General features: G+C 39.0%; 1 protein-coding gene and 1 non-coding gene across 2 annotated transcripts; both read left to right on the top strand.

Moving 5' to 3' along the window:
• Nucleotides 1-24,007: 24,007 nt before the first annotated feature.
• On the top strand, nucleotides 24,008-47,475 carry LOC123803037 (flavin-containing monooxygenase 3-like). The gene is given in 8 exon segments (XM_045814191.2): nucleotides 24,008-24,225; nucleotides 33,317-33,505; nucleotides 37,220-37,382; nucleotides 37,618-37,760; nucleotides 40,836-41,035; nucleotides 42,529-42,884; nucleotides 45,110-45,182; nucleotides 45,885-47,475. Coding segments are annotated over 8 exon segments (1,674 nt in total). The 5' UTR covers nucleotides 24,008-24,018; the 3' UTR covers nucleotides 46,228-47,475.
• Nucleotides 47,476-47,857: 382 nt separating this feature from the next.
• On the top strand, nucleotides 47,858-47,964 carry LOC123803104 (U6 spliceosomal RNA). Its single transcript, XR_006782750.2, has one exon. It is a non-coding gene; the product is annotated as a U6 spliceosomal RNA (small nuclear RNA).
• The last annotated feature ends 2,563 nt before the right edge of the window (nucleotides 47,965-50,527 follow it).

The following is a 50,527-nucleotide window of genomic DNA, read 5'->3' as shown; positions in this document are numbered from 1 at the left end:
AAAGATGGCGCCAAGGAGGAAAACACTGATGCTGTCATCTTTGCCACTGGTCAGTCCTTCTGTTTACCCTTCCTTGAGGAAGCCATCCTCAAAATCCACAGCGACAATCAGCTCTTCCTCTACAAATATGTCGATTTCCCCTCCACATTGGAAAAGCCAACACTGCCGTTATTGGCCTCCTTCAACCTCTGGGAGCCATCATGACAATTACAGAGTTGCAAGCACACAGGGTTTTCAGGGGTGAGGAGAAGTCTGATGGGTTGGAGAACTCAAGAACACAGCCTCCCTGGCCACAACTGTGCCTGGGTTTCTTTATCAGTGCTGCCTAATCTCTTGGTTTGAACCTCCAAAACTCAGATGACCTCACTGCTTTGCTTCCTGGTGCCCCTTCTTCCAAAATTAGCCTAAACCATTTTAAACATAACTCTGGTGGATCCATAATGATCCTTTACTAAGGTGGTTTGGAGGCAAAGCACGTTTAGCACGTATAAGCTCAGTAGATTCAGGCTTCCAAACAGGCGTGAGCAATTGCTATGGTCCGTTGGGTATCACTCAATTTTTACTTCATACTCTATACCTTAAGTGCCAGATCCAGCCAATACAGGTAAATCCTCATCTAGTCCAAAACATACACATTTGCAGTTATATACAGTTATTTTACTACTCATAAACCCATTTCTACACCCCAAGCCCTTAGTTTGGGCTTCTCATTCTCACTAACTGCATCCAAGATATTCCAAATTTCATCTGTCTAAACTCTTCTATAGAACTAGAGGTCCAGTTCCTGTCTTTGAAATCCAGCTGAAACAGAACAGGGACTGGATTCAGGTTCCCTTGACCCTAACCACCAAAGTCAGCACTCCTTGATAGTTTAAACTCCATGCCCATTGAGTAGCATATCTAACGGGAATGCAGAGGCAGGATGCTTACCCAAAAAAAGGGACTTGACTACAAAGACTGGCAAAGACCGGACCAAACCACTCTGCACCAAGATGGACCCTGGCACTGAACTTTTGCCCCACTTTCTCCTTCATTATAATACTAAAAATCATGCTCAAGGGTGGAGATTTAACATGCTAATTAGGCAGGAAACCCATGAGGAAGCATAATCTTTAAGTGCACAGGTGCCAATAAATCTCCATCTCTACATGCTTAACCACCACCCTTTTCCCACCTAGGCCTAGACCTCGCCCTGGGGAGCCAGCCTGAAGGTCTCTTTCCTTGGTGCTTCCTCCCTTGTGCTAGAGCATAAGCCCCAATAACAGCCTTGCCTGAAACTCCCATTTGACCTCTTGTCAATTTCTATTGCTTGGAGAGTCCTGGGATCGAGCCCCGCATCGGGCTCCTCTGCTGGGAGCCTGCTTCTTCCTCTCCCACTCCCCCTGCTTGTGCTCCCTCTCTCACTGGCTGTCTCTCTCGGTCAAATAAATAAATAAAATCTTTTTTAAAAAGAGAGAGATAATAATAACAGTGCAAAATAACAAGCAAGGCAGAACGTGAAACTCTGCCATGAGTTAGGGAAAGAGTTAGAGAGAGCACTGGTACTTCTAAGTACTTCTAAGTAATCCATTCAAGCCTGTTTTTGCCAGGCTCTGTACTGGGCAGTTTTATAGTTTAAGCATTTCTAGATGGAAACAAGCTTTGTTAATCAGCGTTATGTAACAAATACTGTTTTCCTGAGTTTTGTCTATTTGAGCCTTCAGACTCTTGATTATAATAGAAAATGTCATGCAGGATTTACTACTACAATTCTTTAAGTTGCAACTATTAATATCTCCGTTCTATGAAAGAAAAAATTAATGCTCGTAAACATTAAGTAATTTACCCAAGGTCAAACATCCAGTACATAGAAGAAGCAAATTTTTTATTCTAGACTTTATGCAAGTCACACAAGAATTTAAGAGTTATCTCAAACCCACACTCTGGAATAAGGACCAGATGGCCTTCCTTGGAGCTAAGTTAAGCATAAATATAAGTAGCACTACCCTAAAAGACACGAAGCGGGTGTTTACATGCATGTGCAGTTGCTCCCTACTAAGGCGCTGGCCAAAGGCGCCAGAACCTGCAGCTTGTGTGACCAAGGGCACCAAATCTAGTGTGGTCTGGTCGAGCTTATATGCTGGACTTTTCGGATCCTTCAACTCAGCAGTTCTCATGCCTGGGGAAGGTTTTTGTTTCTTTCCTTTCAGAGCTAGTGGGTGAGGTGAGGTATTACAAGGGAAGTGATTGGTTCTTGGACTTCACCCTTCATTTCTGATGCAGTAGGCTTGGGGTGAAGCCCGTTATGGGAATGTGTTTTATGTTGGTTCGCAATCCATTCGAGTTAATCCTGGTGTTCACTGATGTTTAAGAATCTTTAAAGCTCAAAAGCATGTGTCAGGACAAAAGAGATTAGGTTTGGCTTCGTTATAAGTGGTTAAATAAAGACCACTTTCAGTGACTCACCACTTGATTTCTCAAGCTACTTGCTTACTTCTACTAAGAGCTACAACACGCACTATCTTAACCTAAGAAAGCTTCTCTTAAACAGAAGAGTATATTTTTTGTGCCATTTTCCTTACCAGCTGTACTTTCTTCCAGAATGATATGCTTTGCTGCTAAATGAGTATGTGTGCAAAAATACTCTTCTCCAAGCAGCATATGCTGCTGTCTCATATACGTCAGCTAATTTATCCCTGCGGCCACATTCTGCAGTAGCTTACATCCCCGTTTTACTGCTTAAAAAAAAAAAGAGAGAGATTTAGAAATGAAATCACTTTCTCAAGTTCAGGCAGCTAATACATGCCGGAGCTGAGTTTCAAACCAGATCTGTCTGATTCTAAATCACTCTTCTTCGATTCTTTTCTTCTTTGTCTTTTCTTTGCTGCCCATGTCTTGAGTGCCGTCACGTTACCCACAGGCATCTCTTAGTCTTATTCCTGGATCTGAGGACGGAGGAAGTTGCACTTCGGTGCCAGGTAGATATCCCTGGACTTTCAGCTCATATATGAGTCTTCAGATAATTTGTTGGTTTGACACACCACTAAACAGATGAGCAAGTTTGCTGTTTGGTAACTTTGACTTTCATTATGGAGACTATGCGTAAGTGCTGTCTAATGTTTATTCATTCATCTCATTCTTATCTAATATTATGCTCTGAGACCAAGTCCCACATTTGGCAGGAGAAAGGGGGAATCCCCTTACACCACCAAGCAATTCTCTGGATACCAGTGGGATGTCCTACAATTCAACACACTTCTGACACTATCTACCCAGAGAGTGCATCAGATTCCACAGGTTAAGAGTTCAGTCCTACAAGACTGCTGCCTCACCCACTTCAGATGCCCGTCACAAGCTTCTGGGACTGTCCAACTCACTACAGCTCGGAGGTTCCTATGATTCCCTCTTTGGGTTCAATTAGAGCAGCTCACAGAACTGAAGGAAACATTTTATACCCTAAGTTACCAGTTTATTATAAAAGGATATAACTCAGGAACAGCCAGATGGAAGAGATGCATAGGGCAAAAATTATAAACGCTTGCTTTTTATTGTAAATATTGATTTATTTCCCAGGAATACAAAGTCTCCAATTGGAAAGAAATTATTTCTGTTACTGGGCTTTTTTTTTTTTCCAGGTCTGATTCCTTTAACAACGATGTTACAATAGTTGATACTATCAAGAAGGTGAAGGACAATGAAAAGCAGTACAATATTTGTCAAAGTTTCGTTAACTTTATGTGGGCTTGACTGCAAGGAAGACCGCTAAAGATCATAGCCTCTTCTGTATTAGGCTTCTGCTTCTAAAATTGGGCCCTATTTCTAAAATTTCAGACATTCAGTAAATAATCTGGTAAGAATATATGCATGCGTTGGGCATTGTGCCAGGAATCGTGCTGAGAAAAATCCAAAGAAGAATAGAAAACATGACTCCTACACTCTGCAAAATCTATCATTTATTTTTGGAAATGAAAGAGCATTATGCGATTACAACGATAATGGTAACTAAGGCATGATAGTGTCAAAATAAAATAAGACGTCGATCAGGCTTGAACATTCCCTGAGCAGATAAAACCAGCTAAGCCACTCAAACAAAACTTAATCTAGCTTAGTTCATAAATGTAAATGCAATTTAATTTGATTTATTTCTTTTAAATGCCTCTAAAAAAATCATAAATGAAACGTGTCCTCTTCCTAAAATGGTATAAGGTAATCACTTTCAACCAATCCCCCGCTATCTGGAAACTTCTATTGTAATAATCACTATAATCATCATCATTGTAAAGGTTAAACAACTCTCTCGCTTTCACTTTATAAGTCACCCTGCAGCATAATGCCTCTGAGCGTCATACCACTTTTGGGTTTGAAGTCTCCCTGTTCAAGACTATTTTGTTTCTCACTCAATAAAATATTCATATCAGGTAAATCTCTCTGAATTTTCTTTTGACAGTTGATAAACAGTACAGTGAAAGTTGAGATGTCAAAATAAGTGGGTGCTTCTTTGAGTCTAAGGTAGTCCTTGGAATGAAAAGAAAAAAATCATTTTACTATAAAAGAGCCATCATACGGTATTACAGAGGGCACGTGTTGTGATGAGCACTGGGTATTATGTGCAACTAATGAAACATTGAACTCTACATCAAAAATTAATGATGTACTATATGTTGGCTAAATAAAATAATAATAACAATTAAATAAATAAATAGGCCCAAGTACAGAGCAGGGGGTTACAAGGTTCTTGAAGCAGACAAGGCAATTATCTTAAGCAATTCAAAGGATAGGCTTTACTATTTCTGGATATGAGTTTTCTAGAGGAAGGGCAAAAGCGGACAAGAATCCCACAAATCTGGTAGAGCCTGTACTAAATAAGTGAAGCATGTCCTGTTGTTTTCCACAAGACAGAAAGCCATTTTCTGCTGCGTCCGGTGGCCCCATAACTTATTAACCCATGATTGTATTCCCATATCTCCCCCTTCTCTGTTTATTGATTCATCTGGAGTCTTGATTGAAGCAGTGCTATCATCTGTTAATTTTGGCATCTTGAGGCAGTCAGGGTAGAAAAAGTCAGCTTGAAGACTATGGAGAAAACAAAAATGATCAACAAACATAATGCTCCAATACTCTATATATGTAGATTGATGCCATGGAACCAGTTAGTGGGATTTAACCATTTTATGTTATTCGACAATTCCTGTTTAATATTTGTTTGAGTCTCTTTTTGTATGTTAAGTAATTTTTGATGCAACTGGGCAAAGTATCGATGTCGGACTGCAGGTTGGAGGAGAAAGCTCTTTGCAAGTGTCTTTTTATCCATTCCCAAGAATGTTGAGATTGGTTGTAAGGCAAGGGAGTGACATATTTTTCATGTTGCCAATCGCTGAATAAGTTATCTCAATAAGAACCTGTTGTCTATCTCCCAGCCACTCGAGGGCTGCTTCAACTGCTTGTAATCTTTGCCTGATGCCATTATCTAGTTGGGTCTAGGCTATCATAGCATGTGTTATATTCGTGATAACATGATTAATGACCTTTGCTGTGTGTATAGATTTTGTAAGGGAAACAGAAGCAACTAAAGCAGTAGCTAAAATAATTACTGCTGAGATGAGGAAAGCCATAAGCCCTCCAATAAATCATTTGGATCTCCATTTAGAAATGGTTTGAGTTAGCCCAGCAAGGCCATTAGATCCTTCCCAAGGGTGTGTCAAATTCACAGGTAACCATACTTGAGGTTGACATTTTAACATGATACTATGAGAGATAGTTTTGTAATATGCAAGTGGCTAACACAGGAAGTATATACCATGCAGGAGTTTGACTATTGAGCATAGAAAGACTGCCATGAAAGGTGATAGTTATCTCAAGGATGGACATTAGAAAAAGCATAATGGTGTGGAGTGCAAGACAAAATGTGATCAGAAATATTGGAGGTGAGGTTAACTGTACACTTTCCACCATTGTTATTAAAGTGGCCATGGGAAACATTTCAGGGAAGAAAAGGGAGGGCAATATGCCATTAAGTGAAATGCCAAGAGCTATGTATAGAGCCAGTGGTGACCCTTAAGATGAAACCAGAAAGTCCCCCATCAGTCCAATGGATGGTGGTGGTGTTGGGTTCTAAAAATTTTATTTTCTTTCCTGAAGAGGACAAATATCCTTGTGGCCCCAATCAAAAAGAGTATAATTATGGAAGAGGGGTTTTTCGTGGGCATAAGATCTACAGGGTTTCAAGGAGACAAACTGGCTATTAGGAGACCAGACCTTAGTCATTTGACAATGGTCTATTGTTGGGGGGGGGAAGAATTGTTGAAAGGGGTTCCAGAGTCTATGACTGCAATGAAAATAAATCTAAGATTGGAATTTTGGTCTTTAAATTTAGGTAGGTAATGCAAATAAGTTCGAGATGTAATTTTTAAACAGCCTGACGTGTCAACAGTGGTGAAACAGACTGGTAAAAAATAAAGGGGGGGGGGGGGACAAAGGAAACAGATTTATTTAAAGCCAGCCAATCATGTTGTTCTGAGAGGGTGCCAAGTGCCCCCAGTCCATAGAGTGTCATTGCTGCTCAAAGGAGGGTCAGCATCCCACCATGAGATGGGTCTAAAGGGGGGGAGGGGTTGGTAATGTGTGCCCAGTATAGATGAGGCTGAGCTGAGGTAACACAAACAGGGGAAAGGAACAAGAACATTATTACCTTGGCTGAGTTCTGTGATACCACAGCTAAATATGCTAAAAATCTATTTTCTGGGGTGGAAGGCGCTCTGACCCCCTGCATGACTTCAGTGGCCTGTTGATCAGGTTTTTTTAGTTGTCCCCAGGTCACATCAACCACTTTGGTTGTTTCTGGGCAGGGTCTCTGTTAATGTCCTTGAAGAGAATGATTGGCATCTCTGGGAGAGGGCTGAAGGGCTCATCCTTCCATCTCATGGTAAGGTCTGACAAAATGGACTGGCACCCAGTGTGTCCTGTGGGGAGAACACAAGCATATCCTCGCCCCCAGGTAATCAATTCATAGGGTCCTTTCCAGAAGTTACCCTCTTGGGTGATGTCCTTCATCAAAACCTTTGCCCAAATAGGGGTTTCAGGGGAAGATTTAAAATGTTAGTCGGCGACCCTGAGGCCACATGAATTGCAATTCTAAAAATTGAAAGTGTATAATGCCTTCGGAAGTGCATCCTGTGGTGATTATTATAGGTATTCCCCCCTTTTTTGTTTTTTTTAACACGTTTTTAGTATGGCGTGGGTGCGTTCTATAGATGGCCTGTCCGGTAGGATTGTAGGGGATACCGGTGGTGTGTCGAACATCCCAATTTTGAGAGAAATCTTTAAATGTGGAAGATAGATAGCTATGTCCATTGTCAGTTTTAATTTGCCCCTCCCCCCTGCTTATGCACTCTCACTCTCTCAAATAAATAAAATATTAAAAAACAACACATTGTTGCCTCACAGAGAGTTTTTCCACTTGTTTTTCATTAAATATGCAGGAGGAGGCTGAAAGGGGAGATCATCTTCCTTTAATGGTGGAGTAGAAGGGGGAAGAGGAGGAGCAAGAGAAGGGTTCCTCCTCCTCCCTGTGCTCTCAGGAAGGGGAGATGTCTAGGGGACACAAGGCCCTACATATTAAACCCCAGGTTACTAATACACAGATGGGGATCTTTTCCCTTGCTCATGTCTAGATCTATTGTCCCTTGGTCTGGACCCCAAGGGCAGACGGCGCACGATCTGCAGAAACTTAACACGTTGATCCTCAGAAACCTTGCAATGGCCACTTTTCCAAGTTGAAAAGTTCTGAGGTAAAGAAGCTGTTCCTTAATCATTTGTTGGCCCATAATCGGTACAGAAGAGACTCTCACTGAATACTAGACACGTTGGCAACTCTCCCAAGAGGGCTACAGCTGTCCCTTACAGGGATGAAGTTCCCGTGAAGTTTTCTCCTCCATCGATTCTGCCCAGGAGGAATCTCAGTGGACGTGATCACGTCGGGGTCACCACTTGTGGACTCTGACCAGCAGAACCCACGGCGGCAGAAATAATTACTTGAGACTACCGATCAGCCAAGACAGGTGAGAGGGAGCCGGAGGATAGGCTCCCCAAGCTGCTCCTAGACTCTCCACGTGATTAATGCAAAGACTTTGGGTAACAAAGTGACACAGGTTATGCAGAGCAGAGGCTTAAGTGCAGAGCAGGGGGTTACCAGGTTCTTGAAGCAGACAAGGCAATTAATCCTATGCAATTCAAAGCGTACGCTTTAACTATTTCTGGATGTGAGTTTTCTAGAGGAAGGGCAAAAGCGGGCAAGAATCCCACAAATTTGGTGGAGCCTGTACTAGATAAGTGAAGCACGTCCTGCTGTTTTCCACAAGACAGAAAGCCGTTTTCTGCTGGGCTATGCAGCCCTATAACTTATTAACCTATAATTGTATTCCCACAGACTTTTATCCCACCAGAAAACATTAACTTATGTGCTTCAACAGGGTCCTTTATGTTCTCTGATGAAAAGATCAAAGAACGTTTTAATCTCTTCTCACACCTTCGGAAGTCAAGCCAGCAAAACGAGTTCACAAACATATGAGGTTGTATATAAATAAATGCATGCTAACCTTCAAACCCACTTGATTGGTCTGCAGACCGTCATCACTACAGACTGATCTTACAATAATCATCATTTAACATTTTCATCGTTACATGGAACATTTTCATAAACTTTAAACTTTCTAAAACGACTTCAAAGTTGTTTTGTTTTTACATGGTAACTTCTGTCTAAGTGGCTTCTGTATTACTCCTGGGCCAGTAAGTATTGGGTCTCTCCTTGAGGGTATTCTCGGTTTGGGAGGGATAGTGAAACGGAAGAGTACTCCTTTTAACGCTTACCGATGGCATCCTAACTTTTAAAGCTAGACCACTGTTGGCAGTCATTGAGGAGTACTACTGGGAAAGCAGCGACAAAGAAGACCGCTTTTATATAAGCTGCGTGAGGGGATGTATCCTTAATGCTCGGAACATTACCTGGCACACAGTAGGTATTCATTGACTAGGTGAATGACTAGGAAGTGCGTAGGAATGTAGTTGAAGATACAGATAAAGGGCACCACGTGCCTTCTTCTTGGTTATAAGTTCCCACCAGCTCCATGAACCTTATCTATTTGCTATTTTGCCTATTTAATACCATACAACTCAGCACACCAGACAGCGTGTGACTCTGTGTGTGTGTAATAGTGAAATTACCTTCTTATGAGTCTGTTTCCTCCGCTAGACTCTGTACTCTGTGTCTTATAAATCTTTGTATCTTCAGCAACTAGCTCAGTGCCTGACACATCATAAGAATTATGAAATATTTGTTGAACTGGTCAACTACAATGTGAATAAATCTATTCATATCCTTCCCATTTTTTTTCTCTAAAAATAAAAGAAGTGGGTTGATCTGTAAGTGGTTCTCAGTGAACCACAATGTGGTACTTCCACATAGGAACATCTTGAGATGTACAGGGACGGTTTTCTGTTTTCCTAATGCCGGCGAGGTATCAGTGGTTCTTATTAACCAGGTACCAGGCCAGCTAAATACATGCTAATTGCTAGGCTAGTCCCACACATTAAAGTCCCTGTTCAACCTGTCATAGTGAGACCATTCAGAACTTTATTCCCTAAAGTCCTTTCTAGTTCTAAAACTCTATGATTCTAAGTGGAAAATATATTTTAAAAATTATTGTTTCAAAATGCGGACATGAATATCAAGCTAACATCACCCAGTAAAGCTCTTGCTTTGCTTCCTATTTGCCTTTAGCTATGTTTCTGGCTGACACGTTGCTCGCAGGTCCAAAATGTGGACTATATGAACGAAAAGGCCAGTTTTTCTAGTGTGAACCCCAAACTACTATCCCTGTTCCTCATGGATCCCAAACTGGCCTGGGAAATCTTTTCTGGCCCTTGTACACCAACGCAGTTCCAGCTGATAGGATCTGGGAAATTGAATAGGGCCAAAAGCCTCTTTAATGCCCCCACGCCAGAAAATCTATCAAAGCCCTCAAGACAAGGAGTCTCCCTCTAATGAGCCATTAAAGTGATCTTCCTTATTCCCTAAGCCTCCTGCTTTGGAACGAAAGCTCTGGTGAGTGCTGCCATGCTCCTGCTGACAACGTATCTGTAACTTGTATAAAATAAGGTCTTCCTCACTCAGTTCCCTTAATCACAGCCCTTTGATTTTCCTGCTTCTAGGATAGCAGAGCAGTGACCTTGCCCTTTTGCAAAGGAACACCGGGTGGAGGGACGGACCGCTCAGAGCCTATGGTTAGCTCTGACTTTTAAGTCAGTGTTTCTCATCAGTTCATCCAAGGGTCAAAAATCACATTGATTCACAGTCAGATTTTGTTTCACACTCCTGTTGCAATCTTCACCTGCTTGCTAGTTCCAAGATGAAATGGGCGGTCTTCTTCCTAAGTTCTAGGAAGAACGTTTAATTTTATTTTTATTCAGTTTTCTTTATTTTTTAAAATTTTTTGATTGGGCGATTGATTTGGTCCTAACTCTTTCATCCATTCACATGATAACCTCACAAGATAAAGCATATTACCAACTTGGTATATGTCCATTCATATTTTTCTCCCTAATCACAGCCTATTACAGATTACATGAGCGATGGTGCATGTGTGTGTCCATACATATGCAGAATTTTAAGAAATCATTGTTCATCTTTGAAGTTAGGATCATATCATGGGCACTTTTCTATGCCAGTCTTTTTTTTTTTTCTCTTTCTAATACTGTATGGGGTATTTTTCTAAGCCATCTGTTACAGCTCTAATTCACACTTTTTGGTACCTGCAAAACATCTCACGGAAGGGATGGAATAATTTTCCAGTTCTCTAACAAAGAGCATCCATTCTACCCTCAGTTTTTTGCCACTTTGAACAACACAGAAATAACTTCTTTATGCAATATATAGAAACATGCTTGTATTTTTATTTCTGTAAGATAGATACCCATGAATAAAATTGCTACATCAAACAGTATATATCTTTTTTCTTTAATAAGAAAACCTGGGAACACTTTATCATCAACATTATCATCACGATTTAAATTAACAGATGATAAATTCACAAAAGGAAATGTTTTTTCTTTTCTTTTTTTTTTTAAAGATTTTATTTATTTATTTGACAGAGAGAGAGACAGCCAGAGAGAGAGGGAACACAAGCAGGGGGAGTGGGAGAAGAAGAAGCAGGCTCCCAGCGGAGGAGCCTAATGTGGGGCTCGATCCCATAACGCCGGGATCACGCCCTGAGCCTAAGGCAGACGCTTAACAACTGAGCCACCCAGGTGCCCCAGGATATGTTTTATATAATTTTACTTCACTGATCCAGGACCCAGAGATACGTAACACAGAAGACACATGAAAAATATGTCTTGGGAAATGAACACAACACTCCTGTGTGTATGAAAGTTAACATATTGAATACTTCTTAAGTTTGTAGCAGAAAGTGCAATGGACCATCTCAGCCTAACTTAGCAGTGCCTGGCAAGGTGTCTCTCTTGATACGTCAGCTTCAGAATGTGCACACTACAGAGGCTGCAGCTTCGGAGTGTTCCGCGGGAGCACTGGGGATCTGGTCAGAATTTTCAAAGGCCATTGTCATTTCATACAAACCCTCCAGCCATTAAGAATTGCCAGACAGGACAACAGAGCGTCACAAAAGTTATCCATCCCATCTCTTGTAAGTCAATTAGAAGACAAAACCAAAACCTAAACATCTTCAAACTACAGAGCACATCATCTTCTCCCCTAGAAAGGGTTAGGGAGGTTGATGGGATCAGATATGCATCATTTTTACCAAATGGCAGATGCAGATTTGATCTGCAAATCTAGTGGAGTAGACACTGCTCTCACTACCCCTGCTGACCTGCAGCAAGTTACAGCTACGGGCGAGCCAGCCACGCCAGTCTGCACTCTCTCCACAGCACCATTGCAGAAGACTTGAACACATGAATACGTAAGCCACAGTATTTTTCAACAGTGCACTCTAGCGTCATCACCCAAGTAACAATGTGCAACCTCACTCAGTAGGAAAAGTGTGTAGAATAACTTCACACAATCTGACATGCTTACACAATCCTACCTGCTCTCAGCAAACGAGATGTTTTAGCTCGGATCTGTTTCATCCTGCTCTTGGCTACTACTCCAAGACTTCCTACATCAAAACAACAAAGCATAATATGATGACCTCTGAGCCAATGCTTATTCTGGATTCTAGTAGCAGGCCTTTTAAAATTAACATGAATTGGAGATCAGCCCATTGAGCATAACTTAATTATTATTGGCCAAACAGAATTGATCTACATTTTCTTCTTATCCTGGTGATTATATCACTTACAAGCGTAACTGAATGTAATCTTCTTAAATTATGAGTCGTTATAGTGTATTTATTACTCTTTCAAACCAGAAACGGAGACAAATTTCTCCCTGGGACCATCAGGGAAGGAGCCCTCAGCTCCACCATCAGCACCCAGGGCTGAAATTCTACTTAAACTCTTCCTTATATTGTTATAGGTAAATAAGAATCCCTTATTGTCATATGCTAACTCAATATTGAGGAAAAAAAATAAAAAATTAACCCACTATGTACATCATGCATTATGTGATCCACCACATACTATTTTATTAGTATATATTCGTTTAATTATACATAATACTATACACAGTTGTACATTAAACTATTTGCCCCGTTCACATAAGCATGTACATTAAACTATTCATCTTACTTAATACATATGATGGTGTATTACACATAAAACCCAGACCACATGAATAGTACATTCCACATATCACCATTAATATCACATAGGACATCACATTACTGATTATCCATAGCACAAGTTGGTCAAATTAATCCTTGTCACTATGTTTATCATAGCCATTATCTTTCCTTAATCACCAAGCTTTGAGAAACTAGCAACCTTCTCAGGTTATACACTTCTTTCCTCTCCGCCCCATAATATGTGGGGGGTTTTAATGAGAAACTATACCTGGCATCCGGTTCTTACTTCAGGACCATCCCACCTAAAATTGTCCATCTATTCCCTTAAATAAGACATTCCAATGGACTCATGACTAATCAGCTCATGGTCACACATAACTGTGGTGCCACACATGTGGTATTATTTAATTTAGGGGGATGCTGTCACCACCAAAGGCCTTAACATAGTCAAGCGACTTGTAGCTGAGCTTAAACTGAATATTATTTACCAACATTATAAGCATAAGGTATTAATTGGTCAATGCTCGTAGGACATATAAAAACTTTATTATAAATCTGTACACATATTATCATCAAACAAAATTAGCTTAGCAAACCTCCTCACCTCCCAATAGACTTTTAGCTAGTGTATAATATATATTTATCTTGCCAACCCTCCAAGATAAGACTCTATAACAACATACAAGACCTAAAAAATCCTAATTATATCATAGTTTATATATTTTCTCCCATTACAGTTTCAACCAAAACATATTCTAGCCCAAATTCTAATTAAATAAAATTTAAAAGAACTAATTTTTTTTCCAAATACCAGGCTTAGTGGGCTAGAAATTTTTTTATTCTTTATTAAGTTTAATTTCACCCCTTTCAAAACTGACATAGCACTTAATATTTGGAGATTTTTATGGAAAGGAATTTCTCTAGATCTGATTTAGTTAATGTAGCTTAACAATTAAAGCAAAGCACTGAAAATGCCTAGATGAGTTTACAAAACTCCATAGACTCATAGGCTTGGTCCCACTCCTTCTATTAATTTTGTATCAAATTACACGTGCAAGGGGCGCCTGGGTGGCACAGTGGATAAGCGTCTGCCTTCGGCTCAGGGCGTGATCCTGGCGTTATGGGATCGAGCCCCACATCAGGCTTCTCTGCTATGAGCCTGCTTCTTCCTCTCCCACTCCCCCTGCTTGTGTTCCCTCTCTCGCTGGCTGTCTCTATCTCTGTCAAATAAATAAATAAAATCTTAAAAAAAAAATTACACATGCAAGTATATGCATCCCAATGAGAACACCTTCTCCATCAGTCAAGATAAAAGGAGCAGGTCTCAAACTCAATACGAAGTACTTCATTATGCCTTGCCACTCCCTCACAGGAGACAGCAGTGATAGAAATGGTTCTAAATGAAAGTTTGACTAAGGTATACTAACTTATTATTAGAGTTAGTAAATTTTGCACCAGCTGCCGCAGTCATGCAGTTAACCCAAATTAATAAAATTTTGGTGTAAAGCAAGTTTAAGATAATTTAATAATAAAGTTAATTTTTAATTAAACTAGAAGAAGCTAACTAAAACCAAAACAACCTACAAAAGTGACTTTAATATTTCTGGTTACACACTAACTAAGAGCCAACCTGGGGTTAGATACCCCATTATGTTCAACCCTACACCCAGATAATTAATATAACAAATTATTTGCCAGAGTACTACAAGCAATAGCTTAAAACTCAAACCTCTAGGCAGCCTGTTCTAGGATTGATACTCCTACCTCTTGCTAATCTGGACTATCTACCACCATCTTCAGCAAACCCTAAAAGGGAATTATAACAAGCATAAAGATCAGCATAAAAATATTAGGTCAAGGTATAGCTTATGAGATGGAAAGAAATGGGCCACTTATTCTACTTTGAGAACATAAATATCATGCAAAAGCCTTCATGAAACTGAAGACTAAGGAAGAGTTAGTAGTAATTTAGGAACAGAGAGCTTCATTTCATTAGGCTGAGGCACACACACACTGTCCATCACCCTTCTCAAATATTAACTTCATATTTAAGACTACTTATAATTACAATTATCTAACACGTGAGAGGAGACAAGTGTGCCTGGACAAACCAAGGTGTAAATAAAGCACCTCATTTACATTCCGGAGACTTCGTCTTAAATGATCTTAAAATGACCACTTTTTTTTTTAAGACTTACTTATTTATTTATTTATTTGAGAGAGAGAGCACACAAGCAAGGGGAGGGACAGAGGGGGAGGGAGAGAGAGAATCTCAAGCAGACTCTGCACCGAGCTCAGAGCCTGAGGCGGGGCGCCATCTCCTAATCCTGAGATCATGACCTGAACCAAAACCAAGAGTCAGACGCCCAACCCACTGAGCCACCCAGGCGTCCCCCAAAGTGACTACTTTGAACTAAAGCCAGCCAAAACTTAACTACACCTAACAATTATATTAAATGAAATAAGACCTTTATTTACAAAGACGAATATAGGGGGTAGAAATCTTAATGAGTGCTATGGAGAAAATACTGCAAGAGAATGGTGAAATAAGTATTTAAAGGACAAAGTTTACCCTTTTACCTTTTGCATGATGAATTAACTAGAACAATTTCACAAAGAGAACTCAAGTCAAATATCCCAAAACCAGATAAGTTATTTTCAGACACGTTAAGGAACAAATTCATGTATTTGGAAAAATAGTGAGAAGGTCTATAAATACAGGTGAAAACCTGATGAGCTGGGGGATAGCTGACTCTCCAGGAGAGACTTTCAGTTCAACTTTAAAATTAACTAAAAAGGATCCCATTCTAGAGTTCATATAAACAATAAGGTTTATAAAACCTCAATGTTGGATCAGGACATCCCAATGTTGTAACCACTATTAGTGGTCCTTTCATTCAATGATTAAAGTTTTACATGATCTGAGTTCAGACTAGAGTGATCCAGGTCAATTTCTCTTTTCTATTTTCCCCATAGGAAAAAAAAAAAAAGAGAAAATTGCCTTACCTAAAACATGATATAATTTTAATCTAATTAATTTCTATCAGCCCAGACCAAGACCAGGGATCGTTTAAGTGGAAGTCCAGTAACTGCATAAAACTTGAAACTTTATAAGTAAGGGTTCAAATCCTCTTCTTAACACTATATTCATAATTAATCTTCTGTTAATTATTCTTACTTTACTCGTTGTATCACTTCTTGTATTATTTGAATGAAAAGTACTAGGTTGTATAGAACTTCATAAAGGACCAAATATTTAACCATCACCAATGCCCTCAAATTCTTTATCAAAAAATCTTTACAATCATTAACATCATCAATATCTATATCATAGCATCAGTCCTAGCCCTTACACTAGTCTTAACAATATGTATTTCACTATCCACACTATATCCACTAGTCAACATAAATCTAGGTGTACTATTCATATCAGCTGTAGCAAGTTTAGCTGTTTATTCTATTCCCTGATCAGAATGAGCTTCAAATTCAAAATATGCCCTAATTGATGTATGCCAAGCCATAGCACAATTTCATAGAAGTAACATAGCAATTATTCTATTATCAGTACTACTAGTAAATGGATCATTTACATAATCAACCCTAATTACTACTTGAGTATTTATGATCAATTTTTTCATCATGACCACTAGCCATAATATGATTCATTTCAACCGCAGCAGAAACCGACTGAGCCCCTTTTGACTTAACAGCCGGAGAATCGGAATTTGTCTCTGGTGTTAGTGTCAAATACGCTGCAGGCCCATTTGCTCTATCTTTTTCTAGCAGAAAGTTGCCAACACTATCATAACAAATATTTTAACAATTCTTTTCCTAGAATCTCACAATACTTACCTACCAGAAATGTATACAGTTAACTTCATGATTAAAACCCTTCTTTTATTTTCTTTTTATGAACCCAAGCATCATATCCGCAATGCTGATATGACCATTTTACACATCGCTTATGAAAAAATTTATCACTAATGCTAACATTATGTATATGATATGTATCAATTCCCGTTACTAAAGCAAGTATCCTGCCACAAACATTAAAACTATATCTGATAAAAGAATTACTTTGATAGAATAAATAACAGAGGCTTAAGCCCTCTTATTTCTAGAATTATAGGGATTAAACCTAATCCTAAGAATTCAAAAATCTCCATGTTACCATATCACACCATGGTAAGGTCAGCTAAATAATCTATTGGGCCAATACCCCTAAAATGGTATTATTCTTCCCATACTAATAAATCCTCTTATCTTCATTATTATGTCACTTACCATTATTACAAGCACCATAATCATTACGTTAAACTCACACTAATTAATAATCTGAATTGGTTTCAAGATAAATATAATAAACCATATTCTAGTTCTAATTAAAAATTGTAATCCATGACCCATAGAAGTATCCATTAAATGTTTCTCCACCACATCTGTACTTTTAATAACAGCTGTCATTTTTAAATTAATATATTCTGGTCAATGAACAATAACTAAAATTTTTAATCCAACAACACCCTTTATTACTATGGTAGCTTTTATTATAAAACCTGAATTTTCCCCATTTTATTTTTGAGTACCAGAAGTTATACAAGTTGTTCCATTAATGATCAGAGAGTTTTACTGACATGACAAAAACTTACATATCATTTTTATATCAAATTTCACCATCAGTTTTATATCAAATTTTAACATTAGTTTTATATCGTTTCACCATCAGTTAACCTAAATATATTAATTATTGCTATAGTATCAGTTATAGGTAGGAGAATGAGGAGGGCTTAACCAAACACAACTATAAAAATTCTAGCTTAGGGGCGCCTGGGTGGCACAGCTGTTAAGCGTCTGCCTTCGGCTCAGGGCGTGATCCCGGCGTTATGGGATCGAGCCCCACATCAGGCTCCTCCGCTAGGAGCCTGCTTCTTCCTCTCCCACTCCTCCTGCTTGTGTTCCCTCTCTCGCTGGCTGTCTCTATCTCTGTCGAATAAATAAATAAAATCTTTAAAAAAAAAATTCTAGCCTATTCATCAATTGCCCATTTAGGCTGACTAGAGCTATCGTGATTTATAAACCAAGCATCATAGCTCTAAATCTATTCATTTACATTATATTAATATTTACTACGGTTGTACTATTTATTTACAGTCATCCACCACAAGACTTCCACACACATGAAATAGGATACCTTTAATTACTACTATGATTTTTCTGACTATATTATCCCTAGGAAGCCCACCACTCACAGGTTTGTTTCTGTTTTTTTTTTTAAGTGAATAGTTTTCCAAAACTAGCAACATTATTATACCAACATTAAAAGCTATCCCAGCCCTACTTAATCTATAGTTCCACATACAATTAAGTTATTCTACCTCACTACCATTTCCATCAATAAATAACAGAAATACAATAACAATTTGCAAACATAAGCCAAGTAATTTTTTTACGTCCATTCATTATTGTATCAACATCAGTCCTTCCCCTAACACCCAAAGTATCAGTGCTGGACTAGGAATTTAAGTTAACTTAGACAAAACACCTTTAGAGCTCTATGCATGTATTATCTTTGTTCCTGAAATACAGATTGCGGACTATCTTACAACTAAATGCAAATCAAACACTTGAATAAGCTAAATCCTCACTAACTATTCCAGTCAACTGGCTTTGGTCTTCTCCAGGGCTTAGGGGAGAAAGATGGGGCTAGCCTAAGACAATCAAAGCTCTTTTTTTGAATTTGCAGTTCAATCTGTTTTTCACCACAGGGTTTGGTAAACACAGGGTTCAAACTCCGTCTTTAGGTTGAGTCTAATGCTTACTCAGCCGCTTTACCTATTTTCATAAAACCACCTACTATTAACAAACCATAAAGATATTGGGACACCATGTTTATGGTTTGATGCTTGAACCAGAATTGTAGGAACCTCCTTAAGTCTTCTTATTCATGCTGAATTAGGTCAACCTGGAACTTTATTAAGAAATGATAAAATTTACTCAAAGAAATAAATAAAATCTCTTTTAAAAAAAGAAATGGTAAAATTTATAACATAATCATTACTGTTCACATGTTCATAATAATCTTTCCAATAGTAATATCTGTTATAAATCAGGGCTTTGGCAATTGAGTCATAACATTAATAACTATAACCTCTGATACAGCATTTCTTCAAATACGCAATATAAACTTTTACTTCTTCTACCATCATTCTTATGTCTACTTGCCTCATCAATAATTGAAGAGGTGCTGGAACAGAATCAAGAGTGTGTCTGCCCTTAGCCAGTAATTTAGCCCACACGGAGCTTCTGTATATTTGACTTTCTTTTCATTACATTTAGCAGGTGCCTCATTGATTTTAGGTGCAATCAATTTTATTACTACAATTATCAATATAAAACCACCAACTATGTCTCAATACCAAACACCACTATTTGTCTGATGTGTTCTAATTACAAAGGTAATATTATTACTTACATTCCCAGTACTAGCAACTAGTATTGCTATATTATTAACAGATCATAAGTAGCACTTCCTTTGATCCTGAAGGCGGGGGACGACCATCTGTTCTGATTCTTCAGCCACACAGAAGAATATATTCTTATTTATGGGTTTGGAATAATTTCATATATTGTTTTATATTATTTATATTATATTATTCAGGAAAAAAGGCTTTTAGATATATAGGAATAATATAAGTCATATTATATTGGAGAGTTAAAAATTACTCACAGATTTTCAACTGCACAAGGGGTCATCGCCTCAGACCCCCACAATGTTCAAAAGTTAACTATACTTGCAACACTGGTGTTACACCTGGTGTATTTTTTTTTTTAAAGATTTTATTTATTTATTTGACAGAGATAGAAACATCCAGTGAGAGAGGGAACACAAGCAGGGGAAGTGGGAGAGGAAGAAGCAGGCTCATAGCGGAGGAGCCTGATGTGGGGCTCGATCCCGTAACGCTGGAATCACGCCCTGAGCCGAAGGCAGACGCTCAACCGCTGTGCCACCCAGGCACCCTACACCTGGTGTATTTTAACCAGAACAGTACACTCAAGTATCACACACAAATTAACCAACATGTAGACATTTTATTCAGCGGTATTAATTCCCAAGAACTTTGCCCTTTGCTCATTTTATGTTTCTGTTTCATTTACATCTAGCTCCAAATCCTTGATGTTTCTTCTGTTGGGACCCCCTTCCTGCCTTTTGGATTGGTGGCTCATCTTGGCTTTGTTGTATTCGTCTTTATTAATTCTCTTCACCTCTTGACACATCAAGTAGGATACTCTTCCTTGGTTCCGACCTCTTGTGACTGCAAACCCATTTGGGCCAAGTGCTAGGCATACGCCACCGTGGTTTCTTCCTCAGATAACTTACTGTCTGTGAGATGTGCTTTTCTGTGTAGGTAAAGTGTCAAACATTTACCTATTTAAGAAAAAAAATTTTCCGCATTTATTTTCAACAACACTCCGACTCCAACTCTAAACATATCTGGAAACATAGTTTCCTTTCTTCTTCAATTAATTCACATTTTTTAAAAGTTTTTATACATTTATTTGAGAGCGAGCAAGCTAGCACGAGTGGGGGGAGGGGCAGAGGGAGAAGCAGAATTACCACTGAGCAGGGAGCCTGACTGGGCTCAGTTCCAGGACCCCAAGATCATGACCTGAGCCAAAGAAAGGTGCTTAACAGACTGAGACACCCAGGCACCCCTAATTCACACATGTTTAAATAAGAATACCTAGCGTTAGAAATCAACGATCTCTTGTGAAGTAGGATTCAGTTTTCTTGAAACGATTTGATATAGCAGTGGGACTTGTTAGTTAAGGACTTGTTTGACTTGGACTTGTCTTTATTCTGTTGGACTTTTAAACTTTGATTTTACATCATTCTTCGTCATCGTTGCACCTCATTGGGATGATCTCTGCATGCGAGCAGATAAGAAAACAGATGGAACTGATAACTGATAAGCTTTTAATTAAGATCACCTCACAGAAGCCCTGCAGTACTCGCCACAATGGTTCACTAGAACAATGTAATTTCTCCAAAGTAGGGGTAAACCTGTGGCCAAATCTGGTCCCATTTGTTTTTGTATGACTTACGAGCCAAGAATGGTTTTTACAGTTTCAAATGGTTTGGGGGGGAAAAAATCAAAAGAAGATTAATATTTCATAACATGTGAAAATTATATGAAATTCAAATTTCAGGGTCTCTAAATAAGGTTCATTAGAACACATCCTTGCCCATTGATTTACGTATTGTCTACAGCTGTTTTCAGCTACAGTGGCAGAGTGAAGTAGTTGCAACAGAGATTGTGTGGTCCACAAAGCTGAAATACCAGCTAGCTGGCCCTTTGCAGAAGAAGTTTGTCAACTCCAACTCTAGGCTTATTCGAGAGGAGAGGAGGCACCAGGCATCGAATCTCTCTGGGTACATACAAAATGATGCTGTCTTTACAAGCTTGTGTGGGTACCTCTTCTCTGCAGTTATGGGGACTGAACAAGTCAAGGGATAGAGAAAAAAGAGAGTGGGCTGGTACAGTCTCGGTGCTTAACTCAAACATTCCTTCAGGAAGTCTCAGTTGTCAGTCCTCTTCACTGAAGCACTCACATTCACACTGCTGCTGGGAAACTTGAAGCTGCAGGGTGTAGAACAGCAGTCAAAGATAGGGCGTGAGGAATGTGGCCAAAAATTAAGAGGAAGCTTGGGACCCACCTGATCTGCCTCCGAGGAGCGCCATACTCTTTGATCTAAACTGCTGTACCAGATGTTCTCTCTAACTGGCCCCAATCCAGAGAACAGGAAGGAAACTGCATAAAAGGTTTGGAAAAGAGGGGGCAATGAAGCAGGGAGTGGCCACTGCCCCAACCAAGTCTGGGCAGTTGAGATTCTGAAGATGAAAGTTATAGCAAGCAAAAACTAGGCCGAGATGCCCAAGAGAGAGACTGGGGTCAGTAAATGTGTCTACCACAGATGGAATATACTTCTGAAAAGGGCAAAGGGGTTCACCCGCTGGAAAGAGAAAACAACATCAGAGGCCAAAATGGAATTGGGTGTGTCCTGCCCCTCCTTACATGAACAAGGCTACAGGAATGTTCCTGAGGAAGAGATCCTCAGGATTAGCATTAAAACTAAAAAGAGCTCTATGAAAAATGAGAGGATATAAAATCATGTGGTCTGAATTGGAGCCCTAGAAAATTTAGTGAACCCTGTGATTTAAAAAAAAAAAAAAACAAACTTACCTACACCCCGTGTTTACCATTTGGTAATTGCTACCTGCGTGCCATGTGTGTATAGATGTATAAATATAAGCATACATATACACATACATATCCTATAATCCTTGCCATAACTGAACAAGACAGATGGTAGTAGCGTAGTATCCCTATTTCATTAATGAAGGAACCAAGAATTGGAGAGGATAAATGACTTGCTCAAGGCCAAGCAGCTGACAAAATGAAGATCTGAAGTCTGTCTGTTCACTTAACTACATTTAGTTTACAGAGGAGTACTACCATCTTCAAAAGACATAAAAAAGCAGTTCTTCAAAAATTAAATATATGCCGGTTTAAGCTAAGTATCACCTGCTTAATGAAGGGATTAACTGGGTAGAATAATTGAGGTGTCATAATTTTAAGTGATGTAAGAATATGCTTGATAGGGAATCGATTTTTCGAAATTTCACTGTATTTCAGGAGTGGGAGTTAGATGCAGCTTGTTTAGTCTTATCACGAGCATAATTTTACCTGGTACTAATGGATCCATTTATTAAATTTGATCTTTTCCGTGATGGCACACTGTCCCCAAAATCAAAGAAATACCAATTTGAGAAATCCAGGACTTTGACCAAAAAGTCAAAAGAGAGGACAGGAGGAAGGAACATAGAAAACCCATTTTCACTGCTGGAATATGTCAATTAATCAATTAGGTTTCTACAGTATTAGGGGGGCTACTAGGAGATACCTTCCCCCAAAAAATTAGGACTGAGTAAAATAAGGTAAACTTCAAAATAACACACGATAAAATAGAGCAGAAAATCGAAGTCATCTGGGAAAAACTGCCTGACTCCCAGGCCAAGTATCCAGAAGTGTAACCAGTGCATCATGTTTACCTAGACTAAAGGGAAAGCAGGGACCAGGTAGCCAGGAGACTGGGCAGAGCCCAGCCTATCTGGGGAACTGGTGGTGTGGGCTCACTTGTGAGACCAGGAAGTGAGTTCCCCTTTAAAAGCAGTTCCTCCCCCAAAATAAAAAAAATTAATAAGTAAAAGCAGTTCCTCCCATTTTCCAAAAGTTTCCATGGAGTGTTTGTTCAGGGAAAACATTTTTCCTTCCCAACTGCCCAAACGACTTGGACAGGACTTAAACATACAAAAGAGAAGATATAGAAGAAGGTAGAAAAGGGGGAAAGGATCCTATTACAATGGGTTGGGGGGGATGGGTAAATGGAAGGGAATCTATAGTTCATACCAAATGTGGTCAGAATGAGAATGACATATAATTCAGGTAGATTTTTTTTTTCCTGAGAAGTAAGATCTAATTTTTAAAAAAGAGGGTGGAGGTGGGGTGGCAGCTAGTGGAAAGAAGTTTTTAGATAAGAGACCTGAGTTCTCTTTCTAATTAAGAAGGCGAAGAACATTGTAGGAGAGGAATGGGGTGATTGCCTGATATACTGAAATGTAGACATATCCTAACCTTGCTCCTCATTGAGTCTTATGTCAAAGAGAAAGAAGAAATAAATGTGTGTGTGCACATGCATATTTGTTTCTTCGTTCACACATACATATACATTTGTGGGTATTGGTGTGTGCATATGTGTTTTAGTTGTGAATCTCCTTTTCTTTCTCATGTTCACTCTCTCTGGTGGAAAAGCAATGGCAAAAGGCCAAAAGCAAAAAAGGTAAATACCTTAGCTAGACCATCAGTCTCTTAATTTGGGGGCTTGACTAAAAACAAAGTGCTTTTTTTTTTTTAGGAACAAAACATTCTCTTTAGAAATCAGAGAGAAATGCAAAATGTAGTTATATTAGTAAAAAGAATGCTGATCTATATTTTTAATATATTACTTTCTTGGTGCAAAAATAAAGGTTTTTTTTAAATTTATTTATTTATGGGGGGGGGACGAATTCCAGTGGGGGGAGGGGCAGAGGAAGAGGGAGGGAGAGAACCTCAAGCAAACTGCCCTCTGAGCACGGAGCTCAATCCCAAACCCAGGAGATCATGACCTGAGCCAAAATCACGAGTTGGACATTTAACCAACTGAGCCGCCCAGGTGCCCCCAAAGTTTTAATTAAGCCAAAGAATGATACCAAAAAAAAAAAAAAATTTCAGCAATACCAGTGCTAGAAATGTTCTCTGGGCTTTTGCACAGGCAACCATGGGGAAGAGAGTGGCCATCGTTGGAGATGGCGTCAGTGGCTTGGCCTCCATCAGAAGCTGTCTGGAAGAGGGGCTGGAGCCCACCTGCTTTGAGAAGAGTGATGACATTGGGGGCCTGTGGAAATTCTCGGTGAGTGGGACATCACTGCTGTAGACCAGGAAGTGAGGTGTGAAGTATGTGAGAACACATTGCTGGAGCACAGCCTCCAAATCAGCTTCCATGAAGTTATAACCCTCTTAGGATAGAATCTACAAAACACAGCATCGAGAGCAGATTGGAAAGTAAGTTTCTTGCCCACTTCAGAAAAAAATGAGATAGTGGGCTAGCTTCGAAGGTCTCTGTGTACATAATTCACCCCTGGTAAACCATTAATAGTTAAGCCACTTCTGGGAACAAAGTCCAAGGGCAAGTATTGATTAGGTTCATGTAATGTAACTACATGAGTTACTCATTTAAAAAACAGGGTTGTTGGGGCGCCTGGGTGGCACAGTGGTTAAGCGTCTGCCTTCGGCTCAGGGCGTGATCCTGGCGTTGTGGGATCGAGCCCCACATCAGGCTCCTCCGCTATGAGCCTGCTTCTTCCTCTCCCACTCCCCCTGCTTGTGTTCCCTCTCTCGCTGGCTGTCTCTATCTCTGTCGAATAAATAAATAAAATCTTTAAAAAAAAAAAAAAACAGGGTTGTTCCCATTCTTTTGTTGAGGTTACCAAAGGTCTACTTAATGATTCAGACCACAGGTTTTAAGGCTTCAGGTGCTGTTTGGCCTTGGAAAAACCATATAATTAATGAGACCGCTACGGGAGGAACCAAGAACAAGGTGCACTGATTCAAAGTTCTTCAATGCCCTTTTGTCTCTGTGCATTCATAATAAGAACTCTGTCAGCAAACATGCCTCCATGCAACCACTAAATCACTTCCTCTGTTGCCTGACAACCACATCAGCAGCTGTGAGGGCTTTCCTGCACCCCAGCTGCCTCGTCGTCTCCAACCTTAGGAACACTGCATGGCTAAGCCCACCCCATCTGTCGTCGTCGTCTTCTTCTTCTTCCTCTTCTTCTTCTTCTTCTTCTTCTTCTTCTTCTTCTTCTTCTTCTTCTTCTTCTTCTTCTTCTGATAGACCATTCATATATGCAAATTTAGGAGAAGCAATAACCCTTTCTCAGCTACTATTTCCTCCTCAAGTGCAAAATTAGTATTAGGTTTTATACCCCAATAAAAAGATTGCATTTAAGGAGACAGTGTCTGTGGCAACTCTTTCAATATTATAAAGATATGAGAATTATTCTTATTAATATAGCTATTTTCTGGACTCCAAAGAATTCTTGAAATGCTCAGCATCTTGTATGATGTTACAGAGCCTAGAATACATTGCTGAAATGTGCTGACAGGGCTTCCGACGAGCACCCTGTTGATTCTTAGGGCTATTCTAGTGAGCACTTTCTATATACCTAACACTTTTTCCCATGTAATTAAATCTTTACAATAATCCTATAAGGTAGGTATGAGTTTTTCCCTTTTATAAATGAATCTGAAGCTTAAAAAGAAAAGGGAAAAAAAATGGTAAATAGTTGGTAAATGATAAAGACAAGCTCCTGATTCAAGCTGGCCTGTCTCTCCAGCCTGAATGCTTACCTGCTTGGTAAACTGCTGGGTGCCATTGCAATAAGTGGCTTATTGAACTGGCAGGATTTCCACAGGAATCTTAACCAGTCTTCGTATTCAAACTTACTTTACGAAACATTGCTGAAGATAGGCACTGCCAGTACAGCTTTGAGAACAGCTACATCCTTGCTGCTCAGGGACGACTTTGACATTTGAACCTGGCATCATAGAATTGATGATGTCCTCACCTGCACACATATGCTTCTCTTCGAGAAAAAGATGGAATACTCCAGAGGATGGAACTGCAGGCCCAGAGGCTGAAGCCTTGAGATACAGAAGATTATTCCTAGGCCTGGAAACCTAATGATATTTACCCTACTGGATTTCAAAATTGGGACTGTTAACTCCTTTCTTCCTTCCATTCTCTCCCTTTTGGAATGGGAACATCTGTAACTGGTACCCAATGCCTGTCTCATTGCTGTACTTTAGTAGAAGAGAATTTGTTTTCTTCACAGGTCCACAGGTGGAGAGGCATTTTGGCCCAGATAGATCATACCCGGAGTCTCATCCGTACCTGATTTAGATCATTTAGGTGATACAATTTGGGACTTTTGAGCTGATGATGTATAGATGAGATTCAGGACTTGATCTGATGCTGCAATGGATTGAGACTTTGGGGTGATGAGATGGGGTGAATGTATTTTGCATGTGGGAAAGATGTGAATACGGGCCAGTGACTGTGGTAGGCTGAACAATTGAACAATGGTCTCCCCAAAGGTACCAGGTCCTAATCCCTGGAACTTGCAAATGTTTCTAATAAGTAAACTAAGATATGATTAAGTTAAGAATCTTGAGATGGTGAAATTATTCTGGATTATCTGGGTGGGCTAAAAATGCTATAGCATATATGCTTATAAGAAGGAAGCAAAGGGAGACTTGACACCCACAGATAGAAGGGGAAAGATAATGTGATCACTTCAGCAGAAAGAGAGATTTGAAGATGCTATGCTTTGACCTCCATCTTCAAGATGGAGGAAGAGGCCATTAGCCAAGGAATGCAGGTGGGCTCTGGGCACTGAAAAGGCCAAGGAATGCTGGCATCCACCAGAAGCTGGAAGGTACAGGAATGAATTTTTCCCTAGACCCTCTGGAATGAACACAGCCCTGAGAACACCTTGATTTCAGCCCAGTGATACTGATTTCCGACTACTGGCCTCTGGAATTCTTAGAGAATAGATTCCTGCTGTTTTAAGCCATCAAGTGTTGGTAACTTACTACAGTACACAGGAAACTAATACACTGGTTGGTTATTCAGAGTTTCCTAATTACCTTCCTCTGTGAGAGGGTCCACACTGCAGGTTGTGTCATCACTTCCTATGTTTCTCAAATACTAGCAGGAACCTACCGCTGTGTGCCTAGAATTTACATTATAGGATTTTATTATGAAATCCTGTTAATTTTGTATTTTCATTACCTTTGGTTTCAAAGGTCAGCATTTTACGTTCTCTCAGCATTTTCCACCTTTAAGAGGTTATCCAAACATTTCTTAAGTGTGAAAAAATAAAGGTGCAGCTCATTCAAGTTTTTGTGGCTGTTTCCTGTAGCACCTCCCTATGCCCTTCTAGTTCTCATTTGTAACACTGATCTGAAGCCAGAGTGATGTATTTCTCTCACCTGCCTTGATCACTGAGAAAATAAAGTATTTTAGGACTAGGTCACAGGCCAAAGGGAAATGTCTTTCTTTCTCAGGAGATCCCTGAACAATACATCAGTAAATTGTCTGGATTTGGGCCTGAAATTTCATGAATAAAGGCTCTTTTTTCTGGGCACACAACCCTTTGTTCACTTCCCCTGATTTTATTCCATTCTTTGGATCAATGTTTTTTAACGTGTAGTCCCTACCAACCTTTCTAACCTCACCAAAAGCTACAAATCACAAAATTACTAGACAAAAATCAATCATTTTTATATATTTTAGAATTAGCAAACTGGCTCTTTTTATACTGCAGCTGATCTATTTTATTTTATCTATACAGTTTTTAAGATTTTAATCTAATATTTTAAAACGATGATATTTTACATAAAAATCTAGAGATCTGTCTTCTTTTGAAAAATCAGAAAATCAGGCAACACTGGATCTCCCCGTACAGTAATAACTGGCCTCTTTTAAACTAAATTTAAATTCCCTGTTTCACTGTATCCATTTTTGGCCTGCTTCACTCATTTCTTGTAACTTCCTCTGCACCTATAGAATTTGTTTTGACTGATGCTGTGTACAAACTGCAATCCCTTAAATTATATGGAACAAAAGTCACAACCATTTACAAAATTTTTCATCTCCTTCTTCATATAGTTTTATGATCTTTTTTGTTTGAACAAACCTTCACATTTATATTATTATAACCAAGTAAATACTGGTCACTGCTGAGCCACTTAGTGGATTCGATTACATTTTCTTCCTTGAACAACTTTTGTTTTCACTGGAGTTAATAATTGCCTTGTATCCTTTGTTTAACCTTACAAATACTATCTCTAATTCATCCCCCAGGCTCTCCCACGGAATTATGATTCTCTTCTCAATATGTTTAAACATACTGGCTGGTCCATCAGCTTAATTCTTCTTTAAACTGTCTCTTAAAAATAGTTCTTCTGCTTGTCTTCCTTCTCTAGTCAAGGCTGCATCACTGCTGCCTGGATAACCCTGTTTTCTGGAGCCTTTATTGTCCTGCTGTTTAGTTTATTCTCTCCTTCTAGTAGTGTACCTCCTCCAGTGGTTCTCTGAGAAGTTATACATGTGAAATACAAGACTGTAGACCTTGAACGTCTTGTGATATCATTATCGGATTCCCATTTGATTAGACCAAGGCTTAGCTTTGGGCTTTCTTACGTCTGTTATGTTAGTTGTCAGTCATCTATGTTCAATCTTCTAATATGTTTTTTTGTTTATTTATTCTTACTTTTTCCTCTTTTTTTTTCCTTGTGGGTTCATACCTCTGATACTTTTACAGTCGTTTTAGTAACGTTTTGGGTGAAAAAGAGTTAAATGCGTCTACATAATTGGTCATATTTAATCAGAAGCTTGGATTACTTTTGTAATCAGAAAAGAATAAATCTACTTCCATAAATAAGCAGGGTTTGGCTCTTTGTTGACCACTCCCTCCAAAAAAATTATATTTAAAATGCAAGTATTGACTCTATAGCCATGCCCTTATGAACCCTCTACCTGACCAACTTAGAAGAGTCAGTCTATAAACATAGCCTCTGAGATGCACTATATAACACTGAGTAGGAAGAGTAAGATGTCCCCGATTAAGTTTAAAAAAAAAAAAAAAGAGCTGGTCACAAATGATGTATTTAATTATGCTGCAACTCCTTTCTCAGTAATCACGGCCTTTTGGGGGACTAAGAAAAACTGAAGACCAATCAGCTCAACATTTCTAGGGAGACTGATTATCCTGGAGCAGCCAAAGTTGCAAAACTACCTCAAACCTGTCTCAAAGGTTTGCATTATTTTTACTTTATGAAACTCCTCCCTTGGTGTAATATTACATAATTTTCCCCAACTTGGCTGCTCTAGTACCTCACCTTTGCCCTTGTATTAGTTTTCTACTGCTGCGTAACTAATCACTGCAAACTTACCAACTCATAACCACACCCATTTATCATTCTCAGTCACGTAGGTCAGAAGCACAGCGTAGTTCAGTGGGTTTCTCTGCGTAGGGCCGGGCTCTTATCTAGAGGCCTCGGAGAAGAATCTGCTTCCAAGTTCATACAGGGTGGTGGCTGAATGCAGTTTCTTGCTGATGTTAGGCTAAGGTCTTTGTTTCCTTGCTGGCTATAAACTGGGGATTCCTGTCTCATCTTCTTTCATCTTCTCCTTAGGAGTTCTTGATATTTCATTATGCTTTTTATCCATAAATACATACTAGACTACTAATGCTCAGGTCAATCTTTTATGTCTAGCACAAATAGGACAACAGATAAATATCCAAAATTACATGGGGAGAAGCCTAAAAGCATTCCAAGACAAGAGAAGTACCCCCAGTTGGCACAGCTTAATCTCCAAGTCTCTTGGATCAATGCTCAGTCTTTCAGATCCCCCCAACCCCTGAATTTTTCCAAGATTGTATCTGAACTTATGGAGAAAAAGTACTGAAGTGACCTTAGAGTTTCTCAAATTCAAACACAGATCCTGGGAATGTTCTCTGGCACCTCTAGTCTTTTGGTGTCCCCGTTTTGTTTGGTTATCATTCATGCTCATCCTTTAGGAATCTTTTTTTAATATATTTAAATGTTTTTTAATTATATTATGTTAGTCACCATACAGTACATCCCTGGTTTCTGATGTAAAGTTCGATGATTCATTAGTTGCGTATAACACCCAGTGCACCATGCAATACGTGCCCTCCTTACTACCCATCACCGGTCTATCCCATTCCCCCACCCCCCTCCCCTCTGAAGCCCTCAGTTTGTTTCTCATAGTCCATAGTCTCTCATGCTTCATTCCCCCTTCTGATTACCCCCCCTTCTTTATCCCTTTCTTCCCCTACCGATCTTCCTAGTTCTTATGTTCCATAGATGAGAGAAATCATATGATAATTGTCTTTCTCTGCTTGACTTATTTCACTTAGCATTATCTCCTCCAGTGCCGTCTATGTTGCAGCAAATGTTGAGAACTCGTTCTTTCTGATAGCTGAGTAATATTCCATTGTATATATGGACCACAACTTCTTAATCCAGTCATCTGTTAAGGGCATCTCGGTTCCTTTCATGATTTAGCTATTGTGGACAATGCTGCTATGAACATTGGGGTGCATATGGCCCTTCTCTTCACTACGTCTGTATCTTTGGGGTAAATACTCAGTAGTGCAATGGCTGGGTCATAGGGTAGCTCAATTTTTAACTTTTTAAGGGACCTCCACACTGTTTTCCAGAGTGGCTGTACCAACTTGCATTCCCACCAACAATGTAGGAGGGATCCCCTTTCTCCACATCCTCTCCAGCAATTGTTGTTTCTTGCCTTGTCAATTTTTGCCATTCTAACTGGTGTAAGGTGGTATCTTAGTGTGATTTGGTTTGAATTTCCCTGATGGCTAATGATTTTGAACATTTTTTCATGTGTCTGTTAGCTATTTGTATGTCATCATCAGAAAAGTGTCTGTTCACATCTTCTGCCCATTTTATGATTTGTTTATTTGTTTCTCATGTATTGAGTTTGAGAAGTTCTTTATAGATATTGGATACCAGTCTTTTATCTGTAGCATCATTTGCAAATATATTCTCCCATTCCATGGGCTGCCTCTCAGTTTTTTTGACTTTTTCCTTGGCTGTGCAGAAGCTTTTTATCTTGATGAAGTCCCACAAGTTCATTTTATCTTTGCCTTTGGAGATGTGTCATGAAAAAGGTTGCTGTGGCAGATGTCGTAGAGGTTGCTGCCTATGTTCTTCTCCTGGATTTTGATGGATTCCTGTCTCACATCGGGGTCTTTCATCCATTTGGAGTTTATCTTTGTGTATGGTGTGAGAGAGTGGTCAAGTTTCATTCTTTTGCATGTAGCTGTCCAATTTTCCCAGCACCATTTATTGAAGAGACTGTCTTTTTTCCACCAGATGTTTTTTCCTGCTTTATCAAAGATTAGTTGCCCAAAGAGCCGAGGGTCCATTTCTGGGTTCTCTATTCTGTTCCATTGGTCTATGTGTCTGTTTTTGTGCCAGTACTATGCTGTCTTTGTGATCACAGCTTTGTAGTACAGCTCGAAATCCGGCATTGTGATGCCCCCAACTTTGTTTTCCCTTTTCAACAGTTCCTTGGCGATTCGGGGCCTTCTCTGGTTCCATTCAAATTTAAGGACTATTTGTTCCAGTTCTTTGAAAAATGTCCTCAGTATTTTGATCGGGATAGCATTGAAAGTGTAGATTGCTCTGGGTAGCATGGACATTTTAACTATGTTAATTCTTCCGATCCATGAGCATGGAATATTTTTCCATCTTTTTGTGTCTTCCTCAATGTCTTTCAAGAGTGATTCATAGTTTCTAGAATATAGATCCTTTAGGAATCTTAAATTGAAGACAGCAATTGATGAACTTGGAGACTGTCCTCTCTTAGCTTAGTTAAAGGCCAATGGACCTTGACAGTTAGACCCCATTTGCCTCCCATGAGCATATCAGATGAACCTCCCCAAGATCCAGTTTTCCCATGGAGTTCCTGAACCAAGTAGCCTACTTCACAGCTCTCTCCTAAAATGCCTCTTAGCCCCCTCCATGGCAACTCTCTGGTAGACTACCTGCTATGAGTCTCAGATAATTTCTGCATCCCTGTTGGGAGCAAATGGGAACTCCTTGCTTTGCTCAAGCTGAATGGGTTCAAGAGAGCTAAACTAAGATCCTACTTCTTCCTAATCACTGTTACTTGACTTTTCTGTGTCAGCCTCCCCTCCTAGTTTGGTCCACCGGGAGTCTTTCAGGTAAGTGATATCTTACCAAAATCTCAAATGTAAAAAAGAAGCCCCTCTGCCCTCAGTGTTCCCCTCAATTTTACATGAGGTATGTTAATCTTGAAATTCCAGCCCAAAGAATAAGCTTTAAGACGTAGATGATTTACCACCACCCTCTTTCCTCCCTCTATTCCCCTTTCTCCTACCCAACACTCCAAACTTCAACCTTCCATTTCCTTTAAACCACTGCATTTCAGACTAAAAATTGTGACCTATTAGTGTGCTATGAAACAAATTAATGAATCAATCTGCATTTTTAAATGGAATGGATAGAAAATATCAGAATGCAACTCAAGTAGTTACATATGATTTATTCATAATACTTTTGTTGTGTGTGTGTGTACTGTGTTACAATATAAAATATATTACTAGCTATAGGTTGTGGTCAAAACTTTTGAAAAACACTATTATAAACATAATCTAAGTTGTCTCTGCTTTAAGTACATAAGAAAATATTATGGTCTAATTCACCAGAACTACCTCATGATGTGTTAAAGGAGTTTTTTTTTTTTTTTATTGTGGTAAATACACCACAGTAAACATTTACCATTTAACCTTCTTAAAGTGTACAGTTCTGTGGCATTAAGTTTATGCACATTGTTGTACAATTATACCATCATCCATGGTCAGAACATTTTTCAATCTTCCCAAACTAAAACTCTGCCAATTAGACAATAACTCCCCTTCCTCCTTCTTCTCAGCCCCAGGCAACCACCATTCTTTCTGTCTCTATGAATTTGATAACTCTGGGTTTCTCATATAAGTGGAATCATACAGTATTTGTCCTTTTGTGACTGGCTCATTTCACTTAGCATAATGTCCTAAAAGTTAATCCATATCATAAAGAAGGAATTTTCTTTCTTTAATTTTATTTATATATTCCTAAAAAGGCATGATGAAATTCAAAATTTGTTTCCCTTAGAAACGATGTTAAGGAAGATACATTCTTCCATGTTCTAAGTTCCTTTGATCAGCATCAAATTGTTTAATTAAAGTTAATTTATTCTTCATCTTACTGAATTTCCTTATGGATAAAGGTGAGTGATAATTATTTGGAACTGGCACTGACCATGGTAAGTGTACCCATTTACAAACTTTCTTCCACTTGAAATTGTAAATTTACAGGACCATGCAGAGGAAGGCAGAGCTAGCATTTACCAGTCTGTCTTTACCAACTCTTCCAAAGAGATGATGTGTTTCCCAGACTTCCCATATCCTGATGACTTCCCCAATTTTATGCACAACAGCAAGCTCCAGGAATATATCACTGCATTTTCCAAAGAAAAGAAGCTCCTGAAATACATACAATTTAAGGTAAGATGCTATCAAAAGATTAGTTTTAGGCATAACTGTGAGGAATTTTATATTTATTAGCAAATTCTTATTTGTTCCTTTCAGTATTTCTTCTTTATTTGTCAACATTTTTAACAGTGTGGTCTCCCTGACCCTAGATTTAGAGAATACATTGGAAATTTACAAAATACCACCTACAGTTCTTTGACCAAAATGCCACTAACTTAGAAATCAATAAAAAATAAATAAATGTAAAACAGCCATAAATTCAAAACTCTTTTTTTCTGAGCAATTTATGGCTCAAAGAAGAAATTGCAATGGAAATTTCGATATTTAGATCTGAATGATAACTTAAATTCTACATATCAATACTTGTGGGAAGCATAAAGACCAAAATTTTCATGAAAATTATAAGCTTAAATACTTATTTAGAAAAATAAGAGAGTTTCAAAAACTAATAAGATAAAGAAATTAGGAAAAGAAAAGCAGAATAAACCTAAGGAACATAGAATGAACCAGAAACCCAAAGAACATAGAATGAACAAGATAATAAAAAGAAATTAGAAATAAAAAAAATCATATTAAGAAGATAGAAAGTTCATCCTTTGAAAAGGAAAAATTAGGCAAATAGCTGAAAGTTTGAGGAAAAAGGAACAAAGATACAAATAAATAATATTAGAAATGAAAAAATGGATAAAACTTATGTGGATGAAATAGGAAATGTAACAAGAATGCTATAAAACTGTTTGCCAAATAATATTTAAATTGGTTAAATTTAAAATCTTTTTTTAAACTTGCCAAAATTCACACAAAAAGAAGTAAAATGCCTGAATAGTCCTTTGATAACTTAGAGTTCTTTTGACTCGGAAACTAAAATTTTTCCCATTAAGAAAAGATCCCATAGGGGCGCCTGGGTGGCACAGTGGTTAAGCGTCTGCCTTCGGCTCAGGGCGTGATCCTGGCATTATGGGATCGAGCCCCACATCAGGCTCCTCCGCTATGAGCCTGCTTCTTCCTCTCCCACTCCCCCTGCTTGTGTTCCCTCTCTCGCTGGCTGTCTCTATCTCTGTCAAATAAATAAATAAAATCTTTAATAAAAAAGAAAAGAAAAGATCCCAAAGGTAATTCCAAATTTGCAAAAAACAAATTATTTCAATATTTTATAAACTCCAGATACTAAAAAATAAAGTATGACTTCCAAACTTATTTTATGACATTATAACCTTGACATCAAAAGCAAGCAAAAATAATAGGAAATAGGAAAATTACAGACATATTTCCCTCATGAAAATTAGTGAGAAAAACTTCAAAAATAAATCCAACAAAATATTTTTAAAAATTAACTATCTTCATTGAGGCTAAGGATACAGAATATCTCAATATTATGAATTATAAATATGTAAGTCAGTGCAAAACCCTGTCACAGGAAGCAAACAATACATTTACCAAATTCTGAAAAGGCATTAAATAAAATTTAACATCCATTTCTACCTAAAAGAAAGACAAAAGAAAAGAAAAAAAGAAAATAAATTCTCACCAGCCTAAGATTAGAAAGGAATTTTCTTGATCTATAGAAACATATAAATATTATCTTAAATCTGCACTGCTCAATACGGTAGCCACTAGCCAAAAATTGAGATGTGCTGTAAGCATAAAGTATACACTGCATCTCAAAGTCTTATTATAAAAAAGAATATAGTATATTTATTAATAATTTTTATTTTGGTTACTTGTTAAAACAATGATATATCAGATACATTATGTTAAATTATACTTCTTTTTCTATTTTTATTTTTATTTTTTTTTTAAGATTTTATTTATTTGACAGAGATAGAGACAGCCAGCGAGAGAGGGAACACAAGCAGGAGGAGTGGGAGAGGAAGAAGCAGGCTCATAGCTGAAGAGCCTGATGTGGGGCTCGATCCCATAACGCCGGGATCACGCCCTGAGCCAAAGGCAGGCGCTTAACCGCTGTACCACCCAGGCGCCCCTCTTTTTCTATTTTTAATGTGACTACTAGAAAATTTTAAATTATATATGTCGCTCCTATTATATTGCTACTGGATAGTACTGCACTAAAGGTGCAGAGTTAGAGTCATTTCCTTTAAAATCCAGAACAAGACAAGGATTCCTATTATTACTGCTTCTTTTCAATAATCTCAAGACATTTAAGAGACAGGATGGTAAGTAAAGAAAAATAAATAAAAGGAATGAAAACAAACAAACAAAAAGTAACATTCATCACAGATGATATGACTCTCTACATGGAAAACCCAAAAGAATCTAGAGACAAATTACTAGATTTAATAACAACATAAAAACATTAGACAAGGTGGTGGTATATAAGATCAAGATATAAAAATCAAATGCATTTCTGTAAGCCAGCAGCAAAAAACAGAAACTATAGTCCAAAAAGGAACCATTTACCATAGCATAAATAAATGAATAATCCCAGAGTTATTCTAAATAAATGATATGCAAGATTATGGATTCATCAGTGCTCGTTTTACTATATTTCATAAGTAACAGGCATTATACAGATATGTGTACATGTATTGTTTAATAAGTATGAAATGCTATTCGTAATAAAGTTTATAAGAACAATTCTTACCAGATAGAGGTCCTCTTCCCAACACAATCAGAAAAATTGAAAAAATATTTTTGATGAGGGAGCATACCAATCAACAGGCAGCTGTTTGGCTGTGAATAAATACTTATTGATAATCTAATCCAGTGCTACTCAGCATATGGGCCAAATAGCATCAATATCTCCTGGGAGCTCGTTAGAAATTCAGATTTTCATGTCCTATGCCAGATCTACTGACTCAACATCTGGGACTGTGGCCTGGGAATCTATACTTCTACAGGCTTTCCAGGTAATCCTTATGCACACTAAATTTGAGAACTCATTCTCTGAATACAGACAATATCTTTCATTTTAAGACAATAATATTAAAAAATAAAATAGCTAAAAAGATACGTTAGCAAGTAGTTATTACTACAAAAATGATATGCCACCAGATTACTTAGTAGATGTGGTACATGCCGCCTGTAAGCTATGCTTGAAGTCAGTCATATCTCCAAGAGGGGAGTCACTCAGTGCAGAACATACTGGCTGCGCCCAAGAAGCCATGTGAAGATAAAAAATACATATTTACCTGGGCACCTGGGTGGTTCAGTCAGTTAAGCGTCTGCCTTTGGATCGGATCATGATCTCAAAGTCCTGGGATTGAGCCCCACAGCTGGCTCCCTGCTCAGCAGAGAGCCTGCCTCTCCCTCTACCCCACCCCAATTGTGCTCTCTCTCTCTCTCTCTCAAATAATCAAATAAAGTCATTATATATATATTTATTTATTTATTTATTTACTATTTAATGTTTTAACTTTTGAATTTTGAAGTCATAATATGTATCTTTTTAAATGTTTTTTAAATGTATTATTTATTTGAGAGAGAGAGCATGAGTGGGGGGTGAAAGGCAGAGGAAGAAGCAGGCTTCCAGCTGAGCAGGGAGCCCTAGGCGGGATTCAGTCGCAGGGCTCCAGGATCCTACCGTGAGCTGAAGGCAGATGCTTAAGTGACTGAGCCACCCAGGTGCCCTCATTATATGTAGCTTAATCATGGACTAAGTATTTTTCCTAAGCCACTGTTAGGGATTTTTTCCTGTACTATTTGATCAAGTTGGTGCCAAATCTACCTGTTAGCATAAAAAAGGCTATCATTCTGTGTTTCTTTTAGACACTTGTATCTGGTATAAATAAACGTCCTGATTTCTCAGTCACCGGCCAATGGGATGTTACCATTGAAAGGGATGGTAAAAAAGAATCAGTTGTTTTCGATGCTGTATTGATTTGTTCTGGACACCACGTATACCCCAACCTACCAAAAGAGTCTTTTCCAGGTAAGGCTGAAATTTAGTCTGCTATCCACACATCTGGCATGAATGAATATCTTGATAATGTCTTTTTTAATATATATAAAAGTACAGATTGAATTAAAATATGCTTCTATCATATATAATATACGTGGAGTATTAAAGTTCCATGTTATTGTGACTGCATTCACCCACAAGTCTTTTACAGCAGTTTTTTAAAATGGAAACCAAATGATTCCTATGTTTTCCACTCTTCGCTCAGGACTAAAACTATTTAAAGGTAAATGCTTCCACAGCCGGGAGTATAAGGAACCAGGAATATTCAAGGGGAAGCGAGTCCTGGTGATTGGTCTGGGGAATTCAGGCTGTGATATTGCCACAGAATTCAGCCACACAGCTGAACAGGTACCGTGTCTCGGGTACGCAGGAACTATCTTTAAAGGAACAGAGACAGTTACCATTTGAAAGGTGTGGTAAGAAACTAGGGAGGGGGTAATGGTGCACAGGGTTCTTGATGGGAAGACTAAGCAGTGTTTCATACATTTCAGGTTCTCTCCACAGCAGGTAAGAATTTTTTCTTTTTATATTTGTTTATTTGCGAGGGAGTGAGGGGAGGGGCAGAGGGAGAGGTAGAGAATATCAAGCAGAATCCCTGCTGAGCGGGTGCCGCACATGGGGCTGGATCCCACAACCCTGAGATCATGACCTGAGCCAAAATCAGGAGTCCAACTGGCTGAACCACCCAGGCACCCCAAAAGGTGAGGTTTTAAATAGTTTGGTATGACAAAGGCGGAATATCAGCAAGGAGTGATGTCAATCTTTTTCAGGACATTTGGTGTCTAACATGTCTGATCAATTCCTCCGAAACTAGTGTGGATTTAGGGTTAAGATTATGACTCTGGCACTCTTGAGTTGAATCCGTTAATCCCTCTGAATGTCAGTTTTCTCATAACGATAAATAAAACAGTCAAAAATAGAACCTACTTTTTGAGCTTGGTAAGGAGTCAAAGCATTTAAATATGATTTCAGCAACATAGAGTTTTATATTCACTCATTCATCCATTTGGTCATCCCATAGTTATTTGTTGAGAGCCTATTATGTGCCAAGCACTGGCTTGGATGCTGGAGAGAAAGTGGAGAACAAAACAGACATGATGTCCACCCCGAATCCAGAGTCTAGTGTAGCAAATGGGTATCAAATAAGTCAATGAACAAATAAAATTGAAAATTGTGGAAAGTGCTAGTGAAAAAAAAGAAAAAGCATGCTGTAAGAGTAGATAATAAGAGTGACCTGCCTCAGACAAGGAAGTGGGGAAGGCCCTTTCCAGCTGATGACATTTAAGCTGAGAGCTTCAAGTTGAGAAAAGGGTTCAGTGTCAGAAGAGGACTCCAGGAAGAAGGTCTTGAAGCAGGAAGAAGCTGAGGGTCTCAAGAAACTGAGAAAAGACCCCTTTGCTGCAACACATTGGGTCTGGAAAAGAATGGTATGAGGAGGGATGGGAGAGGAAACAGAAAAGAGGTGAAACAGGGCCCATAAGGAGATGGGAAGGAGTTTGAACAAACATTACCTACTAGCTTTGGAAGATTCCTTAGGGACTGACTGCCCAGAAGCCCACAGACAGGAATTGTATCTCTAGAGGCTATGCCTACTGATGTCGCACTGGGCATCCCCAATATAGGTCCATTTTAAGTGATGGTTTTACAATCAGTGAAGCAAGGAGATCATGAAAGGACAAATGGCATAAAAATACAGTCCTGTTTACCTGTTCACAGCACTATACTAGACAGCATGGAGACACAACTCAACTCTGTGCCCCCCCTTCAAGGAATTTAAAATCTACTTGGGAAAATAATACATTGATATGATATAAATTAAACATAACCTCCAGAGCTAAGTACAAAATCTAGCAATAGTACAAGAGCTGCCACCGGCACAAAGGATGCACAGGTGATTCGGGAACTAATGTCTGATGATGGAACTGCAGGCCTCACAAAGGGGTAGACCTGAACCAGTCCTTGAAGGATATTTATGAATCATATGGTGAAGAGAATGGCATACACAAAGGTGTGGAGACAGGAGTGAGAACGGCATATTCACTATTGTGGTTCATCTTGCTGGCATGGAGATATGTAACAATAACGGTTTGTGTAATGCATTATGGTACTCCAGTGCCTGCATGTAAATGTGCTCCTTTGAAGGTGGAAAGAAAGTAGACTGGGTTTTATTATGCCCATTTTACGGAAAAGATAACTGGGGACTAGAGATGTCAATTGTCTTCTTGAAAGTCATAGAGGAAATTAATGGAGTGTTAGAGATCTGGTTCCAAGGAACAGAGTAACTATAGGAATTGAGAGAGGAAAGAAAGATTGGAATCAGGTTATGTCATATCCTTTAAGGAATTGAACGACAGGCTAAAGAATTTGAATTTCTTTATAAATACTGGTAAACCATTTCAGCTTCTTGAGCGAACGAAAGATATGATGAAGCCATAGTTTTTAAGAGATTCATCCATTAGTTGTATATATGATAAATTAGAGGAAAGAAAGACCAATTTCAGAGGCTCTCAACAGATTGATCCTCCAGTCTCTCCTTTGCTTGGCTTCCCTTATAAAACATGCTTTGAAATGGCATTATATATAAAAATTATTTTTAAAAAGTTCCTGAAAATCTATACCATTAGGGAGTATCATGATAGAAAGGGAGGAAAGGAACACATTCTCCATGACAGGCAATGGTGGTCCTACTGCATCGTAAGTACACTGCATTAAATCTCACACAGATTTGAAGTGGCGGGTACCTATTATCTCCATCTTACCAATAAGGGAATTGAATATTAGAGAAGTTAAAAGAATTTTCCTTAAATCACATAATTAGTAAGTAGCAGAGCCAGGATTTGAAACTATGGTTCTCTGATGCCAAATTTCTTGCCTTCTTTTGGGATGGGGAAAGGCATTTTAAGTCAAAATGCCTTTTTGGGGGGTCATAATTGCTTGATGGTAAACAATGATCATTACATTAGTACTAGAGGAAATGTGATGAGACTTCAGTTATTGGTCACCTCCACCAGAGAAGATGACAGGATGGTTGGTCCTAAGATGCAGACTGGGGTGCAGGAAGTTTATTTGGGAGTGCTCTCTGGATGAATACCTCTGAGGCAAGGGAAGGAAGTTTCCCTCTACTCTACTCTGAAGCTATCCTTCTGGATTGTCCCAAGGTGGAGTGAGAGATCGGACCTTAATATCCCTGCATCAAACAGACCCTGAAAACAGGGAATCCAGAAAGAGAAAAAGACTTGGGGTAAGACGCCCCCTTTCAACCAAAGCAACTCTCAAAGAGGGCTAACAGCTGGGGGCTGCCTTCTGGCAACACTTGCAGTAGCCGGTGTAATCCATTCCAAAAGTCAGATCTGAAGGACATACCACAGCCCCCACTACAAATGGTCACTACTTTAATGGTTAAATTGATTTTTTTTTTTTAAGGTCATCATCAGTTCCAGAAGTGGCTCCTGGGTGATGAGCAGGGTCTGGGATGATGGCTATCCGTGGGACATGGTGTTTGTCACTCGATTTGAATCCTTCCTCAAGAACAACTTGCCGACAGCCACCTCTGACTGGTGATACATGAAACAAATGAATACAAGGTTCAAACATGAGAACTATGGCTTGATGCCTTTAAATGGGTAATGCAGAGTTCAATATGATATGCCTGCTAGCTTTGGTTTCAGTGTCAACAACTCACAATGTGTGTTGTAACTCCCAAACCATCTGAAATAATATTAGTGAAATAACCACACCTCACATTTCAGAGGATGAAGAGCTGCCAAAAATCAGAGTGATTTCCTGTTTCACAAGACTCTTTACCAGATTGTACAGCTGGAAAGTCATATAATAAATCAGAAATTAGTCCCTCAAGCAAAGATAATAATAGGTAACATGTTTTAAGCACTTAGTGTGACTTGGCAAGGCTCTGAAATGCATCATCTCATTTTATCTTCACAACAACTATGAGGAGGTCTCTATTCTAATCCCCATTTTAAAGATGAGAAAACTGAGATTCAATGTAGTGAATAACTTTACCAAAGTCCCATAGCCAGAAAGTAGAAGCAATATTCAAAATGAGCCCGGATCTTCTGACTCCAGAGCCCCCCACTCTTAACCACTTTGCTCTACTGCCTCTCACTCCATGGCAAAGTTCAGTTAAGGAAAACAGGACTTGCCCCGTGCTACGTTCTCATCACCCGCCATTGACCGAAATGTGGCCACCTGCATCTTCAGCCGCCTCCTCACTCTCTGCTATAATATCCCCCTAGACGTATCCCTCAGACACATAACAAATTACTTTGACATGTGGTGAAAAACCCAAATTATAAACGTTTACATCAAAGTTAACTTATTCAACAAATATTCATGAAGCATTATTATGTGTTAGGTCCTATGTTAAGCCCCGTGAATACAGTTGTGAAGAAAACACACAAAATCCCTGTCCTCATGAGCTTACCTTCTAGTAGTGGAAACAGGAGACAAATGGCAGAAGATCATATGCTGATGTGTACAATGGAGAAAAGAACAAAGCAGACAGAGGTAATGGGGAGTACTTCTGGCCTGTATAAATTCCTGGCACTCCCTCCCTCACCTGACTTGTGCCTTTGTCTGCAAGGGGCTCACACCCCACCCCTATCAGAGAGCTCAACCCAGTATTACTTCGGTCTCCCAATGACCCAAGAAGGGCATAACAGTTATTGTCACTCCAGATGAGAAAGATGATGCAAGAGAAATTAAGAAACCTTAATTCAATCAAGGTTCACAGTTAATAAGAATTGAAGGGAAAAAAAATCCAAATGCCCAGGTACTCTGATTTAGGATCTTTTCTGATACAGCTTTAACAAGGGATAGGGTCTGGGTGCTGATTCTGGGATTTGGAGCTCTGTGAAAGAGAAGAGAAAGATCACAGGAAATAGAGAAAGCATCAGCAAAAGGCAACTTGTCTGACTTCACAATATCACCTTACTTCAGTTTTGTTCTTCAACCATATTGGTGACACTCCATGGCACAAGTGAAAAAGCTTGGGTAGTTTTCTCCTTCCTTATTAATTGGTTATTAATTAATTATTATGGAGCAATAAAACAAAGAGGAAATATTACTGTTCTAGTAGTTGTCTCTATTTTCCATACAGAGCCCTGAGGAAAGAACCCATGTTTAATGATGAACTCCCAGCTTGCATTCTATGTGGCATCGTGTCCATTAAGCCTAATGTGAGAGAATTCACTGAGACTTCAGCCATTTTTGAGGATGGGACGGTGTTTGAGGCCATCGATTATGTCATTTTTGCAACAGTCTATAGTTATGACTACCCCTTCCTTGATGAGTCCATCATTAAGAACAAAAACAATGAGGTCACCTTGTTTAAAGGCATTTTCCCTCCCAAACTGGAGAAGCCAACCATGGCAGTGATTGGTTTTGTCCAGTCCCTTGGGGCTGCCATTCCCACAGCTGACCTGCAAGCCCGCTGGGCAGTACAAGTAATAAAAGGTAAGCAGACTGAGAAGGTCATTGAAGGGGTAGAGGGATGCCAATAAGAATGCCTTTGAGTCTTTGTGAAAACAATAATCCTAATAACGAGGGGAAAATCCTAGGTCCCATCCAGTTTTGAATCTATGACTCTGTATTTTTGGCACTATTTTTTATAAGCATTTAAACATATCACGTTGGATTGTCATATGCAATAGCACAAGACATTATTCAAGAAGTATTTTGTGATTTATCACTCCTTAGAGCTGTCAACTTTTATTAAACTTGAGAACACTACAGCTTCTGGTCTTAAATGCATGACAATTTTAGAAAAGTATGATTTCAAAACTCAGTAGAATGACTTTGTTTGAAAGGTTAAGAAGAGAGTATGTTTCCGACCCAATATCCAGCCAACTTTAAATATTCAGTCATGGAAAAAAATTATGATTGCTGGAAAGGCAGTGTCATTTCTGTTCTATCTTCTTCCCTGTCATGTGTCAGATAAGAACAAGCAGTGGATTATTAGAAGCAGAATGTACTAGGAGTAGTAGATGATCAGTCTTTAAGGTAAAAGAATACTGAGTTCCTGTATGAAAAATAAATAACAACAACAACAAACTCGATTGGGGTCAGGCGAACAGAAGTTATGAGGCTCAGATTCATATTAAGGTTCGAACGCAGTTGTGTGAAGTTTCAGATCATAAGACCAAAAGTCCATGGTTATAGAAAAAAAAAAAAGGTGTCAAAGTTTAATGTGCAAAGTTTGTTTGGTCCTAGTGGTATAAAACTTCTGGAAAAGGGAGCTTAGCAGGTCTACTTCCTTTGAAGACATATGTAAGGCTTCCCCCGTCCTACCTGACTTACTGGGATTTAAATGTTCTTTTATATGGGAGCTTGGAAACTGCCACTATGTATACTGAGATACCTTTCATCACCAGGCTGTCATCAGCATCATGACAGTAGCATACATCAGTGATCCCTTTCAATCTCCTTCACTCTTTCTTCCAACACAGAGATGTGTTGCACCATGGAGCAACAGCCAGGCAGATGGTGGCATGAAACCACTCAGAAAGAAGTGAACTTAGGTTTCAGGCTCAGGGACACTGGCATTAGAGGGTCGCACACCTACTCTGTTAGGATAAGTTGTAACCTGGGCTCTGACTATAGGAAACAATGCAGAGACCCAATCAATAGAGAATTGATATGCAAGGCAAAGACTCAGCCTTAGGGGAAATGAGTGATAAGGCAAATAATCCAATTTGGGGAATCCAAATACCAGGACAGAGGGGCCAGTTACAGGCAATCCAATGGTAGTAGCTGGTGGACTAGTGAGCATAATCACGTCCTTCTTGATCTCTCTTTCTGCCCAGGGACAGGGCAAGTTCCAAGGCTTAGAACAAGGCCATGACTACAAAGGTTGTTCAAGTGACCCTGCCTGCAAAGATTGCAGGAACAGGGAGTTAGGCAATCATTGTATGTCTTGAGCAATCGGATCTGGGATTTCTAGTCTTGTTCAAGGTGATCCCAAAATTGCCAAAGAAACCACCCTAAATGTTAAGTATCTCTGGGCTCAAAGGCATGTTTGGCATGGATTTCAGAGAAGTCTGTAAATCTATTCCAGAATGAGCCTGCAATCCTGGACAGTCCCAACCTGGATCTGGTCTCTTGGAGCTCCCCCGAGTCCTCAGTGACCTGTTCATGGTTCATATTTTCAGTCCCATCCAGAAAATGTTGGCTCTTCAGAGAGAAAATTGGGACTTTAGACTAGACTCTACAGCTTACGCATTGGAAATTCCTTTTCCTGACAAAGCAGGATAATTTAATATGAACGTTTTTTCCTTAAATCTAAAAAAAGAGATGCTGATGTACCTTTGGCTATAAACTATTAGATAACATTTTAAAAACATAGCTGAGAGACTAGAATATAATCCTTAAAACTGATTTTAAACATTCGCTAACTGATTTAAGAGCAAAGATACAAATATAAAGAGCTATTTGCTTCCTGGTTTTTAATTATGTCGCATTTCAATTCTGAGAAAACTGGAAATGACTCGTACGTCTGTCTCAGTATGATCACCTGTTGATTTGCTCAAGATTTTACTTTGCTAGGCAATGACCCGAAAAAAATGGAAATACTAATGTGATACATAAATAGTTATTAAGAAGGAAAAATTGCAGGCTGATCTTATGCCAGACTAATTTAACTATTATCATGTCTTCCCTCCCACCCTCCTTTTTTTTTTTAGGAACTTGCACTTTGCCTTCTGTAACAGACATGATGAATGACATTGATAAGAAAAGGGGGAAAAAGCTCAAATGGTAAGAGCACCTATTGTAAAGAGGGTCTAGGGTTTCCATAGAAAAATCAGAATCCGTGAATACTTGTACTATTTTAGTCTTAAATGGTCCAGAGTGGGGTCATTAGGGTGACAGCTATGAGCTAAATTCATCCATTCAACAAGTATTTGTGGAGGATTTACTTTGCATCTGACACAGCGCTCAGTCCTGTTTCACCCCTCCATGGCTCCTGCAATGTAATACAGAAAGAAGACCCACGAAGGACTGGAAATCAGAGGAGTTTGGGAGTGCATGAATGGGGACTTCTATTTTCCAGCCCATAAATCCTCTAAGATACAGACGATGCCTGCAAACATGCTCCAACGAGCATGACTCAGCAAATGAGAATGGTCAGAACAGAGCTCTAGTCCTACCTCTGTCACTGATTAGCTCAGTGGCCATGAACAAACTTCTTGAGTAAGAGACAATTTCCACCTGTGAATGGGGTTGCAAATGCCTTTCTCAGCTGCCATGCAGTATTGGGGAATGTCCAGATGAGATCAGTATGCAGGTCTCTTGGAAAAAGCTACAAAGTGCAGAATACATAGCCCCCTTACCAACACAAGGGATTGGCGTTGATTCCCTCTGATAAAAAGCTGTGAGGCATTTTCCCTGTTCTTGTTCCTGTAAGACATGTGCACAGAGCTTCGGTATCCACAGTGCTGTTTCCTCTCCCAACTCTAGGTTTGGCACCAGCGAGACCGTACAGACAGATTATATTACTTATATGGATGAACTTGCCTCCTTCATTGGGGCAAAGCCCAACATCCCATGGCTGTTTCTCACGGATCCCAAATTGGCTGTGGAGGTTTTCTTTGGCCCTTGCAGCCCATACCAGTTTAGGCTGGTGGGCCCAGGGAAGTGGCCAGGAGCCAGAAATGCCATCCTGACCCAGTGGGACCGGACCCTGAAACCCATGAAGACAAGAGCTGTCGGGAACCCTCAGAAGCCTTGCTTGCTTTGCGGTTAGGTCAGGCTGTTCATTCTCCCTGTTCTGTTCATTGCTGTTTTCTTTGCATTGATCTAATTATCATTCTCCCCAGGCTTCTGAAAGTTACTGACAATACCCAGGAAGGAACTTTGCTATTTAAAAATTAAGAATCTCACACCTCCTACTTTCCAATTCAGCAGGCATTAGTCAGTAAAACTACTATTCCCAGGCCTTTAAATAAGCCTTTTTAAGAATCATGTGATGATCTGAAGAGAGCACTAATCATTTCTCTTTAGGTTTCCACTAACATTTCATCATCAGAATTATGCTCTTCACTTCCAACCTCAATTGTCTCCTAAAACATTTTGACATGATTCCTTTCTCCGTCAGTCAAGGTTTGAAATACATACTTCAAATCTAAAGTAAGAGCAAATTCAACAGAATAGTTATATATTCTCTGGCCACCTCTCCAAACCTTTTGCAGGAGGATCAAGTAGAGAATTTGGCTATTAAATCTATTTTTGTTTTATACCAAATCCTCCAGGCAATGAGTCCTGATACCTGGCCAAAAAAGTCTAGCATGGAGTCCTGGTCTATAAGGAAAGTTAACAGGAAGTAACTCATCGTATCTATATTCTCAATAAGGACACAAACTTTTCAACATGTAGTAGCAAAATAATGTCAACAACGATGAGTAGAACACTAAATATACATTTTAGCTGAACGGAATGTCTTTAAAAAAATAAACATTTAACCAAAGCCAGGACCAAAATCGAATGTTACCTTTATTACATGAACTTCTGGGGTACCAGCATAAATCTAAAGTTTTATTTTTGAAAGTATTATCACATTGTATAGTTAAAATTTTGATAGTTACCATTTTTAAAGTTTGGCATTATAGAGCAGATAAAATAATCTGTCCATGTCATCAGTCATCAGAGGGCTCTATAGGTGGTTACTTCATGTATTTCTTATTACACCAGCAAGATACATATATGGGAAGGGGCAGAAGATGACATTTTTCTGTAATACTTTCTTCTTCTTCTTCTTTTTAGTTCTCTTTATATTTTTGTCTTTGGAGCTAAGATCTACCATGGATGTTGTTGTACACAATTTTAAATATTTCCCTTTCCCTAATTGTTTAATGTAGCAAAGTAACATTCTGCTTCTAAGGTCTTCTCACAGGATGTGAAATATTCCCAAATGTTCTCAAGTGAAACAGAATTTTTCTTGAAACTCCGTGTCCTCGATGGAATCAAATAATGAAAAATTAGTGACGGCCCATAGAGTTTATTGTTTGATGTTATCAATCCTAGTACATGAAATAAACTGCAGATAAAATTGATATAATCCGATTTCTGTTGTTTTTCCTCATATGATTATTTAAGTTTTTGTAACATTAATCCTAAATGATATCATATTCTTCCTAAACTAATGTAGTTAACACATTCTCTTAATGGTCCTATTAATGTCAATCTATTTCCATGCTAAATTGAACTATTGCCAATGTCTTAATTACTCCTGCACATAGCAGGAATGATTTTCAAACATTCATTTTTGCATGCTTTGCTGGTAAAATTAAATGTATATTTATACCTCAACAGACATATAATTTGAACATATGAAGCACAGAATATCTTTTCACTCCCAATTTCATCTCATAATTCTTATCAGGACTTAAAAGTATATAGTCAGATATTAAAAATACAACCAAATAAAAATTGTCGTGCTCGCTTCGGCAGCACATATACTAAAATTGGAACGATACAGAGAAGATTAGCATGGCCCCTGCGCAAGGATGACACGCAAATTCGTGAAGCGTTCCATACTTTTGGAACGGGATAGGCTGGTGATGGGTAGTAGGGTGGGCGCGTGTTGCATGGTGCACTGAGTGCTATGTGCAAGTAATGAGTCAGGGAACTTTACATCAAGAACTAGGGATGTACTGTATGGTGACTAACATAATATAATAAAAAAATATTATTATTAAAAAAATTGTCTTTGTGCAGTGGACACAGCTACGCTGATTAGATCCAAAGCAGACCTGCATGCACGGGCTTGTTGACTGCACCCTGTTTCCAGGATGGGAAGCAGGAGCTTGAAGCAGGAAGTGAGAGACTCTAAGTTCCTTCGTTGAACTTTTGTTCATCCTGGTAATGAGACTTCTAAATGTACAGTTGCTCAAGCCGGACACCCAGGCATAATCCTTGATCTCTTTCTTTGCCTCGTGTGTTGGTTTGCCAGCAGTGCTGTAACGGAATACCCCAGCCTGAGCGCCCTCAACAACAGAAAAGTATTTTCTCACAATTCTGGAGGCTGCAGGCCCAGTATGTAGGTGTGAGCAGGGTTGTTTTCTTCTTGTCAATGATGACTTTTTCCTCCCTGTGTCTTCACATGGTCCTTCCTCTGTGTGTGGCTGTGTTCAAATTCCCTCTCCTTATAAGGACACCAGTCCTATTCGACTGGGCCTACCCTAAGACCTCATTTTAATGTAATCATCTCTTTGAAGGCCCGATTTCCAAATACAGTCACAATATGAGGTATGGGGCTTAGAACGTCAACATTGGAAACCGGGGAGGACACAGTGCAGCCCCTGACACCTCACCGCCTGCCTCTCCAGAATGTCCGCGAAGGTTTTCACTTCCCTCTACCTCCACAGCCTCTACCCTGGTCCAGGCACCATGAATTCCCCACCATGGTTCTCAGAGCCTCCTGTGTCCAGTCTCTGCTTCGGTTCCTGCATCTTCTACTTTCTATGCAGCAGCAGGAGTGATCTTTCTCAAGCATGAACGGGATCTTGTCCCTGCCAGGCCTCAACCCTTACAATGGTTAACCATTGCAATTAATATGAACCCCAAGTCCCATCATGACCGCCAAGATCCCACTCTACCTTCAACCACATTTGATACCTTTCTCCTCCTTTTCTATATTCCCATGAGACTGGCCTTCTTTCACACCGCGGTCATTCCCAGCTGAGAGCATTCGTTCTCTCTCTCTGCCTGAAATGCTTTATCCCAAGATCTCTGCATAACTAGCACTTTTTTATATCCAGATTTCAATTCGCATAGGATAATCCCAAAAATGAGATGCCTTCCCTGGCCACCCGGTTTGCATCAGCACAACCCTCTTTCAAATCATCCTATTTTGTGTCCTTCTTGGCACTTTTATTTCTGAAATCATTTCATTCGTTTTGTTTTTTTTTTACTTGTTTGGTTTTTTCCTCTTTTTTAAATTTAAATTCAATTAATTAACATACAGTGTATCATTACTTTCAGAGGTAGAGTTCAATGATTCATCATTTGTATATAATACCCAGTGCTCATTACATCACGTGCCCTCCTTAATGCCCATCACCCAGTTACCCCATCCCCCCACCCACCTCCCCTCCAGCAACCCTCAGTTTGTTTCCTATAGTTAAGAATCTCTTACGGTTCGTCTCCCTCTCTGGTTTTGTCTTGTTTTATTTTTCCTTCCCTTCCCCTATGATCCCCTGTTTTGCTTCTTAAAATCCACGTATGAGTGAGACCATATGATAACTGTCTTTCTCTGATTGACTTATTTTGCTTAGCATAACTATCTATCATTCCCTTTCTCACTTGCAACTAGGATCTAAACATAAATATCACTGGCTCTATTCTTCGCAATATCCTCAGTGCCTTCAATGTGCCTTGCAGGTAGTAGACAGTGAATAATTATTAAAGTAATCAATAAATCTGCATATACATTGACTACACACATTTAATGTACATTCATAATACATATTAATTTAAATAAAAGTATTTAATATGTTCCTTTTAAAGTCATTTTTATTTGGTAAAATAAATAATATTGTTCATTACTTAGCCTCAAATTGTCATATATTCATTACATAAAATGATACATCCATTGACATTTGGGTAATACAGTATAAATTTACATTTATTGCTCCTAAGTATTACAGTTGTCTTTCTTCAAGGAGACTAGTATCAAAATCAACCCATCATAACAAATTACATCAATAATTAATATTAAATCAATAAATCTTATGCGTTTTTTTAAGTATCTTCTCCTAATATCCAATCTACTATCCTGGAAAAGAGGTTTGAAACATGTAAAGTGATAGACCAGGCTGAAGTCAAATTTGCACTCTGTTTGATACACTCACATTTATAAAAGTAATTGGGAATACTTAAAAGATGTAAGAAATTATATTCTTGAAAATAGTCCCTTTTCTTTACAGTTATTCCAACTGAAGACATTACTCATTTTTGAAACTATTTGAGGGTTAAAAGTCCACTAATGAAAAGAAACCCATGTTACTAAGTCATGTGGCAGGTCGGCTTGCTGCATGAAGTCCAGAGCTACGTGGTTAACCTGCTTCACTATTCGCACCATCGCTAACAGATAACATTACCGT

The sequence above is a fragment of the Ursus americanus genome, chromosome 2, assembly GCF_024610735.1.
Source record: "Ursus americanus isolate L20-20 chromosome 2, mUrsAme1.1.p, whole genome shotgun sequence".
In the NCBI taxonomy this organism is placed as follows: domain Eukaryota; kingdom Metazoa; phylum Chordata; class Mammalia; order Carnivora; family Ursidae; genus Ursus; species Ursus americanus.
Note: the sequence above shows the minus strand (reverse complement) of the source record. Positions and strands in the feature narration are given on the sequence as shown.